Source organism: Sarcophilus harrisii, chromosome 1 (assembly GCF_902635505.1).
Source record: "Sarcophilus harrisii chromosome 1, mSarHar1.11, whole genome shotgun sequence".
In the NCBI taxonomy this organism is placed as follows: domain Eukaryota; kingdom Metazoa; phylum Chordata; class Mammalia; order Dasyuromorphia; family Dasyuridae; genus Sarcophilus; species Sarcophilus harrisii.
In genome coordinates, this window is record NC_045426.1 from 542,075,032 (window position 1) to 542,147,120 (window position 72,089).

Here is a 72,089-nt window from a genome sequence, read left to right on the forward strand (position 1 = left end):
TTCTTCCTTCCTTCTTTTTTTCCTTCCCTCCTTCTCTTTCTTTCCTCCTTTCCTTTTCTTTCTTTCTTTGCTTCTTTCCTTCCTTTCTTTTTTTTTTGTTTTAATTTTACCGGTTTTGGAGGAACTGAGAAGATTACCAATTGCTTATAATATACATACACACAAACACATACACACATAATTCTCTTTTCCTTCCTTTCCTCCTTCCTTCTTTATATCTATATGTAGAGATATAAATATGTATATGAGGATGGGAAAGAGAGAGACAGAGACACAGAGATAGAGACAGAAAGAGGGGCAGAGATGATGAGAGATAAACAGCTACAGAGAAACTGGGGGACTGAGAGAGAAACAGAGGGGGGTGGAAGGAGGAGGGAGAGAGAGACAGAGACAGAGAGACACACAAAGAGAAAGACAACGAGATACAAAGAGAAAGAAAGAAACACACAAAGAGAGACAAAGAGACAGAGAGACAAAGAGAGAGAGACAGGCAGATAGAGAGACAGACAAAGAGAAAGAGAGGGGAGGGAGATACACAAACACACACAGAAAGAGAGAGAGAGAGAGAGAAAGATTGGGCACACTGAAGAGTTGAGTGATTTACTCAGACATTAAGTGACAGCCAGTATGTGTCAGAGGGAGAACCTGAACACAAATCTTTCAACTCCTAGATGGCTCTTTATCCCAACTGGGCTGTTTCTTTGGGTGAGATATTATTGTTTAATAGAAAAAAACAGGAAACAGCATGCTTTTTCCCCATCACTATTTAAATAGGACATATATTTTTTCAAATATATTTTTAATTGTATACTTGCATTTCCACCATAAAAATATTTCTATGGATTGATCCCAGCCCATTTTATAAAAATAACATTTTCTGGTATTTGTCTTACTTCCTAAAAGGAAATGGCAGAGATAATCAATAGACTAGGGATCCTAGAAAAAAATGAATTTCTTTTAGTGATGCTTTTCTCAGTCCTCAGCTTCTGTTCTCCCCCGCTTTCCCTAGATTCTTTCACAACTCTTATGCTACAATTACCTTCTTATCTTTTTGTATCTTGCTTTCTTCCACATGGTTCAGGGAAGTTGCTAAAGAGGAAATACACTGGTTTGAATTTTCCTTTTGTATCCAAGAAAGTCCTTCAAATGAACTTCTTTGGTGGGAGTTGGGGAGAGTATAGGAGGGAAAACAGAGAAAGAAGAATAAGTTTCATCTCTCATGTTGAAAGTATGATTTTATATTGCCTGCCTAAAATTTTATGAGAAAAAAGTATGTAAGTATCTATGAATTGGGATATTCATTTCAGTAGTGTTACCACACCAATAGTCCAGGTCTTAACTATATGACCTGCTAATGTGCAATAATAGCCTCTCTGCCACCCAGCCTCTCCTTAGCTCAATATATCCCCTCCATAAAAGTATAATCACAGTCTTCATATCATTTAGGGGGAAATGCCCCTAACAAGTCTTCTGCATCCTACAGTGACCTGAACTTTCTTTTCCTCCCATTTTCAAACTTTTGGTTAATACTTTTCTTTTTTGGTTAATACTTTTTAATCAATAACCTAATTTGGTCATTCTGAATTATCTGGAAATGGGTTAGTCTAGGTGGCTGTTTAATTCCTTTCCATTCTCAAATTCCATAATTCTGTAATTAATCATGGATGTAGATTTAGACCTGCAATCCAATTCTGTCATTTAATTAATTAGAAAACTGAGAAATGGAGAGATTGAGGTAGAATTTGAGTACGTCTTCCTGATTCCAAGTCCAGTGCCCTATCTACAATACCATGCTATCTTCATTCCAGCTAATAGTCTTCATTTTAGAAAGAAAGAAAGAAAAAAAAAAGCAAATCTATCCTCCTGCATACTTCACCTGTTCCTGTACTCGTATCTTTAGGCTTGCCTTTTTCCCTGTCTATATCTCTTCTTTCAAAAAAAATGTTTCTCTCCACCTTCAAAATTCTTTTCAAGATTTATTTTTTCCACTAAACCTTTCATGATGAGCCCTACGATCTCTAATCACTCGGGTAACTCACCTGTTCTTCTACCTGTTCCACCTCCCTGATTACTTATGGAGAGAAGCAACTTCAGAAGCACATTGATCTAACTTCTGAATGGAAACAGATGTCTGCTCAGTTTTGCACGTCAACAGAGAACAGACGGGCCTGTGGTTCTTAGGATTTGGTCCAAAATTTCTAGCTAATTAATTTTAGCTGAAATAACCAAGACAATGTGTAACATCCTTTAAGGAGTTCATATTGAGACATTTATATGAGTGCTTTTGTTATTTCTCACTGTTGAATTTTCAGTTTTCTCTCTTCACAGCAAAAGCAAAATCTGGAAAAGACATAACCTCATATATGTACATGTTTATGTACATGTATAACATATGTGTATGTCTATCTTCATCTATCTATCTAATCTTTCTACACATGCTCTAAGAAAAGAATAAATAGAATGATTAGGGGAGAATGACAAATTAAGTCTAAATAATACCAGAAATTATTTATTTTTTTTTATAAAAGCCAATTATAAACATTAGAGCTTTTTTGTTCCTCCAGTTTACCATACCCCCATGTAAAAACTTAAAATCTCTAATTTTCGATTTTCCAGAAAGTCTTTTCAGGTATACTACAGAGTATTCAGGAGATTAATTTATGAAAAGTTGTTTGTAAATAATATCTTAGTTTAATATACATATATGTAGGGACAGCTAAGTGCTGCAGTGGGTAGTGCATGAGTTCTGAACTCAGGAGGACCTGAGTCCAAATCTAGCCTTAGAAACTTAACACTTCCTAACTGTGTGACCCTGGGCAAGTCACTTAATCCCACCTGCCTCATCACAAAAAAAAAGAAAAGAAAAAAAGAAAAAAAAAGAAATATATATATATATATATATATATATATATATATATGTATATAAATATACTTTTATGAGAGTGTGAGAGAAAGAGAGAGAGAGAGAGAGAGAGAGAGAGAGCGAGAGAGAGAGATAGAATGACAGCAATGGATAATGAAAGGAACACTATTAAATCTTTTTGTGAAGTGGAAAATCTTTCTATAAAGGGGTTATTTCAATTAAACATTTTTATTATATATTTGCTATGGCAAGCCACTGTGGTAGGCAATATATAAAGATAAACATGAAAGCATTCCCTACCCTCAATGAGCTTACTCTTTATGGAGGAAATATCATATTCATACTGAACATATAAATACAAAATAATTTCAAAAGATAGGAATATATAATTGGGAGAAACAGATCTGGAATAAGGTGGGAATATTTCTTATGTGTTTTGATGGCAGGAAAGGAATCCCCTTATCTTTTTCTTCCTTAGATTTTTGTCAGTCTGTCATGTAACATATATTAAGCATTTTCTATGTGTTGGGAAATGTGATAAAATGCTAGGGGCACAAAAAAGGAATATGTGCCAGCTTTCTGTACCTATGCCAGATTAATCCTCAGAGAAAAGTGGATAATTATAAAGATGCAGATCTACCATTGTAGCTTTTGTTCTCTCAAATATCTACTGGATGATTCCACACTGCCTATAAAAATACCTATCTCTTCCCCTGTTCTGAAAAAAAAAAGACACTCGATCCTTTCATCTCTTCTATCATCCTATATCTCTTCTGCCCTTTGTAGCTAAATTCCTTGAAAAAGTCACCAACCACAGGACCCAATACTTTCTCCCCTCTCATTCTCTTTTTAATCCTTGTAATATGTACCTTTTCAGTACATGGAAACTACTTTCTCCAAAGTTATTAATGATCTCTTAGCTGCCAAATTCATTTTTTTCCTCTATCAGCATTCTCCTTGACCTCTTTGCAGCCTTTGATACTGATCACTCTCCCTCTATGATGCCATTCTTTCCTGCTTTTCCTTGTATCTGTTTGAGCACTCCTTTGCTTGCTTCTCCTTCAGATCACATTCCCTAACCCAAGCTGTCCCTCACAGTTCTGACCTGGATCCTATTCTCTTTTCCCTCTATATTGCTTCATTTGTTGATCTCATCAGCTCTCATGGATTTAATTTTGAATTCTAGTGATTCTCAAATTTACCTACCCTGCCCCAAACTCTCTGCTGAACTCCTTTCTTGCATCTCCAATAGAATTTCAGACATCTCAAACTAGATGTCTGGTAGAAATCTTAAACACAGTATATCTAAGACAGAATTCATTAGTTTTCCAACAAAATCTTCCTCACTTTTTACCTTCTCTATTACTGTAGAATCCCACAATATTCTCCAATCCTTCAGATTCACAATTTAGGAATTATCCTTATCTTCTCACTATCTTCCCTTCACATCTCATCTGTTTCCAAGGTCTGTCAATTTGACCTTTGAAATATCAATCATAATGAACAATTTTCAGTTGATGAAATTGAAGCTATTTCTGGTCATATGAAACGGTGCTCCAAATCACTATTGATCAGAGAGATGCAAATTAAGACAACTCTAAGATACCACTACACACCTGTTAGATTGGCTCAGATGACAAGAAAAAATAATGATGAATGTTGGAGGGATGCAGGAAAACTGGGGCACTGATGCATAGTTGGTGAAGTTGTGAACGGATCCAACCATTCTGGAGAGCAATTTGGAACTATGCTCAAAAAGTTATCAAATTCTGCATACCCTTTGATCCAGCAGTGTTACTACTGCGCCTCTATCCCAAAGAAATCTTAAAGAAGGGAAAGGGACCTGTATGTGCAAGAATGTTTTTGGCAGGTCTCTTTGTAATGGCCAGAAACTGGAAACTGAATGGATGCCCATCAGCTGGAGAATGGTTGAATAAGTTATGGTATATCAGTGTTATAGAATATTATTGTTCAGTAAGAAATGACCAGCAGGATGATTTCAGAGAGACCTGGAGAGATTTATATGAACTGATGCTGAGTGAAATGATTAGAACCAGGAGATCATTATATACTTCAACAACAAGACTATATGAGAATCAATTCTGATGGAAGTGGATATCTTTGGCAATGAGAGGATCCAAATCATTTCCAATGGATCAGTAATGAACAGAACCAGCTACAACCAAAGAAAGAACACTGGGAAATGAATGAGCACTACTTTCATTTTTGCTTTTCTTCTCAGGTTATTTTTCCCTTTCTAAATCTGGTTTTTCTTGTGCAACAAGAGAACTATATAAGTATGTACACATATATTGTATTTAAGATATACTTTAACATGTTTAACATGTATGAGACTCCCTGCCATCTAGGGGAGGGGGTGGAGGGAAGGAAGGGAAAAGTTGCAACAGAAGTGAATGCAAGGGACAGTGTTGCAAAATTACCCATGCATATGTTCTGTCATTAAAAAGCTATACTAAAAAAAGAAGTATCAATCATATATGGCCCCTTCTCTTCTCTAATAATCCCACCACTCTGGTACAAGCCTTCTTCACCTCATATCTGTTATTGTGCGAACCTTCTGGTGGGTCTGCCTACCTCACTCAAATTTCTCTCTAACCCATCCCCCATTCAATCACTAAAGTAATTTTACTAAAAACTACACATCCTATCATGTCATACACACTCAACAAATTCTACTGCCTCTATTCAAACATAAAATTCTTTGTTTAGCATTCAAAATCCTTCTTAATCTGGCCCTCTCCAATTTTTCCAGTCTTCTTATGCGTTACTCCCTGACACAAGTTTTTCATTTCATTAACTCTGGTCTCCTAGCTGTTCCACCAACAGGACACTATCTTTTGGCTATAGACATCTTTCTCTCATGCCTAGAACACTCTCATTTTCCCATTTTAACTAGTGACCTCTTTAAGTCCTAATTAACTAAACTGCTACCTTCTATAAGAATCTCTTAATTCCCCAATCCCTCTTAATTCAAATGACTTCCTTCTACCACATATCTCCTATTTATCCTGTATGTAGATATCTGTGTATATTTCTATGCATTTATTCTCTCATTAGAATGGAAGGTCCTTTGGGGAAAGGATTGTCTTTTGCCTCTTTTTTAACTCCCCAGTATTTTATGGTATCTGGCATAGATTAGGAACTTAATAAATGTTGAAAAGTTGATTGATTGCTAATATATGGGTGTAGCTCCTATCCCTTGACTCCCAAGGCATTTTGTATCTCTCTATTTTACTTCGTACAAATGGGATTTGCATTATAGTTATTGTACGTGATATATATTGGCTAGAATAAAAGCATTATGAGATCAAGGATCTTGCCTGGGACAGAATCCTTTCATTTACTCCCTCTTGCTTCCCAAGATAGCGTTATGTCCCTGGGAAGCATTCAGTAGGTTCTTACCCAATGAATTGATTAAGGGCCTGTGGAGTGAGAAGGACAGATTGCAAGAATAGAACTAAGTCCTGCTACCCATTCAGAACACTGTTGCACTCACAAAATGACTATTCCTTTCCTCCTCTAAGGCTTTTTTGGGGGACTGGAAAGTTGGGATGGGAATAAATAAAAAACTGGGAGGAATTTGCCCGCGTACACCTCCCCCACATGGCATAATTTTATGGCCAGTTTAAGAGTTTCTACCTTCTCCTCTGAAATAGTGGGCACACACACACACACACACACACACACACACACCCTCAACTGTGTGTATATTCATACCCTTTACTGGTTGCTGCCTAGGCTACTGGCAGGAGAAGAGAAGTGGAAGCTCTTTTGTTTCTGTTGCTAGAGCCCTCCTGGTGTCAAAGGGGGGAGTAAGGGAAGAAATCATCCACATCTAGTCATTGCAGATGTTGTTTCCATGGATTCATCACATTTTCCATATTGGTGTGGGCAAATGGGAGGTGGGGGTGAGAAAAAGTTGGGGAAGACAGAAAAGATAAAGCTTTTTATTTTTTTTAAAAGCACAACAATCCACCAAAAAATCAGAATATTTTAAAATGAAATCTGAGTCACAGAAAATTACCATTAAAATAACTGTAGGGAAGCTGGCAATATGACTGGGACTTGGAATACAGCAAATCAGGCACTTAATATGAGACAAAGAGAAGTCTAGAGGGAGAAGGAGTCAAGTGGAGATAGGAGGGCATTATACTACACAGATAATTTGGGGGGGGGGAATCTTACTCTTCCATTGAGTAAAACTCAATACTTTAAATATGAATTATCCTTATTATTGGTCGACAAGACTCTGCTAATCAGATACTCTTTTAATTCCCTTGTTTATTTTGTCTGATTCCATTTTACTCTTTCCATAAAATGAGGAATTCTTTTTGGCTTTGTTTTTTAAAGATATATAGAAATAATACCCTCTCTGAAAGTTTGCCTTTGAAATAGTCTCAAAGACTTTTGCAAAGTATATGCCATATATACTTTAAAATAAAAAAATTGAGAAATTCGAAAAGTCAAAATGATGATGGTGACATTAGCATACATTGCATAGAGACGATACTAATTAGCAATTATCCTCTCCATTGCCCCTAAATGAAAACTGGCATTTTTACTATTGATATTGGTTTCAAGTGGAAAATTTTAGATATCAGGGCTCTACATGTGCTGAATTTCTCTATACACCTATAATATATGAGTACTCATTAGAAATAAGCCTCACTCCTGAATTTGTGATCTGAGAGCATGCAATGTATGCTTCTTAGTATGCTTTTGTTGTTGTTGTTATTGTTGAAATCATTTCTTACACTCCATGGCCCTATTTGAGATTTTCTTGACAAATATACTGAAGTGTTTTGCAGTATAGATCTCCATTTTATCTTAAACATTAGGAAACTAAGGAAAACAGAATTAAGTAACATACGCAGGGTCTCATAGCTATGTCTGAGGCCAGATTTGAACTCAAGAAGATTTATCTTCCTGACTTCAGCCTTAGCACTCTATCAACTTGGCCCCCTAGTTACTCTTTACTATAAAGCTAACAGTATAAAAAGTCAATTTTATTAGAAATAAAGCCAATTGTGAAGAAAAGAATGAGTCACTTCATTGTGATCTTCTGAATTATTAGTACATGAATGCATTGCAATTCTGTTTTTTCTTTAGATTCTAATCTTCCTTCTTCCCTCGAATTTACAAATAATCTCTTTGTTTAGATTCATATCCCCAGAATTTCGTTCAATAAACAAGGATTTTTAAAGTATCTAATAAATCTATTAGTGCCAATGCAACTCTACTGTGACCCTAATGGCACAGAAAATAGACAACTGGTCTTAGATTGAGAAAGGCTCATTTTCAAACATGGATTCTGCCATATATTAGTGTTATGACTGTGAGTTGCCCAAGAAACTCCCTTAAATTATGTTGTAGAAAAATTTCTCATCTTTATGCATGGTGAGAGTTAGTTTCCACACTGGGAGTTTCCTACACTCATCAAATCACGGTGTCCTTTTGCTTCCCCTTCCAAAAAGAAGTGCTTATAACACTATGATATATGATGGAGATACAAAATTAAAGTGAAAATAAAACATCTTTATTTTCAAGGGGGTAGGATTTATATCCCTATCAATCATTTAATAATCCACAAATAAGTAGATGATTCAATGGATAGAGCACTGGGTCTGGAGTTCAAATGTAACCTCAGACACTTACTAGCAATGTGAGCCTGAGCAAGTCACTTAACTCTTTTTGCCTCAGGCCCCTTATCTGTAAAATAAGCTGGAGAAGGAAATAGCAAGCCAGTACAGAATCTTTGCCCAAAAATCCTCAAATAAAGTCATGAAGAGTTGGACACGACTGAAAGGAATGAACAGTAAAGCGCTTATTTAGCATTTTTATATGGTAAACTGAGGGTACCAAAGAAATAAAAATCACAAAAATAGTGTCTGTCCCCTAATGGAGGAGATAACATAAATAAATAGGCACATGAGAGACATCAGCTCATTTCAGAACAACATTGTGCTTGTCAGTATGATAGAGCTGAAAGACAAAGCAGGAAACTGGGGCTGAAAAAGTCAAGAATATTGCAGGTGGGAGTGAGCATAAGAGGCAGAAAAGATGAATGAGTAAGAAACTGGTCCGGCAAGTAAAAATCGAGACATATGTGGACAGCGAAGTTCAGGACAAACAGTCCACCAGAAGTTAGACAGACAAGCAAAGACTGAAGTATTCATGAATACTAAAGGTCAGGGCAGAATGTGACAGAAAACAGGGAGGTTGACAGGTAGGCAGACAAGGATCAGGAAGCTATTGAAGGACCAGGAGAAGCAGATAATAGCCACAGGGTTTACTATTGCTCCACTACTTAAGATGACATAATACAGATACAATATTCTACTCTGGTTTGTTATAATCAGAAATGTCTGGCTTAATCTAAAAGAAAAAAGGCAATGAGTGGGATCAAATTCTGGCAAGTTCTTACCTACACCTGCCATTATGGTAAGCCTCAGGATGGACTAAGCCATAAATGCTGAATTCAAAGAATTATTCTTTTGTGTTTCTAGAAGCTCTTCCTAGAGGGTCAGCTCTTAGAGTTGCAAGAGATCTCAGAAGTCATTTAGTCCAGCTTTTTTTTTTCATACTGATTAGCTGGACTAAATGTTTTGAATATCACTTTCTACAATAGAAGACACATTTAATTTATACATACATTCATATTTATGAGTGTCTATATGTATTATAAAAATTTGGATGAATAGACAAAAAACTGACAGATAAAGAGATAGATAGATGGAAGGATAATTAAATAGATGATGGAAGGATAGATAGATGGTTGGACAGATGGATAGGTAGATAGATGATAGATAGATAGACAGATAGATAGATACACAGATGAGAAAAGAAAGGAAGGGGAAAACATTTATATAGTACCTACTATGTTCCAGGCACTGTGCTAAAGAGTTTTTTTATATAAATATTATCTGTATGCCTATATATGTATATATTACCCCAATATTTTTCTGCAAAAATGTGCTATGAAAGTAGACCAAGAAATGGCACCACCAAGGTGTTCCTTAAACTATAAGACCAGGCTGAAAACATGGGGTGAGCCTGAGCCGCCTGATCTCAGCTGGGAAGAAGTGCCATTATCCTACTTCGAGTTTTCTCTCACACTAGGAAGCCATTATGGTTCTGGCATTTTTCCTGACATTTTTATGACATTATTTATTTTAATGTACAGTACGTTATTCGTTTTGGAACAGGTCTCAAAAAATATTCCCATAAATGCCACTTCAGTTCGGTTAATGCTACATTTTATCTTTCCCTTTGTTGCCACTGGCACTCATCACAGCTTTACTGAACTTTGCATCTTCAGTGAGAATATAGAGATCCATTGATACAGAACACAAAAGGTTAATGATGCTACTTTGGAAAATGGAATTAATTTTTCTCCCTTTTGGATACCTTAGTAATTCCTATAACTATTGACTAACCATAGAACTGAATGTCCATGTTGTTATATCCCTTCCTTTATGAAAGTGAGAGAAATACTAAAAGACATATGCCAGTTTTCTAAAATTTGGGGGCAAAGAAAAAGCTAAGCCCAAATAAGTAATAATGATTACTGGTGGAATCAGATCATTAAAAAGCACTGAAAACCATTTCTTTCTCTCTTGGAGTCTTTTCCTTTTTCTTCCTCTCTCCCTTCTTTCCTCCCTTCCTCCTTCCCTCCCCTCCTTCCTTCCTTCCTTCCTTCCTTCCTTCCTTCCTTCCTTCCTTCCTTCCTTCCTTCCTTCCTTCCTTCCTTCCTTCCTTCCTCCCTTCCTCCCTTTCTCCCTTCCTCCTTCCTCCTTTCTTTCCTTCCTTCCTTCCTTCTTTCTTTCTTTCTTAGCCCAAGTGCTTCTGTGTGTGGTTTGAGTCACATGTTTGATTGACTTGGCTCCCAAGCTGATGTTTACACTGTTGTATTCATCTTGCTCAGATGAATGTGACATACAACCCGAATGCAGTGAAGCTGACAGGGAATGTGAGGGGAACCAGACAGATGACAACTTCTCCATTTTTCAGAGCTGATGCAGGCTGATCTGTCACCTGATGATAGGCCACAGCCTGTCATTTATTTACTTACAGCTTTAATGTGGGTAAAATGAGCAGGAAAGGGAAGGAAAAAATGACAAGAAGCAAAAAGAAAAAAAAATGAGTGGTTACAGGAAAGAGAAATCTGACAGACCCTTCTCAGCATTTGGAATACAGGAGATATTATACATAGTTCCATGGGAAGTCTACCCCAGGAACCAGATGATATCAGCAATCTGTGTGATAGATGAGATTTTAAAAAAGGGATGGGGAGAGCTGTGGTCATTTAGTGTGTGGAAGTGGGATGGACAAAACAGTCTATTGTGTGATACCTTAAATTATTCCTTAAATACTTGATCTTGAACAACACGGAGAATTTTTTTTCCAAGCACTTTCCTATTTTGTTTTAAAATCTGTGCATGAGGAAAAATTAACTCCCGGGTGACTAATTTGCACTTAACTCATCATGATGCTGCCTTTTTAGAACATGCCCTGTCAGAAAACCTTAACGCTGCTCTCATGGGGCTTTTAAGGGCTAAGGGCTTGCTTGTTTGCTTGACTCTTGGCAAATGTAAATCATCCCTGGCCACTCCATTTTTCACAAGGTGAGGAATTGAAAATCTCCAAGTTTCTCATAACAAAAGATAAATTCTCATTCCTTATTTTGATCTTGGTGCATCTCCTAATGAATTAAACATTTGAATGACTGAAGATGCATATGTGCAAGTTTGAAAAATGCAGGAAAAGTGTCAAAAAGGTTAAGTTAGCATTGGTACCCTTCCTTTTTGAAGTACTGAGTTTTAAAAATACCTAGTAGGAGTATGGAGCCAGGAGTTCCTCACACAAATGTATAAAATCCTTGAAGAGTCCTACAGATTTGATGAAGCTTGAGTGTTGGCTTCCCAAGTTTGTCAAGGTCATTAAGAAAAGCTAATATATTACTTAAGATTTTTCTCTGCATAATTAAACCCCCCAAAATTTAACAAATAATGCCCAGTCTGTACTCTTCTAATGCCTTTGGGTAAGAAATTCATTTCTCATGGACAATCTTATATAATATATGAGGGTTTTCTCTGTGTGTAATTAACTAGTGTCTCTTCATTTCCAGATTTTTGTCATCCCCCTGCACATTAAAGTGGGGTAATTATGCCCCTTTTTATATTTAAATACACAGTACCTATGAAAACACTCAGCAGACAAGTGAGATGTACAGTAGGACTTCCTTTAGGCACAGTGAAGAATTCACAGAAGAGTAACTACATATCCACATGACTCCAGAAAAATGAGTGTGTGACATATCTGTGAGGAATATTACATTTTAATCGTTTGCACCTGCTTTGGGAGATACTCTAATGCTAGTTGGTATTGATAAGGTTGTTAAAGCAGACCAACTGCAATTCATCCTCTAGCTGTTTTCACACTCTCTCTTCCTATTAGATCTCCTAATGTCATTGTTGTTTGGACTTCAAGACAAGTCTTACCACTGGGTCATTTTGTTGAATGAAGCAGTCTGAATTATACCTAGCCTCCTTTTGTCCTATTGTTAGGGAGAAGATGGATGATACTAGAAATGGCCTTCATGTTGCAGAGTTGTAGTCAACTTTGAGGTCTCTTTTGTCTTTATTTCCTGGCTCTTACCCCTCAAAGACTGGCTCTTTCTTATATATGAACCACCAAAGTCTATCAGTTCAACTCTCCTGCTATCTTGCAGATCAATAGACATTTTTGGCTTGAAGAATACCTATGGAGGCTAGATTTTTATATTGACTAAGAGTCCCACTGACAACAAAAGAGTTTTCCTCTGCAGTGACTGTTTGTTCCTTAAGGGAGCACCAAATTGACTCAACTTGTTTGCCTTTGCCCTGACTGGGAAACATGATGAGCTCCCATTGCCTTTCTCACAACCAGCCTGAATATTGTTTTGGTCGGATTTATATGGACACAGGTGGTGCCCTGAGGTTCCGTGTCTTTATGAAGAACACCTGCTCCAATTTCTTTTGCTCTCATTATTGCTGGGTAAGACATAAGGGGGGCGGGGTGTTGGGTTATATTAGCAGGATCAGCTAGGTGAAGAGTGTTAAACATTATGATTTTATTACATTTAAGCTTTATTGCTCCTCTCACTGGCCCCTGGTGGTTATTTAGCTATTTTATACCTCCGGTTAAGATGTCACTAGTAGTAGTGACATGGGAGGAAATAAACCAAAGAGGGAGGAAAAGGCAGAATATTCTTGAGGTTGACCCCCAATAAAATGACTTTTTTGTTCCTTCTTTTCCTCCTGGCCCCCTGTAAAAAATTAGCACTTTAGAAACTGCCAACCTTTATAATCTGTAGAGTGACAACTTTTGAGATATGTACTTTTATAATTAGACGAGAAGTTCAATGATGTATGTGCATAACCTTCTGGGGCATACCTTTTGAATTGCAACAGCTGCATTCTGTGTCCCTTTAGTATGGAAAAATAATGTTTTTATATACAAGTCCTCTATCCTTTGTAAAATGAAGCAGCTTGTTTCACCATTTTTGCTGTTGTTGAGTCACTTCATTCATGTCCAACTTTACATGACCCTATCTCAGGTTTTATTGGCAAAGATGACAGAATGGTTTAATTTCCTTTTCCAGTTCATTTTATAGATGAGAAACTGAGACCAACAGGTTTAAGTGACTTGTCCAGGGTCACACAACTTGTAAGTGGTCTGAACCTAGATTTGAATTCAGAAAGAGCAGTCTTCCTGATTTCAGACCCTATATTCTGTCCACTGTATCACCTAACTGCTCTGAATTTTCCCATCTCTCCCCTATTTATAGATATTATTTGTAGAAAAAGAACAAAATTGGTTCAAATACTATTCTGATACTTATTATCTTCATATCTTGAATAAGTAGATTCATCTTTCTAAACCTCAGTATTTCTTATCTGTAAAAAATAGCATATACTTTATTTATACCCCAGGATTGCAATCAGGAAAGCACCTTGTACATCTTAAAGCAGGGGTGGGGAACATGAGATCTGCCAGCTATGTAAAGTCCAGGAAACAATTTGTTAAAGCAACCTAAGGTGATGATGAGCTGAAAGCTAGGTACAACAACCTCCCACTCATTGAACTGATAATTTTGTAAGATCCACAAATGAAGTTATATATATTTAAATGGCCCTTGACAGAACAAAAGATTCCACCCCTACTTTAAAAGTTATAAAGTATTTACACACTAGCAGCAGCTGCTTTATTTTCCCAACCAGATGAAATATTTGAAAAGTTGAAATTCACCTTAACCTAATTGCCTGCTTTTTTAATTTTGTTTTGTTTTTTAAAATGTATATTGATGAGAAAATTTGCACATGAAACCCTTGGGATTGATACTTAAAAATAGGACTCCAAATGTATATGCTGTGTATACATGTACCTGTGGTAAGTAAAAGTGAGAGAGAGATAGAAAACAAAGAACAGAGAGAATAGCCTTCATGTCCTCACATAGACCTGGTTCCTTAGAGTAGTGCTTCTTAAACGTTTCCAACTTGAATCCATTTTGCCTGAGAAATAGGTATACAACCCTGATCATACAGATATATAAAATAGGTACACAAATCAAACATTTATTTATAACTCATAAAGACATTTATTTTCAAATAATTCTTTGGTATGTATAAAATTTTACCAATGAGATGGATTTTTTTTTTACTTTTTACATAAATAATTAAATCTTAGTGGAATATTTGATATCAATTTTTGTTGCTAAATTTTTCACTACCCCACATTCAGTTACATGAACTAAGACACATAGTTTAAGAAACTTTGTCCTATAGGGGCATCTGAGTGACTAGGTGTTTTCCCCTTTTTTTACAGCCCCTCCCCAAATACTTCTATCTATCAAAGAAACAGCAGGTAGAAACACAGTTCAATGAGGAGTCAGGGCATATATATTAGCATGTGGAGGGAGTCTATAGATTAAGGCATAGAAGGAGAAAAAGAATTATTGCCAGATGGAAGAATGAGGGAGGATAGGCACTGATCCATGATGTGGAGGAGCAAGTCAGTTCTGTTCTTCACTGTTACCAGTACCTAGGCAGATGGGGCTCATTTGAATTGAGGTTTGCTTGACTCTTTGGTAGAGCATGGGGGCATCTCTGGGTGGCTCATATGTTTGCATGCATATATATGCATGCATTTATATATATATATATGTGTAATGTGTGTTTAATACATACATACACACATATCTATCTATCTATCTATCTATATCTTTTGATTTATCTATATCTCCCTGAAAGAGGAGGGGGATCCCATAGGACAAAAAATGTCTTAGCCACTTGTGGATTTTGGTGCAAATCTTTTGCGTTTTTCACAAGGCAAAAAAAATAAATCTATTCTATACCTGATGTCTTGTGAGACAAGACACTTGTGTGGGAGTTGCTGTATTTTGTATATTAAAAACGAGCCAAATTCTGAAGGTTCTCTGGGGGAGACCCTGGATAGAGGTAAAAATGAGAGGACTTCTATCGTTCCTAAGAAAAATCCTGAGTTGGGACATGAGGTAACAAAGAGATTTGTGAGAAGCATTAAAGATTGGATTTGGCTGTGATAAAAATAGATGTCCTACAGATATTACATGCCATTCCATGTGTACTTATTTAATACATTATCTCAATAGGTATAACTTTATGATTGCAGTTGCAACAGTGTTCCTTAACACAAAGTTTTAACCCAGTCAATTTACTCTGGAGAAGAGCAGAAATGGTTCACATTCCATTATTGACAGAGTTACCTGTCATTTGCTTTCATTATTTTTGTTACCCTCATGTCTAAATGATTTAGGGAACTTAAGAACAAATGTACAAGTAAAAATGCAATCCAAGAACAATTATAAAGAATTGGTGTATTAAGTTGATGTAAACAGAATAAAAGTTTTATGAATGGACTTAAAAAATTGATATGTATGAATTCAGAGGAGTTTTTTTGTAGGTCTTGGATCATGAATTATGTAAGTTTAATCTTCATCATCGTTATCAACAACTTCTCCTCCTTCTCCTTCTCCTTCTTCTTCTTTCACCACCGCTGTCTCCAGCATTTATATTTTAAATACAAATGATTGCTGATGGACTCATGGTATTTATTTCCTGATTTTCAATTATGTAGAAATAGAAACAACATTGTATTGGGAAACAGGGGACTTGAGCGCTAGTTCTAGATTAATGATTGGGGCAGTGGACAAATACCTTAACCACTTTGACCCTTGCTTTTCTCATTTGTAAAATAAGAGGAAGATAATCTAAAATTTCTTCTGGCTGTTTAAATCTGGAATTCTATCTCTGGAATTCATTTCCTTATAGGCGAAGCTATATTTACATCTCATGTCAAGGAAATTTAACCTTCCAAGTACAAAATAAACAGGAGAAAGTATTTTTATTGCACACATAACATGCCATTTTTCTTCAACCTATTAGAAAAATTAATCTTACATGAAATACATTTTCAGTATCTTCAGGGTTGGGAAGTTGTCCATTTAATAAGGAAATCACATTATTTTCTTTTCCTCCAAAAGATAATTGTTTAATGTTCACAATCATCAGAATACATTGGAAACACCAGAGGAATTTGAAACAATGATTGTAATATTTCTAAGTAGTTTTTTTAAACCAAAATTATGTAGATCAGAGATGAAATAAAAACAACTATAATATTAGTTGATAAGAAGTGTATGCCTTGTGTTCAGGAAGGTTACTTTTCGGCAAAATCAAGATTAGGGTTTGTGGTTGTGGGTTATTATTATTTTTTACTAATGGCAACTGACATCCAAACTCTTCTGTCTTTCATAAGTCTGTCTCTCCATTAAGTTCCCCAAGGAGATTTGCAAGCCAAAGGCAGATGGAGACAATAGACGTTCCTTGTTCAAATGAACAAGCGAAGTTCATTTGTCAGAAATTGCAGAAACATTTCCATGAAGGCTGATTTGCAAACAAAGTCTGTACAGGGCAGACCCGCCTGGTGCTAGTCTTTTATGTAGATATCCTACATGGATTTAATATGCCATTTACACAAAAATTAATACTTAAAGCAACATTTACAGGAACTTGTTCCAAGTCCCAGTCCCACGGCAATCTCTATCTTCTTCTCTTCCCCTTTTTTTTCCTGAGTGTTTTCTTTCTAGATTTTTACCTACTTCAAAACTCCTTCCTGATCACTTGTTTGTTTGCTTAGTTTTTTTTTTTTTTTAAATGAAAAAATAGTGTAAAATGATCTTTCTCCCTTGGATATAACTAAGGTAGGGCAATCAGGAATTTATTTGAGGGTGATAAAATTTAAAAGTTGTTAACAGCACTTCCTGTTTTCTGCAACCTATAAAGAACTGAGCATACCACTGTTACCAAGAATAATTAATTAAACCAGAAAATTATCAAATGCTTCACTCTTCCTTCTCCTTGCAGAGATTCTAAGTCCCAACCTTCTAAACTTGTCTGTGAAACAAAAAAAATAATTAATTTTATGGCTCAGTTTCTCTCATTCCAGAATATTTGCCTTCTTTATAAATAAAGCCTACCATAACTTCCTTATAAGTGAAAAAGATGCATGTCCTCATTCCTCCCCCTTTTCCCTTTATCTTTCGTGTTTAGAAAGTCACAAAAAAAGGTAGAGGGAGCCCTTAGCAGCTCAGTCCTTCTAGCTTATGAATACTAAAAAGCAAGAAGCTAACATGGTTTAATAATTTTTAAAAATTAAAATAATTTGCATTTGGGGAGTTTAAATTGAGATGAATGTTCAATATTGGAGTCAAGGGACCTAGGTTATAGTCTTGGTTCTATAACTAATTATCTGTAACATTGGACACGTCATTTAACTCCTCTGGACTTCAATTTTCTCATATAAAAAATGAAAGGGTTGGACTAAATTGTTTCTAATATCCTTTCCAGCTCTAAATTCTTTGATTTTACGATCCCAATTCTTCTCTAGGTAGATTTTGTGAAGATTTCTGCTTTAATGTCATAGATGATAAATAATTCTTTGCATGTCTGTTCATGCATCAAGGAAAAGACAATAAACATAATTCAGATACAGATAATTTGATCACGTTTTCACAGTGCTGAGCCATGAAGCAAACTCTACAGTGTTGAGATGGAGAAGACGCCCCCTCTATAATTTCTGTTGCCCCAAATCTTAAGTCTCTCCCTATTCATGGGGTTATTCCATGAATCACACACATTTTCTCCATTCTTTAAACCCTCATTGATATGAGTTAGTAGTTATCGTTCTCCCTCTCTCCTCTCCTTAACTAAACTTGAGAAAGCACTCTACATGCAATGCCTTAACTTCCATTTCTCTCACTCTACTAAACATCCTTTTCATTCTGGCTTTTGGTCTTATCAATCAACCCAAACTCCTCTATTCAAAGTCACCATTGAACTCTCTTTATAAAAAATAATATTTTATTATTCCCATTATATGCAAAACCAATTTTTAACATTCATAACTTTAAAAAAGTTTTGAGTTCCAAATTCTATCCCTCCCTCGTTCCCCTCCCCTCTGAGATTCAAGCAGTCTGATATGTTATATTTGTGTAGTGATACAAAACTTTTCCATATAAGTCATTTTGTGTAAGAAGAGTTGAAAAGAAAGAAAGGAACAAAGAGAGAAATAAAGAAGAGAAAAAGTAATAAGGGAAAAAGGAAGAAAGAAGGAAGGAAGGAAGGAAGGAAGGAAGGAGGGAAGGAAGGAAGGAAGGAAGGAAGGAAGGAAGGAAGGAAGGAAGGAAAGGAAGGAAGGAAGGAAGGAAGGAAAGGATGATAATGATAGCATACTTCAGTTTGTATTCAGACAACATCAATCTTTCTCTGGAGAAGGATAGCATTTTTCATCATGAGTCTTTTTGGATTAACCAATGAACTCTGTATTGCCAAATCCAGTATTTTTTCCCTTCAATTTTTATCCTTATCAACTTCCCTATAGCGTTTATCCCTTTGATCACACTCTTCCTCTGGAGACTCTCTCTTTTCTATATTATCATTATAGTGTTTTTTATCTTGTTCTTCTACCTATCTCAATTTCCTTTACTAGTTCTTCCTCAAGATTATTCTTATAAACCTTAATCGTCCCCCAAGATTCTGTTCTGGGCCTTTTTCTCTTTTTCCTTTACCAGTTTACTTAGTGATCTCATCATTATTCATGGATTCACTTATCATATCTATGTAGATGATTCTTAGATCTCTTTGTATATATTTAACCTCTCTCCTGATGTCTGGTTTCCCCTCAACAATTAGTTCTTGGACATATCAACGTGGATATTCTGGAAACATCTCAAAATGAACATGTTCAAAACAAAATTTATTTTCTTTCCTTCCAAACTCCTCTGAAACTGACTATCCCACACTGTATTGTTCAGGGAGTTCTATATGACTCCCTGTTATCTTCAGAATCGAATATAAAAATCTGCTTTTTGTCATTTAAAACTATAACTTGGCCCACTCCTACTTTGTCAATATCTGTAAATTTTATTCCTATCTATGTTCTTTGTGACCTAATAACACCTGCTTTCTTGCTGTCCTTTTCACAGATGACCTTCCATTACTCAACTTAACATTTTGATAGCTATCCCCTCATGCCTAAAATGCTTCTTTTTCTTATTTTCACTTCCTGGATCCCATTAAGACTCAGCTCAAATCCTATTGCTGCAGCAGAGCAATTGATTCAGAGTCAGAGAGAGAGAAAACTGACACAATATTCTATATTTTGCCAAATTGGGGAAGGGCAAATAGTAGGGGGGTAACTAATTGTCAATTACGATCAAGGGGAACAAATCTTTTTTTTTTTTTTAACAAAATTGTGACTTTAAGCCATGTTAAGACTTAGATTTATGTTAAGCCATGATTCTTTTTCAGATAGTAACAGTTACAGGATCTGTTAAAAACAGCCATTTAGTTACTTGGGTTCAAGAAACAGTTTTATAGAACAAGTGTTCCTTCTGTGGACTCAGCAAGTCAAAACATATTATTTTAGTGATTTTAGAAAATGTTTACGTTAGTAATTTTCATAAGGTAGTCCAACGCCCACAGTTAGGATCCAGCATGTCCTCTCCATTATCTTCTTCAAGAAGCTCTCCCCTCCATCCACCAGAACCTTCCTTTTCAGATTAATCTTCCATCTTTTCTGTATACAACCTTTATAAAAGCATGTTGACTGACTGACTACTTCCATCATATATAATTAAAATTTACTTTGGAAGAAAATCATGGTCAGTTAGCAATATTTCAGGGGAGAATATACATTTGAAACTTGAAGGCTAAGATTTCTTCTATTTTACTTTGTTATTTATCAAATTACCTTTTAACCACCTCTATTCTATTGTGTTCTAATTTTTGTCTATGAGATGCAAAGTGGCAAAATGATTAGAGAACTGACTTGAAACACAAGAAGACTTGATTCTAGCCTTACCTCTTAAATATACTGGTTCTGTGAGGATGGACAAATCACTTAGCCATTATATGCTATAGGACCTAGAATGTAGGCAATTCTCTAAGCAAAGAAAATGTCAACCTGGAATAGTAAAAGCAATTTCTTTCTTTGGATATCCTTTATTCCAATGAAATCGGCTTCAAATCCTATTAATTCTCATTCCTTGCCAGGCTGTACCCCAAATTTACTCAATTATACCAGAGTACTTTGTCCTGAAATTTTATTACTATTTGGAAGTACCTGACACTCTTTCTCTGTGCCTCTGATTGAAGGTCTCCTCCTACAATTTCCATTTAAGGATTATACCTAGGTTAATCATGCCTTCATTCCTCTCCAGACGTCCTCTATCTTGCCTTTACATGTCTTTGTTTCCCCATACTTTTTAAAACTTTCTTTTATATGCTCTTTCCATTAGAACATAAGTTCCCTGAGGGCAGGAACTGCCTTTCTTTCTAATTGTATCCCCTGCACTTGCATAGTACCTGGCACATGTCAAGTATATAATAAATGTGAGTTAACCAGTTGCCTGCCTGCCTATCTCCTATATATTATGAAAGGCCATAGTTTAGTAGCCATTTAAATCCTATTTCTTACAGATGAGCTATGTGACTCTAAATTAGTCATTTAACTTCTCAATATACTTAAATATCCTATAAAACTATAAGTTACAGAGCAGATTTCCATTTGTATCAAAGATTTCCTAAGTAGCAGCTCCTGACAGTAAATACATCACAAGTCCAGTCAAACATATGTGCACTCATCTACACAAATCAGAGATAGAAACAGAGGCTAATTATTTAAGATGGGTTGCAAAATTCTACATTTGTTCACCATCAAGCGTGTTTGATCTTCTCAGTCTAAAGACACCAAACAAAAGGAATCTCCCTATTCATCAGCATTTCCAAAGTATTTTTCATAAGGACCATACTAACTCTTTCTTTGTTCTATTTTCTGTCATAGTTTATCATATACATCTCATTGCATAAGCTTCCTGGAGCAGATCAATGTGGGATAGTGGAAAGTGGTATACTGGACTTATAATGAAAAGATTAGAGTTTTAATTCTGGCTTAAACTTTTTCTAGTTATGTGACTCTAGCTAGGCATGTTACTTAACCCCAATTTTCATAAGTTTTCTCAACTATAAAATGAAGATAATATAAACAGCTACCCTACATACTTGTTGTGAAGATCCGATGAGATCATATTTGTAAAGTGTTTAGCACTATGTTTTGAACATTTTCCCCTACATATGGAAAAGATCATTTTGCATGATTATAAAATTCATCCAGAAGGTTTTGTAATGTTCTTTGAGTTGATGCAAGCAAAACAATGTGATCTATAAATAACATTATCTGGGGGAGGGGATGATTTCAAGACTCAGGAAGGACAGTTGTGGATCTTTATGATAATGGTTAATGTATATCTCCCTCTCTTTTTCCTATCTTGATATGAATAGTCAGAGGGTTTTTGAACAAGGTTATCTCTAAATATTATGTCTTTCAAGGAATTACATGTAATATTGATATAGAGACAATTTGCTGGAGAAGAGCCTTTAAGGTGGAATGTTACTCTGCTAAATTACATGCCTTTTTTATAGAAATCAAACAGTAAACATAGTGAACTCTTAGTCTTTCAGTCAACTTTGCAATGGTAAAATCGGGTCTATTAACCTTTCTACTATTCTTATGAAATATTTCTACTTTATATAGATATATTATTCCATAAAATTTTGGTGTAGATGAAAAAGTCATATAAGTGAGCTGTAGTAATTGATATTCTGCTTTCTTCCCTCATGGTCTCTTTGAATCTGTTTCACTTTGATTCTGTTTCACTGTCTGTTTTATTACATTTTTCATTGGTTTACTTTCCTACATCCATTTTTCTTTTTTATTCAGTCCAACTATTTGTGACCCCACAGACTATACCTCACCAGATCCTTCCATCCTCTACTTTCTCTTGAAGTCTGTCCAAGTTCATGTTTATTGTTTCCATGACATTATCTATCCATCTTATCCTCTGCCATCCAGTTTTCCTTTTACCTTAAATTTTTCTAATCATCAGTTTCTTTTCCAATGAGACTCATCTCTTCATTATGTGGACAAAATACTTAAGGTTCAGTTTCAATATTTAACCTTCAATGAACAGCCTGAATTAAATTCTTTAAGCATTAACTTATTTCATGTGTAAGGAACTCTCAGAAGTTTTCTCCAGGTTCACAATTTAAAACTCTTAGATTTTCTTAAAGTTTAACTATACTGTTTCTGTACCTATCTTCAATTGTCCCTCTTTGTCTGTCTTTGTGTGTCACTATTCTCAGTTCTCTTCTTTTTCCCTTTATCAAGAGTTTTCTACACTTCTGTGATTTTCCAATTTTGCTGCTACTTAAAGCACTGATCCCTCAATGATCCTAGGATTGTGTCACTTCTAATATAGACTGTGTTCTGTATATCACTGGCCATCTTTTTCCATCTTTGTTTTCTTCAAGGCCATTTTCAATCCCACATGAAGTTAACTTAGAAACAGTTAACTATATCAGTGGACATAATATAAAACTTGGAAACAGTAATATTTCACTTTAAATCCTATCTATGATATTTACTTGCTGTGTGACACTGGGAAAGTATCCGTGAAAGATCAAAGACAACATATTTAAAGTGATTTGCAAATCATAAAATTCTATATGAATTTTTATTATTATAATGATGAACAATCTTCAGGACAGTGATTTTGGAATCTAAAGTGGTGGTTCCACTCTTCTTGATGGTGAATAGAATTTGTCAAATAACTCAAGGTAGGTCTTCAGTGCAGTTGCTATCTTTCCAGTTTCATTGTTAAATGCTTTCAGGATAACTTTGTGTAACTAGTCTTTGATTATGCTTTATTTAAACTACTATTCCTTCAACTTGTTTTATGACGTGATATCATTAATAATCTTTCACCAAACTTTTCCATAATATTTTACAAATGACTTTATGTAACTAAACTGATGTTGTCTTTGACTTCCATATCTTTCTACTTGGCAAAGAGATCAAATGTTTGCTGCTGAAGTGCTTTTTAAAGCCTTTTTGTTCTTAATATGACAATTCAAATATATCACTTAAACTGTGAAGAATTATTATATTTTTCATTGATTTACTTTTCTACACCTATTTTTCTTTTTTGAGTATCAATGATTTGTTCAAATGTATCAATATGGAAGTTGTCAATTGCATGGTATGGTTTATTCTTATTTTTATTCATTTTTTACAATTTTGATCTGTGCTGGAACTGGTCTAACTGTACAGAAAGCTGAATCAGGATTGACTGCCACATCAGGAAGCAGTTATTTTCTACATGCCAAAATATAATCAATTTCATTTCTGCATGTTGTTATTTATTCCCCCACATGTCCAGAACATTTCAATTCTTTTATCAAAGAAAGTATCCTATTTGTTGTGCATAAGCTATAAGATTTTTACATAGTTTCCAAGGACTCTTTTACTCTACTCCTGATTTATATTTTTATTCTTTTCATATGCTTACCTTTGCCTTGAAGTCACTAATCAAAATAGCTACTGATTTAATTTAGAGGAATGTAAGGCATTCTTGTAGAATTTTTCTATCTTCATATCATCTGTAACAGATGTTGGCATGAGTTGCTACTATTTTCATACTGATCTTTTTGCAAAAAATGAGATGAATACTAGAAGAGGAAATGACTAGATGTCCCATAATATGTTGTTTCTTTTTGCTACTAGGTTCATGGGAAAAAATTCCTCCACCTTGGTCATTCCATTCTGCTAAAGAGAAACCATGAATAATCCTTCTAGTTAGCTGCAATGTACTTTTTTTTCTCCTTCTTTCCTTTTTAGCAAGAATTAAAGATGGAGATGATTTCATTCCTCCAGGAAGATGTCCATTTATTGGTGACAGGATAAGGTTCTTTCATTTAAAGAAGCAAAAATTGAGTTCATGTTTAGAGATGGTCTAATAACTGTATTATCTTCAACATCAGGGCAGAACTAAGATGGCAGATTGGAGATAAGCAAAACTATCTCACATCCCCCTCCAAAGAATTTTAGAATAATGCATCAAATAAAAATTTGGAACAATACAATTTTAAAAAATCAGAGTAAGATTTTTTTTGACCTAAGAAAACTTAGAAGGTTAGCAAGAGAATTTGTGACATTAGGGTGAACCTCACAAATGGGATAGCAGCAACCATAGCAGCAGCAGCCATAGTTTCACGACTTTTCGGCCCAGAGATAGGAAGATGATCAACTGGTCAGAAAGAGATTCCAAGGGAACCTTTACTTGTACTAGTTACAGCTGGAATTCATTGCTTCCATCCAATTCTGGGTCTCAATTCCTGATCACAAGGAAGTCGAGTCTTATTCATAGTTCTAAGGCAAGTACTTGTGGCTTCAGGCAACCAGGGGTATTTTCTGTGTAAAGACTGGAGTACAGACCAGGAGAACAGTGACCGTGCCTCTCACAAGATTACACACATCGAAATCATGAAAAACTTTCATACCATCAGCACTAGATCCTAAAACAGCAATACAAAAAGCCTTTAAGTTTGAGACAAATGCCTTTCTACCCTAAGGTAGACTGGATCTAACTTTAACATAGAGTATAGAGTTCAAAATCAAGAAATGGGCTGTAAAAATGAACAACAACAACAACAAAAATAATTTCACCATAAAAAGTTACTAGGGTGGCAGGGAAAACTAAGTTAAATACTCAGAAAAATACTACAATATGAAAAAAAAGCTATGAACAACATCTCAAAGAAAAATGTGATGTCTTCAAATTTCAAATTGGGCAAGTGGAAGTTAATGACTCCATAAGACATCAAGAAACAATAAAACAAAATAAAAAATAATGAAAATAGAAGAAAATATAGACTATTTTATTGGAAAAGCAAATATGGAAAATGGATTCAGAGATACGTTAAAATTATTGAACTACCATAAAGCCATGAAGAAAGAAAGAACTCACACATAATTGTCAAGGGAAACTGTCCTGATATCATAAATCTGGAGAGTCAAATAAAAATTAAAAGAATATACCAATCACCACCTGAAAGTGATTCTAAAAGGAAAAATCTCAGGAATATTATAGCCAAATTCCAGAGCTCATAGGCTAAAGAGAAAATACTTCAAAAAGTTAAAAAGAACAAATTCAAATATTAGCGAACAATACTCAGTGTCACAAAAGATTTAGTGGCTTCTATGTTGAAGTCACAGGAGGCTTAGAATATAAAGTTTCAGAAGGCAAAGGAGCTAGGATTAAAATCAAGAGTAGCCTACCCAGCAAAACTAAGTATAATTCTTTAGGGGAAAAAACATAGACATTTATTCAAATAGAAGATGTTAAAAGATTCCTAATGAAAAGATCACAGTTAAATAGGAAATTTGACATTTAAAGACAAGACTCAAGAGAAATGTAAAAATTAAACATGAAAGAGTAATAATAAGGCTCTCAAGGAAGTTAAACTGTTTACTTTCCTATATAGAAAGATGACACATTTAACTCTTAAAATATTTATCATTATTAGGGCAGTTAAAAGGACTTTACAAAGATGGAAGGCATGGATTATGAGTAGATTATGTTGGTATGATCACCAAAAAATGAAAGAGTGAGAAAGAGGATGCACTGGGAGAAGGGGGGACCAACTCCAATGAGTGTGAAATTTAAGCATTGCCTGCCATGGTCCATATTTTCACTTCCACTATAAAAGTTTTTCCTTGTATGCCTCTTTTATATGAAATAAGTTTCCCCATTCTACCTTTCCCTTTCCCCTTCTTCCAATGCATCCCTCTTTCTCATTCCTTCTTGTAACCAAATGAAAAAAATGTTTTAAATCACTATTGAATAGATAAAGGCCAATTAAAACTCTGAAGTACCAGCTTACACCTATCAAACATGACAAATATTAGAGGGAAAAATAGGCATATGAATGAATTGTTGGTGGAATAGTGAACTGGTCCAACTATTCTGGACAATAATTTAGAAGTGGGTCCTAAAGGATACAAAACCCTTTGGCCCAACAATGCCACCATTAGGTATATATCATAAAGTGATCAAAGAAAAAGGAAAATGATATACATGTACAAAATATTTATGGCACCTTTTTCTGTAGTGGTAAAAATTGGAAACTTAGGAGATGTCCAGCAACTGAGGAATTACTAAACAAGTTGTGGATTATGATTGTAATGTAGTACTGCTGGCCTGTAAGAAATGATGTGGTTTCAAAAAGAATGGCAAGGTCTACATGAACTCATGAAAAGTTAAGCAAGAAGAACTGAGAGATCATAGTTCACACAAATAGCAAAGTTGTAATGATGGTCTTCTATGAAAGACTTGGCTATTGTGATCAATACAGTTCCAACGGACTCCTGATGAAAATATACTATCCACTTCTAAAGAGAGAATTGTTCAACTCTCAAAGAAAATTTAAGTTTAATTTTCTCAATTTATTTTTCTTAATTTTGTTGAAATATGGCTAATATGGAAATATGTTTTGTGTGATTTCACATGTATAATTGATATGTTGCTTACTTTTTCAATGGGTGTGGGAGGAAGGGAGAGAATTTAGAACTCTATTTAAAAAGAAAAGAATGTTAATAATAAATAAATAAATTTTAAAAATTGTTAGCACTGTGTAATTCTTTGAACCCTATGACCCATTTTTGGCTGTCATTTCACCATATTGTTATGGAGTGGAAGAAAGCCAGAAAGGACTGAAAGCACTTTTTATTTTTCTTAGTTTCTTGGGTTGCCATGGCTAAATAATTCATCACCAACTGGTCAGACTACTGGCATTATGCTCCTATGTACATAGCTAGGTTGTATCTCAAAAGAGATCAATGATAGGTGCCAGGGCCTCTATGTGTTGCCATTCCAATGAGGCATAATTTGTCTGAGCTTGTCCTTTTTTGGCAGATGAGAATGAAGGTCCCTTTCATAATATGTTAGGACATTAAATGCAACTTTCTGAATTGAGTGATTAATATATATTTATTGACTTTAATAAAATGTGACCATATTTTCAAAATAGCATATTAATGATCACTGATTATGTATGGCTTAGTATCTTGAGTAATTATAATGTTAATTCCACAAGAAACCAAGGAACAGATAAGTACAGTTTTTAACACAATGAACCAAATTTTAAAAATAGGTTTTATTGATTGCTTGAGTATATATGTCACAGATATTTCTCATTCCTACTCACTACAACCCTTTCCCCATTGAAACTTCTCATTTAACAAAGAAAGTTGAAGATGTGGAACATGAATTTAATGAGAGATCTAAAGAGCAATTCTTTTTATTTGGCTTCAGAGATCTGGTCAATAGTTCATCTTTACCAGATCAACTAACTGAATGAAAAAGAATATTCCATCAGATTCTATCTCTTAATCATTGCCATAGAGACATATTGCTGAAAACACATGGAGATTGTCCTTGTACACTTTAGAATAATCTTGTGATCTTTTGCAAGGAAGGAGGGAGCAGTTGAGATTTGCCACCCATACAAAATCTTGCTAGCAGCCTCATATTAAGGGCCTCTATTGTGAAACCAGTAACTTCCATTGTATATACTATCCAACACTGGTTGCCATAAATTTTAAATTTTGAGTGAAATTGCTGTAAAACATTGCCTGGTTTCTACAAGCTCCACATTTCCCTCTGGGAAAAAGGTAGCTACAGTCTCTTGCTCCTAGTTGGCATTCAGTTTGTGGAGCTCAGTGAACTGCCTCTAGAGCAATGAAAATCTGCTAAGAGACAACACAGAATATCTATACAACAGATTAAAGCACATTCTTATTCTATTTGTTCTGAGAACAAATATTTTCCTTGGAATTAAGTCTGTTTAGCTGGATGTGCAGGGATGGCATGCAAGGCATGCTCCATATCTTTTTGTACCTATCATACAGCTTCACCCTGTAAAAAAATTGACAGTGGTATTGTGGCTAGAAAGTCATCACTGTTTTCTGATCATTCATATATTCCATTATGTTGCTAGTTCCTCTACAAGTTCCATTATTTTTTTCCCTTAAGGAATTCTTTTATTATTATTATTATTATTATTATAACTTCTTATTGACAGAACCCATGCCAGGATAATTTTTTACAACATTATCCCTTGCACTCACTTCTGTTCCGATTTTTACCCTCTCTCCCTCCACCCCCTCCCCTAGATGGCAAGCAGTCCTGGATATGTTAAATATGTCACAGTATATCCTAGATACAATATATGTGTGCAGAACTGAACAGTTCTCTTGTTGCACAGGAAGAATTGGATTCAGAAGGTAAAAATAACCCGGGAAGAAAAACAAAAATGTACAGTTTACATTCATTTCCCAGTGTTCTGTCTTTGGGTGTAGCTGCTTCTGTCCATCATTGATCAACTGAAACTGAGTTAGGTCTCTTTGGAAATCTACTTCCATTCGAATACATCTTCATATAGTATCATTGTTGAAGTGTATAATGATCTGGTTCTGCTCATTTCACTCAGCATCAGTTCATGTAAGTCATTCCAGGCTTTTCTGAAATCATCCTGCTCATCATTTCTTACAGAACAATAATATTCCTTAACATTCATATACCACAATTTACCCAACCATTCTCCAATTGATGGGCATCCACAAGTCCCATTATTTAAATAATTTACATGAATCATTACCTTCTACTATGCCATATGAGAGTACAGTTATGCATAAGTCATGTTCCCTCACCTCAAGAAACAATATAGGAAACAACTTATCTGAACTTTCTGTTTATATTAACAATTAGCACAATGTTCTCTACACAGTAAATACTTCATAAAGAGAATATAAACTCCTCTGTCATTGAAAGCTCTTCACAGTATGTCTCCAACTTACCTTACTTGATGATTGCACAATTACTCTACTCCATACATAGGTTATTTTTGCCAAACTAATCTTAACAATTTATTATACATAGTACTCAACCTCTTACTGCCTGTGCCTGGAATGTAGTCTTTTCTCACTATCATCTCTCAGAAACTATAATTCTCTTCAAGATTCAGCTCAAGAATCACCTCTAGGAAAAGGCTTTCCTAGTATCCTGTTTTCTAGTGTCTTCTTGTCAGAAACCCACCATTACCTATCTCATATTTATCTTTAAATGTACAGGCAGTTCACCGTCCAGCTAAACTGTAAACTCATTGCGGGTATGAACTACTTTTCTTTGTTGCATGCCCAGGACCTAACACAATGCCTAGTGATTCTTGATGAATGTCTGGTGATTGATTAAATGTTGTCTTCTATTGATTGCATTATTAAAAACAAACAAAAAAAACTACATGCATAAATAATAATGGTGCAAATTTGTATCTTATAACACGGGTTTATGCTTATATGTCACCTTAAGGTTTGTAAAGTACTTTAGATATATCATCTCATTTGAATCTCACAGAAACCCTGTGAGATAGGGGTTTACTAATGAAAAAATTAAGGCTCACCTGGGTTAAGTGGATTGCACAGGCTTATACAGTTAGGAACTATATTTAACAAGATGCAAACCAAGTTTGCTGATCCCAACCAAAACACTTTATTCACTGTGCAATACAATGCAACATATTGTTTCTTATTATGTGCTATGAGGTAGAATAATAATAATGATCCAAATGAAATATCTCTTCCACAGATTCATATCTCTAAAACTAAATGAGACAAAAACATCCTTTGTTAGGAAACAGCTTTGTTCAAATTCTAAGGAAGACACAAAGATAAAGGAAATATGCCTCTACCCTCAAAAAGCTTAGTATCAAATATGAGATAATCCATGCATATAAATTACCAAAACATAATATAGTGTACTGTAAATGCACATGAGACAATGCACATTTTCAGGAGAACCAATTAAACCAGTTTTGAAGATTCAATCTTAAATCTATTTGAGAAATGAATAAAAATATAATGTAGAGTCATTTTCACTGCAGTGTGATATTTCCTAAACTAGGGACAATGAATTTGTTTTTGAAAATATTGTGATAACTATATTTCAATATAATTTTTTGTACCATTTGTACTTGATTTTCTCCAATAAACATTATTCTGACTGCCAAACATTACTCTGACTGCCAAAGGTGTCCACAGCATACAAAAAATTAAGAGTCCCTGCTTATGGAATACACACATTTTTGCAATGTGAAATTTAAAGTCATTATCTGTAAAGAAAATTGTATTTTATTATAAAGAATTTGAGATGACTATAAGTTCTAGCAGGTTCTCTGAAGCAATGAGAAGCTCTGACATACAGGAAAAACCAAATGGATGAAGAATTTGTATTACCCAAATTGCAGAAAAAAGGCATTTGGAAAGGCAGCCTGTAAATTAGTACATAAATTTTGGGCAGACACCATTGGTTAATAGTGTTCTGAATTTAGAATTGAAAACCAAGCCGAACCACAATGCAATAATTGGACTTTGCTTCCAGTTATGCCATGCTGTTCCCTGACTCAAAAACCTATCGTGCTTACACAGATATTTTCCTTGAGATTCTATATGGTTAAGAATCATACTATAAGTTGATTTCCAAAAAATTAAAAAAATGTGGAGCTATTTTTCCATATATAAGTTATCAAAGGATGTGAATAAGAAGTTTTCAGATGAAGAAATGAATGCTATCACAAAACATATGAAATAATGTTTCAAAGATAAACTAAACAATACTGAGATTCTTCTTCACACTCACAAAGTTGGCAAACATAACAAAAAAGAGGAAAATGCCAAATATTGGAGGAGTAAAGCAAAATGAGAAGACACACATTGATGAACTGTGGGTGAAGCTTTAAATTGGTTCCTACCCTTCTGGAAAGATATTTACAACTTTATACTAAACTATACATATATCCTTTGACCTCATGATATCATTACAAAGTATATTCTCCAAACAGATAAAACTCAGAAAGAAAAGACCCATATATAAAAAAATGTGTACAGCAGAAATTTGTATTGAAGCAAAGGACAAGAATCAAAATAGATTCACACAAATTGGGAAATGACTGAATAAATTAAGGTATATGAATTTAATGGCCTATTAATGTGCCATATGACAAATATAAGAATTGGGGAAATTCCATGTGAACTGGTACAAAGTTAAATGAGATAAGCAAAAGAACATTTTACATATTGACCACAATATTGTAAAGGAAAAACTGTGAAATATTTCAGAACTCTGATCATCTCAGCAAACAATCAAGATTCCAGAAGACTGAAGACAAAATATGCTTCCCAATTCTTAACAGAGATGTGGTTGAAAAAAACATGCAGAAAGAGCTATACATTTTCAGATATTGCCAATGCATGGAAGTAATTCACCTTACTGTGCTTATTTGTTACAAGGAAAGGTTTCTATTTGGTGAAGGGAAAAGGGAATAATGAATTAGAGACACAAAAAATAGATGAAAAACATTTAAAATACAAAACCAAAAATAAGCTCAGAAGGGGAAAACAAGCAGAGCAATTGTGTTTCTATCTAGTTAAATTTAATATATGATTTAAATACTATATTTGTTATATATTTTATGTTCTCATTATGTTTTTGTTTATTAAAATTTTATAAATTTTAAATATTTTATTATTTAATATTTATAAAATTTTATTAATTGTATTATAAAAAGAAAATTTAATTTTTATAAAAGAATCAACATTATACATATCTGAAAGGGATAATGAAGAAATGCATGATGATCATGGATAAGGCTATCCATTTGTGGATGGCACAAAAGTGCTGTTTTGTTATCCATAGCTTGAGAAAAGATCTAGCAAAGCGCCTTCATCAAACTGAATAGATACCCTCTGAAGGATTACAAAAAATATTTATAGAATCACACAGGAAGACAAGTCATCAGTGCATTATGATTTTCAGTAGTGAAGTAATAATCTACATCAATGGGATCATGTATCTATCAAAGTATCAAAATACATTTTCATCATAAAATTAAATGTCTATCTCCATAGAGAAAGAAAGAGGCTAAAAAATCCATGTCTCCAAGAGACATGTTCTAATATTACCCTACAAAATGTTGTCTACCTTGATCCAGTTAAGTATATTTGTCTTGCCTTCTGCCTTTGTCTTAGTTGTTGTATGGTTTATAGTTTTCTATATAGTTGGGTTATACCCAATGCCAGCTACCCACATAGCACATGTAATATCGCTCAGGTCAATTTTTATTATCATCAATGTGTTGAAAGGAAAGGAGTCAGAACTTTGGCACACTACTTATAAAACCACTAATGCCAGTCCCTAGCACTTAGTATTATCATATTTTCCTGGCATAAAACTATAGCTATTTCTTTAAACTCCATTACATAGTTTGCGACCTTAGTGACTGTCTGTGAATCTGATCACTCAGTCTTGTGAAGTATATAAGTGGTGTAATGTGTAGAATTCTAAATCTGGAGTCAGGAAGACAAGTTCAAATATGATCTCAGATATTTACTATGTGTGTGAGCCTGGGCAAGTCATTTAACTCTGTTTGTCTCAACTGTGAAATGGGAATGATGGCAGCACTTATCTCCCAGGGATATTGGAAGGATCAAATGAGATAATATTTGTAAAAAGTGCTTAACAAAGTATATGGCACACAGTAGCCACTTTATAAATACTTATTCTTTTCTCCTTTACCTTTCCACCTTCCTCATGAGGTAAGACCCCTTGCTCCATAGGGGCAAGAATGATAGGTACATAGGTACAGTGTAAGAAAGCTTGTTCACAAAGGAAGAACAGCCCCAATACTGAATTAGTCTTTGTATTTACTTTTTAAGGGTTATAGCAGCTAAACTGTAAATGCATGTTACCAGAGTCCTCCAAAGCTTTTGTCATAAATTGTCAGTTAGTTTAGATCCAAGACAAATGAGGAAGATATATCCAGCAGTTCACCAATGTGACTTTACCCTCTGGGGGAAATCTAATGGGTTATAGGAATAATGTTTATAGATTCCCTTGAGTCTTGCATTTTATGAATTTTTTGGTGAAATAAAAGCTTGGTTGGTGAAATAAAAGCTCTCTCATATGCAATATCCTTATTATACATTGAGCACCTATGAACAATGTGAGCACCCTGTTATCCACATTTATGGCAACCTAGATACAAGCTAGATCTTGGGAAGACAACGTACCCAGAATTCACTCAATTAGTATGAGTCCAGAGTTCTTCAGATCTGAGTAATAATGAGTACACTATACATGGGAAAAGACTTATAGAAAAGTGTATGGACATGCCTGCTGGACTTGGAAATCAAATAGCCCAGTTCAAATTCTACTTCAAAAACTCATGAACAAAGCAATTATGGGACATTTTTATTCCATTTCCTCTTCCATAAATGGAGATATGAACACATACACTACCACTTAGAAAGGTATTTTGAGGAAAGTGCTTTGGAAATCTTAAAATGCTTTATATAAAAGTAACACAGTAGTGTTACTGTGGAATATAGTGGCTTGTGGAATGTTGGTCACTTCTTAATAGCTCATTGTCAGAAAGTTATATCTAGTTCTCTGTCTCAAATCAATGACCAAAGGCAGGTGTCACCCACCATCTGCTGCCATTCCTCTCATTCTTTATATATTGTTAAGTTAGGAACTTTATTTGCAGTATATGACGTGGAATATTTGGACTTGGAATTTTTCAGGTTTTTTGTTTTGTTTTGTGTACAGAGTGCTGATTCATACAGAAGTGGTAACTCTAGTTTAACATGTGTATTATGCTTGCCTGTGGGGCTTTCCTTCCCCATTGAAACAGAAATGATCCCAGTGAGTGAAAAGCAAAGATAAGCTGAGAATAGAGTTGCAATCTTAGTTTGTGCAGGTGCTGTTTTGTTAAAGTCTTGGTGCATGTGCATTGTATTTTTGCACACACAGAAATAGTCTTTTTTTAAGAATGCACATTACAATATTCAGCTCATTACAAGTTATGACAAAGCCCTGTTGGAACTACAGAGAGGACTCATGCTCTCCCCATATTGAAATGCGGCTCCCATTGTATCTCAAAGAAGTCTAGATCAGGAAATATCAATTGACAATTTGCTTTGTGGATTGTTTACAGACTAGATATTCTGCCTTACATTTTTTATTTGTAGTGTTGAAATAGCCGAACCCCACTAACATGGCAGCTTTGAGGCCCATCCTCTCCAATGTGCTCTCAGATGATAAAATTCGCACTAGGCCCAACTGAATCTTTAAGTCATGAAATTCCCTCCCCTCCTCTATTCAGAGTTGAAATAAACCACTTCATAAAAACCTCATAAATTTTTCCCTATGTGCTCTTGAGTTAAAAGACCCTCTTGCGCTGTGTGTTCAGCTCTGTGGGGACTCGGTGTAACAATTGGCTTGTTGTGAGATCAAAGCAGGGCATCCTCCAGATCTCAGAATTCATAATGTGGCCATGTAATGCATCTATCAGGCCTTCTAGTGCACTCGCTTTCAAAAAAGTGAGGGGGAAAGGGCATTTCATCACAATACATAATACATTCAAAATTTGATGTAGTTTGTAGAATCAAAAATAATTATCCCCTCAGTAGATGGAATGACTTTGTGACTTCTCCCAGTTCTTTCTATTTACATTTTAGAAACCTTCCATTATTTCTACGAAATGAATCATATATTCTCCTTTCTTTCAGTCAGAAAATTGCTACCTTGATTTGTAATTTGTAAGTCATAACTTTAATTGTTCATTAAAGTATGTGTGTGGTGGTAGGTTTTGTGTGCGTGTATGTGTGTGTGTGTGTGATCTCACACCCATATGTTATATTTCTAGTATAATGATTCTACTAATATTCTCTTTTTAGAAACAATGAATTACACTGAACATTATACATGCAGTTCCTTTCTGGTTTTCCAAATACACATACTATTTTCCCAATGTGCATATACATACCCACATACCTCTTGAGAGTCTGGTTCTGTCCCTGACTAATTTTTAGCTTGGATTTTCCTTTGTCGCCTCTGTCTAACCTTGCTGAATCTAGCCTTAGTTTTGTTTTCTAGTTAACTCTGTTTAAATGACAATTTATAGAATCACTGGTATTGGTGTAGAAAAAAAATGTCAAGAGATTAGCAGGTCTAGTCAAGTAAGGTTTTATAATTCTAATTTTATAAGTGTAAGGGTCACATTTGAATTCATATCCTTTTGACTTTAGGGACAATGATCTCCCTACTGTACCATATAGCTGCCCTGCTAGAAAACATCTGAAGTAGTATTCTAACACTGTTTCTGACTCCAGGTCTACCCACCACAACACAGTAATTGAGTTCTACTGTCATTCAATATTCATTCAATAAACTTTTGGGTTAAATTACTAAGACCTAAGTAAAACTGATTATTCTCTAACCATTCCTTTAATATTATATTTTTGAATTACTGACAGCACAGAGGATAGAGAACTAATCCTGGAGGCAAGAGGACCTGAGTTCAAATTTGACCTTAGACACTTAACACTTACTAGCTGTGTGACTCCTAGGCAAATCACATAATCCTAATTGCCTTCTTAATTTAACTTGACCTTCATGTACTTCATTTTTCTCATCTGGACATGAGAAGGTTGAATTTGGTAGCATTTGAGATACTTTTTGGCTCAATTCTAAATTTATGATTCAAGGAAATGAGTAAAGAAAGAGATAGATGAGACAGCTGAGATCCAAATGCAACAGGGAATAGTTAATAAAAAGAGATATAACTACAACCCCAGGAATCAAAGATCTGAATTCTAGCTGTCTTTCTTTTTACAAATTCCTACATAGGTGATCTTGAGCAAATCATCTAACCTCTTGGGATCTCAGTTATTTAATATATAAAATTAGGATTATAGTGCCTTACTTTTCTGGACTTGGTGATCTTTTGGAAGTCTTTTCAACAGCAATACCAATGATTTTTGATAAACATCTCCATCCTAATTTTTGTGGAAAAGATAGGAATATGAGCTAGATGGCAGTATGGTAAATTGGACTTGGGGTTGGTTGAATGACTGGATCTAAAGAATGGCCATCAATAATTTGATGTCTTGAAACAAAGTTTGTATGGAGTCCCCAAAGATAAATCATGTTGAGGGGGAAAATTAGAACAAAAAAGAAAAACATGGGAGAGAAAAAAAATAAAAGAAGTGAACCTAGTGCCTTGTACTGTTTAACATTTTTTTCCAATTACTTAGGAAAAGGCATAGACAGAATGTTTATCAAATTTCCTTATAAAACCATATTGAGGAATAATTGATACATGGATGATGGTAAGGGTTCAAAAAGTCATTAATAAGCCAGAAAATTGGACAAAATATAATATGGTAAAATTTAATAGGAACAAATATATAGTCTTAAACTTGAGTTAAAAAATTCCTAAGTACAAGAATTTGGGGATATATAATATAAAAGTCTGAAAAAAAATCTAGAAATATTCTGGGACTCTAAAATGAATAGAAGTCAATAGTATGAAATGATGGCCAAAAAAGTTAATTTTTAGGATGCATTTAGGGGGATATAGTGATCAGGAATTCTGCTTTGGTCATACTTTATGAAGTATTGGATAGAGTATTGTATGTAGGGCAACATATTTTAGGAAGGACCTTGATAAGCTAGACGGTGTGTGATTATGTAACATAACTTTTAACTAAAAGAACTGAGTATGTTTAAGTAAGAGAAAGAATGAATGACCAAAGATGAAATAACAAATGAACAGAAAAAATTAAAATTTATTAAGTGCTTACTATGCATTTGACAAGCATTATGTTAAATATTGAAAATATAAATAGAAAAGTTGAAATAATTCATTTCTACAAGATGTCACACTCTAACATTCAGCTGTAGAGAATAGGGGAAGACCCAGAATTCGTAAGGATGTAGTCATAGGAAGGTCTTATAGCAAGGTCCAAAAATACTTGAATTACAAAAAGAGGTCATATGAAAATTCTAGGCTATCATGGGATAATGAGGCAAAGCAGACAACAAAACCTTGATGACCTCAGAAGGAATCAATGACAAGAAAGATGATAAAGCCTGGTAGTTCTCTATATCATCTATATTCATCTCATCCAAACTCTGGAACCTGAGCTAAGAAGAAAAGGGAGGAAAGATGCCCCCCAGTTATAGCTGAGATTCATATTAGTCAGTCATTCTGGATGGGGGTTCTGGGATGGTCCAGGGACATAGCGTGTATGAGGGGGAATAGGAGGCAATAGACTTGATGCTGGGTTCAAGTATTTAAAGGATTGCCATGTGAAAGAAGGATTTAAATTATTCTACTTAGCCCCAGAGGACAAGACCAAAAAGCAGTGAGCAGAAGGTGAGAACTGTGAAATTGGGGTTTAATGTAAAGAGCAACTTGCTACCAATTAGAGCTATCTAATTATTTCATTATTAGAATGTATTAGAATATTGGAATGTAGTAGTTGGCTTCTCCACAATAGGCAACTTCAAACCAAAACTTTTTAATTATTTGTAGATTATGCTATAGGTCTCTGGTCCTTTCCAATTATGTGATTGCATGATTCAAATGACTTTGACATCAGGGAAGGGCAGCTCATCTTTAACTACATATAGTATCACAGAATCCAGGTTTGGAAGGCAGTTCAAAAAGGGTTAGAAACAGCGATTCTGAAAGTTTTTGTCTAGAAAATTTACCTCAGAGAAGACAATACTATTTAAATATTATTATTTAAGTGGACTGTTTTATAAAGTACAATATAGACGATCAAGATGGAAAATATCAAACTGAGACTTCAGAAACCATGTAGTTTAACTCCCTCTTTTCAGAAAACTAAAGACCAAGGTATTTAAGTGATTTGCTCAACATTACACAGGTGGTAAAAACCAAGGACAAGAGTAAAATTCAAATTCTGTGATCAGTACACCAAGCTAACTACCTTTTAGGGATAAAGAAAATTCTAGAGGTCATCTAGTTCAATCCCCTCTTTTTACAGATGAGAAAACAGGAGACCAAGGGGATTAAATGACTTATCTAAGACAACAAAGGCAGTAGGATACAAAGCCATGATTTGAATATTTGCTCTGCTTCAAGACTCTCTTAAAAATAAATATTCTGTGAAGGAATTATTCACAAGAATACACAAGAATAGACCTGGCCATTGTCTGTCTGCCATATTGATGATTTGTTCATCAAAAGGAGATTTCCCTTACTGATCTGGCTACTATTCTATGAATAGGAAACATGTACTTAGCTTTGATATTAAGGAGAAGTTTAGTATCTGCACTTATACACATAGAAATCTCTGGCATTACTCATTTGGAAGATATTTTGCTTTTGTATCCAAATTCCCCTTATTCTCTTCAAGATATTACAAAAATTAAGATAATTGCTTTAACAAAACTGATGTGGAGATATTAATTACTGACTTGACTGTTTCCAGACTCAATTATTATAATTCATTACTTTCTAGTTATTTGGTTAGTGTTGTCAGGAGAATGTAGTTGGTATATTATGCCATTATCAGTTTTAAAAAAAAAAACCCTGATAAAATGATTGTCTTCAGGTTTTTAAATGTCTTCATTTATTTCCCAGAATTTACAGAGCTAATGGAAAACCCCATCAAGAAAAGGGACTGTCTTTCCTTTAAAACTTCTACCAAATATCTTAAACAGATTTACACTGGCCAATAGATTTATTTCCTTGTATTTTTTTGTCCCCTTGACTGATTTTTTTTTCCAAAATGAATTCATATTCTCTGTTACTCCAACCTAAGAATGATTTATTAAAGACCCATTGTGAGACATTACTATTCTAGTTTCTAAGGTACAAGAACAAAAATGAAAAAGTAATCTTGAGCTTCAAAGTACTTATATTCTACCAGACTGATATATGTATATATATATATATATATCTCTTTATTATATTATATATATATATATATATATATATATATATATACCCTAATTTAAAAATAGAGCTAAAGGATCAGGAAAGGGTTTCTTGGTCATTGTTTGGATCCTGATTGACTCAGGTTGAATGTAAAGAACAGTCATTTCTGCTTTGGCCAGTAACCCTGAGATTTCTTTTATTCATTTATTTATTTATTTAGTTTTTTTCGTTTTGTTTTGTTTTTTGATTAAGTGAAAGAAGAGATTCTTTGTCTCAATTGCTATTTAGCCTTAATCTCTGAATGGGTGTGGTCTCAGTTAAACTGAGACTCCTTGAAAACCTTAGTTTAAAAATGCCATCATCTCACTTTTTATCCAGAGTCATCTCCAAACATTTCGATCTATATCTTGTCACTGGAACCAAATGGTTTTAGAGGGGAAAGTGAGGCAGATGATCTTGCACAGTCCTCCCTGACTTAAATCCAACTCATTTGCATGGCATGACATCATCTCTCTGATATCATGATTCTCTTCAAGAACTAAAGACAAACAACAGCTTCTAGAAGATAGCATCTGAATCTTGAATGAAGAACTGTAAAAATACATTCGCAAAAGGATGAGATGAAAATAGATGACATGGAGAACCATCAAATTTTATTATCTTCCTTGTCATTAATTTCTTCTGAGGTTATCAAGGATTTCTTGTCTAGTTTTCTTGTATTACTCCATGATAGTCTAGAATTCTCATACAACTTAACTAAGTATATTAGAAAATACATTATTAGAAATATAGAGGAAGAGGCAAGGAAACCCTTAGATTTGTCCTTATTGAAGTCTGATGTGTCTGCAATGATTATTTACAGTGATAAGTATAACTGAGTTATTGGGACATTTACTTTCTTATGCAAAAAAGTCCTTTGCTGCTTTCTGGCTTCTTCTAATGCAAGTTTTCCCCCACAGATGCCAAAAGTAAAATGAGCAATAGATGGAAGCTGTGAATTGACACATTTAAACTTGATGTCAGTCAAAACTTTCTAACAATTAGAACTGTTTAGAAGTGGAATGGGCTAACTCTGGTGGGGTAGCAGGTTCCCCCATAGAAGGTCTTTGAGTAATAACTGGATGGCAACTTACTGGATGTGATATAGTAGTTATTTCTTGTATGAAATGACCCACTGTGATACAATGCTTCTGTTGTATAGATATAACTATTGTGTAAAAAACAACCTGAAGCAGGACACTCAAGGGGCTTAGCATCCTGGAATACAGCCATGTTGCAAAATCAAGAATGAGGAGACCTGAATTCTGGTATCACAACTACTACTAACTAGCACTACTCATAATTAATCTTTGGTAAGTTTCTTTACCTTTTTTGGATCTCAGTTTCTTTATTTATAAAATAAAGGGATTGGATTAGGGGAGCTCTATGGTCTCTAGGTTTAACTCTCTGTTATATAAAATATATCAGGATATAAAAAAAAATCAGGACAATGAATTCTAATTTTAGCTGTGATTGATTGAGGCCAGATTTACATAGATTTGTTATAAAAATTAATATTATTTTATATAAAACTTATTTTATAAAAATATTCTGTGGTATAGCACACTCAAAAAATAAATACCCAGAAACTGAGGATGATGAATTTAGGGTCTGTAAACACTTAATCTTTACAGAGAAAAAAACAAAACAAAAGAAAACCAAAAAACAAACAAACAAGCAAACAAAAAACAACAAGGAGCTTGGGATTTTGTTTCAGGCTAAACTGTGTATACAAATATACTTGGACCTACTGTGTGAGCTTTAGAGAAATGATTTAAATCTCTCAGCCTATTTCTTTACCTGGTAAATAGGAATAACAATGTGACTTTTCTAGCAAGCCACTGCTGATCAAAAAGCTCTTTGTAAATAGGAATTATATAAATGCCTAATTAATAGTAATAAAATTCAGTCTATTGCATTTCTTCAATAACACTCAGGCTGAATGCCCTGCAGGCTAATTTTCTGGCTTGTTCCCTGTCTACTCCCTAATATCACAGTTGCCTGAGTTCTTGGTGCAGTTCTGTGCTTTTGGTGTTTATTTAGGGAAACAATTACTGCTGGAGATCTTGAGAGGTACTAGCCCTTTTAATTTTCAAATCAAGGTTAAAAAGAAACTTATTGGAAGCCACCTCTAATTACGTTTAAATGTAAAACATCCTAAGCTGCTGCTACTGCTTCTTTTTTTTTTTTTTTCTTGTAGCAAAGGATGCTAAATTTTGGCACTAAAAGATTAATTATTAGGTGGTGAGTATATGCTGTCCACAGGCTACTCCCTTTCTCTCCTGTGTTAATTATTTGAGACACACTTTGCCTGCAACAAAAGCAAGCAAATGAATTACGCATTAAAGCCCAATTTCTGATGTCAATCAATGCTGTGAAAGCCAGTAGGGACCTTAGAGAGAACACGTCACAGAGAGCTGGGGAAGTGGAAGAGAAGATCATTTTTCAACCATTTTTATTGTTGCTACCATGCCTGCAAATGCAGCCTAAGGTACATTAGGGCTTAGGGTGAGGCTCCCTGCAGTATCTTCCACTTCTATTACGAGTCCATCTCATAGACTTAATCATTTCCTGTGAAGAGGAGGTACTGTAATAAAGGTAATTAAATTGGAATTTAATATAGTGGGGCATTGTGCTAGAGCTTTATATCAGATAGAGTTCTGAGAGAAACCATTACCGTGAGGGTGGAATGTATGGCATGTAATTAACAATTATGTTTGTCAGGTTTATGAAACAGAAAATTAATAACATAGAGGCTGTGAAACAAACTAAACAAAGCCACAAATTCAGACTTAAGGTGACCATTGCCATCATTTACACCCACAGCAATGTTTGTGTTTCTCTGTGGGAAATACAACATCAGATTAGGCTGATTTGTCTCCTTACTATAACTTTGAATTCTCTGATTTGGTAGCAGTGATACTTTTTATATATCTGATTTCTCTAAAGGAAAATATTATATCTTACACCAACAATATACTTTAACTGGATCTAAGATCTAAATTTTTTAATAAAAAAAAATGATCTTTTCCCCATCTATGGAGAAGAGCAGTTTAATCAAATAAAAGAAATCATTGAAATTAAAGTCAGTAGGTTCAATCATATAAAGATAAAGTAATATTCCTTGCATGAAAAATAGTATCTTTAAAATTCAGATAAAGAGTTGGCATCTAGTATCCACAAGAGACTGATCTATGTGAATAAAGAGCAATAATTCATACTTCCAGTGGTACAGTGGTCAAAAGAGACAATTTATTGCTCAGAAAAAACAAACTCTTAACCCTATGATTACATGCTCATATTTCATAACAAACAGAATAATGCAAATTACAACAATCTTAACATATAATCTTTAAATCTCCTGGAATTAAAAAAAATAAAAGATTGAATTATATTTTGGCTGGGACTATGAAAAAATAAGCTTTCTAACCCCTTGTCAGTTAATTTGGTTGTTTTTTTTTTTTAATGGATAATAAGAGTTTTATTATAGGACTTCCAGTAGAAACTGAGCTTTATTATCTTTGTATAATGAAATAGCACCTAGCAGTATCTTGCATATATTAAATTCTTTTTTGTTGTTGCTACTGTTTGGAAATTTTAAATCATATCCAATTTTTCATGACCCCATTTGGGTTTTTTTTTTTAATTTAATAGCCTTTTATTTACAGGATATATGCATGGGTAACTTTACAGCATTAACAATTGCCAAACCTCTTGTTCCAATTTTTCACCTCTTACCCCCCCCCCCCCCCTAGATGGCAGGATGACCAGTAGATGTTAAATATATTAAAATATAAATTAGATACACAATAAGTATACATGACCAAAATGTTATTTTGCTGTACAAAAAGAATCAGACTCTGAAATATTGTACAATTAGCTTGTGAAGGAAATCAAAAATGCAGGTGTGCATAAATATAGGGATTGGGAATTCAATGTAATGGTTTTTAGTCATCTCCCAGAGTTCTTTTTCTGGGCATAGCTGGTTCAGTTCATTACTGCTCCATTGGAAATGATTTGGTTGATCTCTTTGCTGAAGATGGCCTGGTCCATCAGAACTGGTCATCATCTAGTATTGTTGTTGAAGTATATAATGATCTCCTGGTCCTGCTCATTTCACTCAGCATCAGTTCGTGTAAGTCTCTCCAGGCCTTTCTGAAATCATCCTGTTGGTCATTTCTTACAGAACAGTAATATTCCATAATATTCATATACCACAATTTATTCAGCGATTCTCCAACTGATGGACATCCATTCAGTTTCCAGTTTTTAGCCACTACAAAAAGGGCTGCCACAAACATTCGTTGTCAGTTAATTTGTACTTATTAAGTGCCTACTATGTGCCAGGTACCCTGTAAAGGGTTCTAAGTATTTGGGATACAAATAAAGGACAAAAACAAAAAATAAACCTGCTTTTGCTTTCATTCAACTCACAGTCTAGTGAGGCTAATGCAGTTATTTGTGAGAGTTTAATACAATTTGTAATGAGTCAGAAAAGTGTTAATACATTTTAGCTGAGCAACACTACTGTTAGAACTCTATCTCCCACAAAAGCCCCCACAAGTGGGGGAAACATCTTGTCTATACAAATACATTCATAGTTGGTTTATTTGTAATAATAAAAATTTAGGTGAAAATCATGTACCTAATGATTTGAATGTAGCTGAATAAATGCTGGCATAGTAATATAATGACATAATATGGTACTCTAAAGCACATTGGAAGTATGCAAAGTGAAAATAGCAGAATCAGAACTGCATATAAACAAGTTGCAACTATCTGAGGAGAGACAGAGAGAGGAAGAAAGGAAGGAATGAGAGAAAATGGGCGGAGAAGAAGGAAGGAAAGAAGGAAAGGAGGAAGGAAGAGAAGGAAGAAGGGAGGAAAAATAAAATAACCAAGAGGCAAGAATTTCAAATAGGCCTGAAAGGATAAAGGATACATGTATTTTATTTGTTTGTATATTTTGTTAATTATTTGAGCTCTAACTAGGTGAAATTTAAGAGACTGAAGGTGAGATTTCTCATTTAAAAAAATAATTCATCTATTTTGTTATGCTATATTTTAATGTTAAAAGGATTTTAAATTAAGAAGGAGAATGCAATTAAAAAAAAAAACTAAGATAGCATATTATGTTGAAATAACACAGGGCCTGGTATTGAAGAATAGGATTCAAATTCTGGCTTTGCACTTACTACGTTTAGCATTTGACAAATTGAGGAATTTTTTTTCATTTTCAATTTTCTTATCTCCAAAATCCTTCTAAGGATTTTTTTGCCTTTAAATTCCTTGCTAAATATTGTTGCAATGGATAAAGACTTGGCCTGAAGTCAAAAAATTAGAGTTTCTTGAGTTTAAGTCCCAGCAGCCTGGGCAACAGGCTCTGTCTACCTCAGTATCCTTAGTGGTAAAATGGGAATAATAACAACAGGGCTATTGTGAGGAGCAAATGAGATGATATTTGTAAAGCATTTAGCATACTATCTGGCATATGGTAGACACTTTTTAAATGCTTTGTGCTTCCTTTCTTGTCTGACTTTTTTAATGGATCAGTTGTTGCATATCATTTTAACAACAGCCACGGTAAACCCAGAAGATCAGATCAAAAACCCAAAAGAGAAGTGGCAGAATTATCTAATAATAGGAATTATTCTTAAGGCCTAATGATGTTTTATTTTGTTTTCCCTAAAGTACAGGCAGCTGCATGAACCTTATTTCAGGAGAAGTGGTCTATGAGAGATTTTGTTTCTCCCCTGGCCCTTGATGCTTTCAAATTTTTCAGATGAGGATCCAACAATCCCCAAAACTGTATGATTACCAACACCAAAGATAACTGATAAACTCCATTGGGAGAGATCAGAGGTGAGAGGCACAGGAGGGAATCCCCATTAATAAAATCTTTTTTTAAAAAGGTCCTTTTGCTTTCATAAAATACTGGCAATCCCAATTCTTATCTTGAATTTTGTGAGGAATTCCATATAATGAGAACAGGAGCTGTAATGTTCTCTGATTTGGTTTTCCTGGGGGTCTCTGGGTAGCCATCGTTTCAGTTCACTAATTATCACAAGAGTCACCAGAGGTTGAAGTCCAAATCCTTTATTATTTCTTTCAAAGTCCTGTCTCCTTTCCTGGGACCCTGTTGGCTTTCTTAATGGCCTTCTGGAGTATTGGTTTCAGTGGAGAAATTAAGGAGAATAGCCTGCCACCAAAGTGATGCTAGATGGAATGAATCTGAGTCCAAGAGCTTGTGCTCCAGCCTCCAGTTCACTTGTCTTCCCTGGCTCTATATCTGAATCTGAGAGCTTTCTTAGTCCCTGCTTATATGCTCTACACTGAGTATAAACCAATCATTATATCACTAGGAAACCATTATTTGTTGTAAGATTAAATCAATCATACTGAACTTAGAGAACTATTAAGCACCATGCTAAACTAGATAACCATTGTCTCATCAATGGTTCATCCACTTAGTACCTTGTTTCAAGTTCAGAGTTCTGGCTCATAACAAGGAGCCAAGATTCTCTAAAGCAGTATTCTTTAATCTGGGTGTTTGAATAGGTTTCCACATAAATTCATGAACTTGTATGAGGAAAAAAATCACATCTTTATTTTCATCAAGCTTTGATTTCTTTTTGTAATCCTATATTCTTTTGTAAACTTACATATTTTATTTTATGCATTTTAAAACATTTTAGAAGGGGCTTCATCAGTCTGTCAGAGAGAGGGATGTATCACACACACACACACACACACACACACACACATACACATACACACACACACAGTGTGGGGGATGTTAAGAAACATAGAATCCTAGGAATATTGGAAACAAATTGAGCATGTCTGTAGTATTTGTAGTTCTGGGTTTTGCCAGGAATGAGAAAGAAAATCTAGGATTGTATTAACCCTTCTTTCCAAAATGTACTTGCAAAAGCATTTGGCCCATCGTGCTTCTCAAGTACATGCTGATTTGGATTTCAAATCACAGATAAAAGTCACCATAATTCAGAAATGGAAAAGGACTTAGAGGCCATGTAATCATGGAAGCATGGACTTTTAGATTTGGAAGGAATCTTGGAGATAATTTGAAAAAAATAAAATCATCATCATCATCATAAACATGTTTTCATTTATTTAAAAAAAGGAAGCTTAGGCTTTTAGGTTAAGTGATCCATTCTAGATCACAGTTAATTGGTGACAAAGCTAAAAATAGTATGTCAATCTCCCAATTTGTTTTTTTTTCCCCACTTTATTCCTCTGCTTTGTCCATGCTATATCTTCTTGAAGATATGAACTGTCACAGAGCCAGCATAATGGCTCTGACATTCGTTTTGGAGGTTATTTTGTATCTGTAGAGGATAAGTAGAGTGCTCTGGCAAATATTTAACAAATATCTCTGAATTATTAGCATGTTTTTTTAAGTCTAGAAATTCAATGGAACAATTAACCCATCTTTAGAATTTATAGCTTTCTGAGATGTACATGCTCATATTAAAAATTTAACAATAGGCTTAGAAATTGGTTTAAATAAATGTACTTTAATTGTCAAGGCCTACCCTGGTCCTCATATTACTGATATGGGGGAAAACATTCTCACTCAATCTATATTCATTATAGAATCAGAATTTCAGTGCTTAATGACCCTTAAAGAGTATCTAATTCAATCTCCTCATTTAGAGATGAAGTAACTGAGACCCAGAGAGTTGAAACAACTTTTGTAATGTCATTCAGCTAATTAACAAAATGAAAAACAAAAACAAAAGCACAACCACTCAAGAATATAACTTCAATGCTGGATGGAGATTTAAAGGCCAGCAAGTCTAACTTGCTAATAAAATAAATGAAGAAATCAGTGGAGACAGAGTTTAAGTAACTTGCCAAGGGTTACACAGCCAAGAAATAACTGAAGCCAAATTTGAACTTAGGTGAGTTTAGCAAGCTCCCTTTAGACTGCTACTAGGGTAGTGTTGGGTAATTAGGTTTATGTAATTTCCCTCCAAAGAAGGTGAATCAGAAAATGTCAGAAGAAATTGGTTTTCATCTTTTATAAAAAATTGCTCATCTTTCATTTGTTGAATCATTCATTGTTGAATCATTTGTTTACATATTCATTCATTCTATAATGAGATATACCATCATAACATGGTTGATGGTCTACAGGCTGATTAAAAAAAAGGTTCCTTATCAACCTCCTTATCAATAGTATTGCCAAAAGAAATTAAAAGCCTTTTAGTCATAACCCACGAGGACATCCTGAACTTGAATTGTTTTTTTTTAACAGTATAACACTTTGAACAAAAGGGGTAGCCTTTAACAGCTAGTCATTAGCACTCAAAATGATAAAATCCTCTTTCAGGTGGCTAACTTTGATATTCATATGCATTGGTTTCAGAAATGGATTGATATATTGTTACTGCAGAGTAATTATCCAGAAGCTGACTGACATTCTCATGACCAAGGTGGTCACTCCAGGATTTTGGACTTTGATACTTGGTCTTTGACATCACCCTTCATAAATTCACCACTGATAGCATTATCACCCAATTATGGCTGGTACCTTCTCACACAGAGTGATCAAGGTAACACTGAAATTCATAAGCTTTTGAGAGAACACTAACTCATCAAAATAGGACATCTAGGTGGTGCAGTGAATAGAGAGTGCTGGCCCTGAAATCAGGAAAATTCATCTTCCTCAGTTCATATCTGGCCTCAGACATTTACAAGCTGTGCACAAACACTTAACCCTGTTTGACTCAGTTTCTCATCTGCCAATGAGCTGGAGAAAAAAATAGCAAACCATTCCAGTATCTCTGTCAAGAAAGTCCCAAATGAGGTCACAGAGAGTTGAACATGATTGAAAAATGACTGAATGAAACTAAAACTCATCAGTATCAGTAAGGTCCTGATTAATCTATCCCTATATACCAATAGACTGGAACTTTTTTTAACTTTTTATTCTCAAAATATATGCATAGATAGCTTTCAACATTTACCCTGAAAAACCCTCTGTTCCAAATTTTCTCCCTCCCTTCCCTCCACCTCCCCCAGACAGCAAGTGATCCAATACATGCTAAACATGTGCAATTCTGATCACTATTAGGGGCGGAGCCAAGATGGCAGAGAGGATACACATGTTTTTCTGAGTTCTCCTCTACTCTTAAACTATTTTTACGAAACTAAGCCTCTGAATTAATGCTTGACTGTCAGAACCCACTAATATTGGGAGTACAACACATTATCCACAGCAGATAATCTCAAAATTCACCAGAAAAGATCTTTTTTGCTCCTGCACAGGGACTGAGCAGGATTAGGCCAAGCTCAGACTCAGGCAGGTAGGCAGTGAGAGCATGGAGAATAGCTCACTCTGAGCACAACAGTGGGGGATGGGGTGTGGTCTCCATGGAAAATCTGTGGGAAAAACTCTGCCACAGTGTCGGCTACTTTGCCCTGACAGCAAGCCAGTAGATCAGCAGAGAAGCTATAAACACAGGGGGTAAAGACTATAACCCCAAACGGCTAGAATCTCTCAGGACCTGGCCACACCTACCCAGAACAGGGAGGGACTCAGAACAATCTCAGCTAAATTGCTAATGCCAGCACTGCCACTGATCCCAGCACAGCCTCTCTCTTCCACTGCCACTTCATTGTCACTCCCTATTGTCTGTTGAAGAAGTTTAGTAACCCCTCATTGCCCCCAAAGCAGACTGAAGCTTTTTTGTTGTTGCTGTTAAAATGAGTAAAAAGGCAAAGCGGGCTCTAACTATAGATAGCTTCTATAGTGAAAGAGAGTAGATTTCAAACCAAGAGGAGACTAAAAACAGTTTGTCTCTAGATGAAAACCCAAAGATAGATATGATCTGGTCCCCATCACATAAGGCTCTCAAAGAAGAAATTTAAAAGGCTCTTTAAAGAGAGAAAGAGAGATAAAAGAAAAATGGGGGAAGGAAAGGGATGTTTTACAAGAGGGTCTGGATAAGGCATATAACTCATTAAAAGATAAAGTGGAAAAAGAAAACAACTCCCTAAAAAACAGAATTTGTGAATTGGAAAAAGAAAATAACTAAAAAATAAAATGGGTGAAATGGAAAAAAAATTCCATAGAACAAAACAACTCATTTAAAAACTCAATTGGACAATTACAAAAAGAAATAAAAAAGTAAATGAAGAAAATAATTCATTAAAATAAACTTGGTATGCAGCCAAGAATAACTTACCCAGCTAAACTGAACATTTTCTTCCAGGTAAGAAGATGGACATTCAATGAAATAGGTTAATTCTATTTATTTCTGATGAAAAAACCAGAGATAAAGAAAAAATTTGACCTCCAAATATAGGATCAAGAGAAGCATAAAAGGGTAAAAAAAAATCTTGAGAACTGTATTTCTGTTATGGGTATACATAAAGAGTACATGTATAATTTGGTTTTACTATTATAATAAAAAAGGGTCTAGAGGTGGAAAGAAAATTGTACCAGAAAAAAGGAAAAGTGGAGGTACTACATCTCACAAAGAGGCAAAGGAAACCTATTATATCTGAGGGAAAGAAAGGAGTGGGATGAATCTTACTCTCATCAGAATTGGCTCAAAGAGAAAATATTAGGCATATTTGGTTTAGAGAGAAACTTCTCCCATCTCACTGAAAAGTGGGAGAGAAAAAGTGAAAAGGAAATGGGTAGGCTAAATAGAAGGGAATACAGAAATTGTAAGAGGAAAGTTTAAGAAAAGATTTAAGAGGAACTCTAAGGAGGAGGGAGGGATCCTAAAATGGGAGGATTGTGGGAAGCAAGTGGTACTCATAAATTTAATACTGGGGAGGGGATAAGGGGGAAAGAAAAGAGAAAAACATAATCTGGGCTTAACAAGATGTCAGAAAATACAAAATTAGTAATTTTAACCATAAATGTGAGTGAGGTAAACTCCCCTGGATAGCAGACAAGCTACAATCCTACAATATGTTCTTTATAGGAAACACACTTGAAGCAGGGCAATACATACAGAGTAAAGGTAAAAGGCTGGAGCAGAATCTACTACTATTACCTATGTTATAGGTGAAGTCAAAAAAGCAGGGGTAGTCATCCTGATCTCAGATCAAGCAAAAGCAAAAATTATCTAACTAAAAGAGATAAGAAAGTGCACTACATCTTGCTAAAAGGTAGCATAGTGAAGCAATATCAATACTAAACATATATGCACCAAGTGGTATAGCATCTAACTTACTAAAGGAGAAGTTAAGAGAGTTTCAAGAAGAAATAGATAGCAAAACTATAATAGTGGGAGATCTCAACCTTGCACTCTCAGAATTAGATAAATCAAACCACAAAACAAATAAGAAAGAAATTAAAGAGATAAAAAGAATATTAGAAAAATTAGGTATGATGGATCTTTGGAGAAAACTGAATGGTGACAGAAAGGAATATACTTTCTTCTCAGCAGTACATGGAACCTATACAAAAATTGACCATATATTAGGATAAAAATAACAACAAAATCCATCTGGAAAAACAAAAGATCGAGAATTTCAAAGGAGCTAATGAAAAAAAAAAATCAAATGAAGGTGGCCTAGCTCTACCTGATCTAAAACTATGTTATAAAGCAGCAGTCACCAAAACTATTTGGAACTGGCTAAGAAATAGACTAGTTGATCAGTGGAATAGGTTATGTTAACAGAACAAAATAGTCAATACTATAGCAATCTAGTGTTTGGCAACCCCAAAGACCCCAACTTTTGGGATAAGACTTCACTAATTTACAAAAACTGCTGGGAAAATTGGAAATTAGTATGGCAGAAATTAGGCATTGACCCACACTTAACACTGTACACCAAGATAAGATCAAAATGGGTTCATGATCTAGGCATAAAGAATGAGATTATAAATAAATTAGAATGACATAGGATAGTTTACCTGTCAAACTTGTGGAGGAGGAAGGAATTTGTGACCAAAGAAGAACTAGATATCATCTTCGATCACAAAATAGAAAATTTTGATTATATCAAGTTAAAAAGCTTTTATATAAACAAAACTGATGCAGACAAGATTAGAAGGGAAGCAATAAACTGGGAAAACATTTTTACAGTCAAGGTTCTGATAAAGGCCTCATTTCCAAAATATATAGAGAATTGACTCTAATTTATAAGAAATCAAGCCATTCTTAAATGGTCAAAGGTTATGAACAGACAATTTTCAGATGATGAAATTGAAACTATTTCTACTCATATGAAAAGTTGTTTTAAACCATTATTGATCAGATAAATGCAAATTAAGACAACTATGAGATACCACTACACACCTCTCAGATTGGCTAAGATGACAGGATAAGATGATGACGAATATTGGAGGGGACGTGGGAAAACTGGGGGCATTGATGCATTGTTGGTGGAGTTGGGAACGGATCCAACCATTCTGGAAAACAATTTGGAACTATATGCAAAAAGTTATCAAGCTGGGTATACCCTTTGATCCAGCAGTGTTATTACTGGGCTTATATCCCAAAGAGATATTAAACAAAGGATAGGGAACTGTATGTGCAAAAATGTTTGGGAAGTCCTTTTCATAATGGCTAGAAATTGGAAATTGAATGGATGCCCATCAATTGGAGAATGGCTGAATAAATTGTGGTACATGAATATTATGGATATTATTGTTCTGAAAGAAATGAACTGCAGGATGAATACAGAGAGGCTTGGAGAGACTTACATGAACTGATGCTAAGTGAAATGAGCAGAACCAGAAGATCATCATATATTTCAACAACTATACTACATGAGGATCAATTCTGATGAAAGTAGCTATCTTCAATAGTGAGAGGATTCAAATCAGTTCCAACTGATCAGTAATGAACAGAACCAGCTACATCCAGTGAAAGAACACTAGAAAATGAATGTGGACCACAACATAGCATTTATACTTTCTGTTATTGTTTGTTTGCATTTTTATTTTTCTTCCCAGGCTATTTTTACCTTCTTTATAAATGTGATTTTTCTTGTGCAGCAAGATAATTGTATAAATATGTAGACATATATTACATTTCACATATACTTTAACATATTTAACATGTATGGGACTACCTGCCATTTAAGGGGGGGGGGTGGAGGAAAGGAGGGGAAAATTTAGAACAGAAGTTTTTGCAAGTGTCAATGTTGAAAAATTACCCATGCACATGTTTTGTCAATAAAAAGCTATAAAAACATGTGCAATTCTTTTATACATGTTTCCACAATTATTGTGCTGCACAAGAAAAATCAGATTAAAAAAAGGAAAAAATGAGAAAGAAAACAAAAACCAAGAAAACAACAACAAAAAAGGTGAAAATGCCATATTATGAACCACATTAATTTCCCACAGTCCTCTTTCTGGATCCAGATGTCTTTCCCCTTTTTTATAATCTCTTTGGAATACAGGCCCATTAGAGACACTGCTGGATCAAAGGATATGCGCAATTTAATAGCCCTTTGGGCATAGTTACAAATTGTTCTCCAGAATGGTTGGCTCAGTTTACAATTCCACTAACAATGTATTAGTGTCCCACTTTTCCCACATCCCTTTCAATATTTATATGTCATCTTAGCCAATCTGGGAAGCATGTAGTGGTACCTCAGAGTTGTCTTAATTTGCATTTTTCTAATCAATAGTGATTTACAGCATTTTTTCATATGATTAGAAATGGTTTGAATTTCTTTATCTGAAAATAGTCTGTTCATCCTTTGACCATTTTAGATTGGAGCTTCTTAAGAACAGACTCTGTCTGTGTTCAAGTACCTAATTTAAATGTCTTAATTATTTGAGAGTCTTGACAAAGTATAGGTTTTTCCAGTGAAGATCTCTTTCTACCAGTGCAGTTCAACACCTGCTCTATAAGATATATTCTTAGAAAGTTTCTTGGGTCGCTGAAAGATTGAATGATTTGTCTGGAGTCACATATCCAATACAAGTCAGAATTGAGTCTTAGTCCATATTTTCCTGACACCACACATATTCTTACACCAAATACCTAGTTGTAGTAAAATATCTTCATACTTTCTAGATTTTTATTTCTTCTGAGCACTAGGCACTTGAGTACATCAGTCAGTTAGTGAACAAACATTAATTAATTACTCACTACATGTTAAGCACTGTGCTATGTGCCAGAGGATACAAACAGTAGTCAAAACACTATTGCTTCCCTCTTGTGAGAGACACATACTAGTAATTATGTACATACATAATACATACAGAGTAAATGAAAGATAATCGTAGAGGAAAGGGATTAATAGCATTGAAGGGGAAAGAGAGAAGACTAAAAATGAGTTGTTGGAGGATTGGATTTGAGTTATGTCTTGAAGTAATCCCAGGGAAACCAAACAGTCAGTTGCTTAGGAAAAACACTCCAGGCATGAGAAAGACAGAGTCAGGAGATGAAGTGTTATGTGGGAGGAACAATAATGTAGTTGAATCATAGAGTGCATGGAAGGTAAACTTTAAGAAGATTGGAAGAGTAGGAAGGGGCCAAGTTTTGAAGGACATTAAAAACTAAATAGAGCTTTTATAGTTGATCCTGAGGCAAAAAAGCGGTGGGAGTGGGGGGCGGGGGGGGGGGAGTAAAAGGAGCCATTGGAATTTGTTGACTGATGTGGTCAGACCTACAGTTGGGAAAATCACTTTGACAGCTGAATGGAGGATGGATTTGAGGGGGGGAACCTTGAATCTAGGAAATCAATTAGCAGGCTATTGTAATAGTGTAATGAATATGAGTACCACATTTCAATCAAATAATTCAATTAATCTTTTACAATTCTAATCAATCTATGGATAGTTCCTCACTTTTTAATAAAATAGTCAAGAGGAGGTTCTAAAAATGTCTTTCTTTCCTTTGGAGATCATTTTCTAAATATGCTGAATTTTTGATCCATTGTCCATTAATCTTATTCAGCACTCATGAATAGTAATCTTAACAATCTTCTTTATGTGGGAAATATTTTTAACTAAAGAATTTCAGCCTCAGGTTTCTAAGTCAGGAGTTCTCAACCTGGAGTCCACAGTCCCCAAGAGATAACTGCATAGATTTCAGAGGGCCTTTAAATTTGAAATAAAATAAAAATACTAACCTCCCTCTGAAATTTCCCATTTCCTTCAATTATGTGTGTAAGCTACAGACATTATTCTAAGAATAGTTTAATTAGACCAAAGATGTCCATGACACTGATCAATGCAATGATAAAGAATCCAGATAACTGAAGATTAAATATGCCATACAACTCCTTCTAGAGAGGAATAATTTTAAGATGCAGAAAGAGACAGAGAACAGAAACATAAACAGAAAGACAGAGATGGGGGAACAGAGATAGACTCTAGATATACTCAGAAAGAGAGAGAGAGAAAAGGAGGGAGGGAGGGAGGGAGGGAGAGGAAGGGAAGAGAGAAGAAGAAGAAGAAGAAGAAGAAGAAGAAGAAGAAGAAGAAGAAGAAGAAGAAGAAGAAGAAGAAGAAGAAGAAGAAGAAGAAGAAGAAGAAGAAGAAGAAGAAGAAGAAGAAGAAGACCAACAACAACAAGAGGAAAGGAGAGGAAGAAAAGGAAGCAAGGAGAGGAGAGAGAAAGAGGGAGGGAGTGAGACAAAGAGAGAGAGATACAAAAAGAGAAAGAAAAAGACACAGATGCACACAGAGACAGAGAGATAGAGACAGAAATTGTTTAGCTAGACCATACATGTTTACAATGAGGATATTTGTTTTAGGCTCAATTTGTTTCTATTTTTTCTCTTTATTATAAAATATTCTCTATAAGGAGGGACATAAGGAATTGTTGCAAGTTATTATTTAGTAAAAAAAAAAAAAAAAAAAAAAAAAAAAGAGGAGGAAAAATGACAAAAGATGCCTTGAAAGAAGTTTGTTTTTAATCATCCCTTTCTGAGACAGGTGCAAAACTGAAACCATCTTACTCTTTGTTGCCATATTTATGAAATGAAGGAGCTGATATTTACTGGGATAAAAGTTTGCTTGTTCCTCAGCTCGTGACTGTGCCCCTGGCTGTCTTCAATGGGGCCAGGTTTGTGAGCTGAATATGTTACCAGAGGGACTAAACTTTTCTAAGATGCAACTTCATTGAATCAGAAGGATTTGTTTGCAAAGGGACATCAAGCTTATAGCAATGGGGCTGCCTTCTAAAATGCTTCGTGCTAGCTGCAATTTGCCAGCCTCTGAAGGGGCATTAAATGCAATGTTCATTTTTTAATGAATATTAAATTTACTTTTAGCCAAACCCTCCAGCTGACAATGAAACCCTTGTTGCGCTCGCTATTGGCTCACTTTTTTGGTAATTGCTCTGCTGCCAGTGATTACTAAATCTCTCTCTCTTTGGATACAGAAACTTAATATGTTTGGTTCTTGTACTTATTTTCTAAAAGAGAAAATGCCAGCAGCAAAAATCTCCATATTTCAAGTCTGTTTTTATGGCATATCTTAAATTGTGAAACTCAAAAATCATTATTATATTTCTCTGATGATATAGTGTTTATTATATATGTTTAATTGTATAATCCTGAGCAAGTCATTTTGCTCAGAATTTATATTAACCTTTGTTTCTTTATCTATATAATCGCAAAACTTACCTCACAAAATTGTTGTATCAATAATATGTTTTATGTTAAAGTGCTTTAAAAATCATGAAGTGATATTTAATTGTCAATAGTTACTATTTGTATGTATTTACTTAATCTTTCTTAAATAGAAAGGCATGAATATGTACCTAAGAAATGATTAAATAATAAATTCTATTGAAGAATCTCCCTCCCTTTCTTTCTATATCCTTGCAAATAGGGTTTTATAACTCTTGGTTCCCCTAATTTTCTCTTATCTAAAAAATCCATTTCCAACCATTTATCTGAGGTAGACAGTATCCTTTCCTGTCCTTGACATATTTACTATTTCTTGTTATCCAAATTACTAGGTTAAGATGACAAATCTGTACATCTCCCAATATACTTGAGCTGAGCCCATACATTCATACTGAGGGGAAAGTTTCAGGGAATAGTTTCAGCCATCCAAGCATAAGAACACTGGGCCTCCATTTCTCATTTGTAAAATGAAAGAGTTGGACTACGTAACCTGTAAGGTCTGCTCCAGCTCTAAATCTTTGATCCTATGATCAAATGATTGGATAGTTGAGGTAAAAGTGACTTGGGACTATATTTTCCAACTATTTGCTCTGATAACACACTTTGTATAGATTCCATTTCTCACAAACCAATTTTAGCCTGAAAAACCTAATAAAATATATTTTATTGAACTATATATGTAAACATACATAAACATGTTTATATATATTCTTATTACATAGAATAGAACAATATTTCTTTATGTATGTAGCTTGCATACAACAGATATGCAACATTGTGTACATATATACATAATACATATACGTGGTGTTGTTCATCCTGTGTACTCAGAGAGGATTAATGATATCACGCTACTGTTGTCCAGGTACAGCGTGTTCAACTGTGGCAACTCAGTCCAATGTGAGCTTGGCAGGATATACATAAACAATTATATATACACAAAGGACTTTTAGGATCACAGACCACCTTCCCTTATGGAGGCAGAAACCCTCTAAATATAGAAAAGGGAAATACCATCAGCTCATTGCTTCCTTGTTGGTAGCTTGCTCCAAATTTCTCCATTCATTCTGTGGTCTCATAGAGTGCCAGTTCATCACAATTTAAAATCTGTTCTAAGCTGGGAAAAAGTTACTTGGTGTGTGTCAGCCTATCAGGACTTTAATGTGCCACGCTAAGTTTAATAAAAGGTGAATTGCTTTGTAGAAAAGAATTGGGGGGAAAAAACGATCATCATACCACATTCATTCTCTATACTGGGAAAATTAGTCTCTTTTCTCAGAGAGCAATTGAAGGAACCTTAGTGAGACTTTCTCATGTGAAATAAAATAGAAAAAATATAAGTATATAAGCAGTCTAACTTACATACATAATAAATAATACTGACTATAGCAAATCAACAAGTATTATTCAGCCTGTTCTTAAAGACACCAAACGAGAGAAAACCAACTATTTTCAGGCACTAATATCCTTTTGAAAATTTTTAGTTATTAAGAAATGTTGCTTGGGTGTAATAGTAATCATCATTTTTCTGTCCCATTTTCCTGATAATAAGATTAAATTTGTCTCTTTGAAACTTCTAGTTCTTTACTCCTAGAGTAACAGTTGGAAAAAGTAGGTTACAACATATTGCCAGTGAAAATTCTTTGGTGGAAAAATCATAAAAAGCTATTATGGAGACATGGTTCCAGGCAAAATAAGGTGAAGACTAGCTTATCAGGAGACTGAAATCCTGTAGGCAGTGTTCAGAGTACAAATAGGGTATAGGAATGATAGAGAGCCAGAGTGAAGTCAATATGGTGTGAATATGCCTAGGAAGTGCTCTCCTGAATCAAATGTGTTTTATTGTCAACAAAAAATAAGCACAGAGGAATCTCATATTTTGTTTAACAAATGTATAACTGTAAAAAAGCAGCCTGTTATTTTTATCATTTGTACCATATTTCATTCTTATACCATCATCAATTATACTTTTAATATATATGTAGAATATTCTCATAAAGATTTCCTAAGATGTGAAAATAGGTATATGTTATAAGCATTGGGTACATTTGGGTACATTTTAAGGAACAATAAATATTTATACAGCAAAGAACTGGAAATAAATTGGATACATGTCAATTCTAGGAGAGCTAAACAAACTTTTGTATTAATATAATATGAAGAATATGAATTGTATTAATATAATATGAAAGTATTAAACAAGAAGAAATAGCAAATAGGAAGTTAAGAGAAATCTGGAAAAAAGTTGTGTGGATGAATATAAAGTAAAATAAATAAAACTAGAATAAATGTATGATTGAAATGACATATATGAAAATAACACTAAAAAGAACAATCTTGGTTCCAAGGATTAGATAATGAAATCTTCCTTGGTAGAGAAGTAAAATATCCAATGGTTTGTCAGTCCTTATCCATTTTTTCCTAATATTTTTCTATGATAAAAAAAACAAAGGAAGAGAGGAAGTTTTATATAGAAAAAAATATGGTGCAAAAAATAAAATAAATAACAAAATGGTTTAAAATATAATTAAAACTCAAAAGATCCATTATTTTCTTTATGTTTATATTCTTCCATTTTCATATCTCTCCAAGAACTGAGGCCTACAAAACATCCATAGAAGTACTATAAATATTTTGGAGTATGTGAATGAAACTTTTTTTTCTGATCTATGACCTTCATGGGGTAGATGCCCAGAAATGAAATCTCTGGGGCAAATGGGATAAGGAGCCACTTTATTTGCATAAGTCCAAACTGCTTTACAAAATGGTTGTATTAATTCACAACTTGACCAAAAAATGCATTAAAATATGTATCTTTCAAAAGTTCTTCAAACAAGGATCATTCCCATTCTTGTCATTTTTGTTATTTGTTGGGAATAAAGTGAAAATTCAAAGTTGTTATTTCACATTCTTTCGATCCAACAATTATCTACTATATTTGAGGCATTTACAAAAACAAACCTTCACATGGCTCAAATTTTTTTGACTTAAAACAACTGTTTTAACTTATGAAAATTTTATTTTTTATAAAGAACATAATAAAAATTAACCAAAATGAACATTTTAACATAAAAACGAGTATTCCATATGAAATTGAGCTACTATTACATAATATTATTTAAATGTATAGTAATTTATGATATCAACAAAAGTATCCTTGTCTATGTCCCTTTTTATCTTTCCTTCTGTTCTCTTACGTGTTTTTAAAATATTCTATTGGTATTCTTTATTTAATTTTATTTTTCCTTGTGTAATGCTCAGTACCGACTGTCCTCCAATGAGAGATTATGATATGGTTAAAAAAAAAAAAAAAGCTGAATTTGGAGTCTGAGGACATGAATTCAAATTCTAGCTCTGCCACTGATTACGTGAGTGTTCTTCAATTACTTAATTTCTCTGGGCCTCATTTGTCTCATCTTCAAAATGAGGGGGTTAGCACCATTCTGAGAAAATAAAGTCAGGAAGGGTAAAGTTCAGAATGAGCCATGGCTGCCAAGAAAAGCTTAGAACAACAAAAAAGTGCTTCTGTTATTGTTGTTTTTAGTTACATTGGGAGAAAAAGAAGGATCAAAAAAAGAAATGAGATCTCTAGTAGGTAAAATGATAATGACATACAAAACAAAGATATTAGCTCTATTGACTCATTTTTGTTTATGTTTTCTCTGCAGAGGAAAATGACTTTTGCACTAAGTATGACAGAGCAATGATAATTAACAAAAAGTTAATATTCAAAGAGAAATAAGATAGTAAGAGGGCACCAAATAATTTGATGAAATCAAATTATTTTTTATCTTTGGGTTAAGAGAGGGGAAATCTGGCAGTTGTAATTGCTGGGGCATTTTCAGAAATATGTGAAAGAACCTGGAAAAAGAGGGAGATGATAGAAGATTGGACAAAGGCAATAGTTCCGATTTACATTTAAAAAGGGAAGAGAATAGAGTTTACAATCTATAGTCCAGGAGCTCAACATTGATTCCTCAGAGAAGGGTCATTAAAAGAGATGTTTGGCAAATATTGTAGGAGAAAATTAATTATGAAGAGTCAACATAGTTTCAACCAGAGCAGGTCATGTCAGACTCATTTTCTAATAAGATTACTACACTATCACATAATGGGAATGCTATGGCTATAATTCACCTAGAGATTAGTGAAGATTTTGATTAAGTATCTCATGCTATTCTTGTAGTAAAGAAGGAAAGACCTGTAGTAAACAGTATAGTTAGATGGATTCAAACTTGTTAGATGGTCATACTCCAAGACTAATAGTTTATAGTTCAGTGCCAACATACTAGGAGGTCTCTAGTGGAATTCCACAGTTCTCTATACTTTACTCTATGCCATTTAACATTATTGGTATGTTGGACAAAGGCATAGATGGCATCAAATTTTACAATCAGAATCTACAAATGACACAAAGTTGGAAGGGATAAATAACACACTGGTTGATAAACAGGTCCAAAAGAATTTTGGCAGACTACTTTAGTTTTGAACAACTTCAATCATTTTTCATTTGAGTCCAACTCTTCATGACCTCATCTGGAGTTATTTTGGTAATGATATTGGAGTGGTTTGTCATTTCCTTCTCTAGCTCATTCTGCAGATGAGAAAATCGAGGCAAAGACAGTTCTCTGAATTTGTGATTCTATGATTTTTGACTACATGCCTCCAATCTTCTTTCCATCATTAAGTGTAAGGTACAATGAACTCCCTCCTACCCATATAAAAGCATCCATGTAAAAAGTAAGCATAATCTAATAAGACAATTCCAGATATTGTCTGTATTTGAAAATATGTCTTATTATATATCTTTAACCTCAAACTCACTCAAACAAAAGATGGAAAGCATAATTTGCCATGAGTTTTCTGGAATCACAAATGTTAACTATTGACTAGAATTATGTTAACTATTGACTTTCCAAATTATTTTTCTTTATATTATTATAGTTCTTATATTTATAGTTTTGATTCTGCCATTTTACCTTTTTATCAGTTATTGCAAGCCTGTCTAGGTTTCTCTGAACTTATCTCTTTTATCATTTCTTACTGCACAATAATATTCTATAACATCTATATAAAACCTTTGTTTAAATATTATTAATTGATTGACATCCCCTTTGTTCCTAGCTCTTTGCTCCAGGAAAAAAAGGTACTTCTGTGGATAAAATTCCTTAATGTTCACAAAGCAGTTTGTGAACATTTCTCTACAATTCTACTTAAAAAAAATACTAGTCCCATTATTAAATCCTTTAGGACCTCCTTGTTATTTTATAAGACAAAAGGAGGTTCTTTTCTCACTGATTTCAGTAGCAATTATTTCATACTAATTCACAGAACTATAATATATTTTACTTTTTTCCCTGCTTGGCCCTTTACCCAAATCCCCAATATTCATGCTTTCTTGCTGCAGCTTAAAAAATCAGCATAGGTACAATGCTGGTTTCCTGGAATGTGGTACACCATATCAAAACAGAAAGAGTTGTGTTTTCATCTAAATGTGAAATCACGATGGAAAGATACTTTCAGTCTGCACTAGACTGGTTTGTCTCTTTGTAGGTATGGGATTCATCTCTCTAACTCATTGCCCTGAGCTTCAGAAGTGAATAATCAGAGGTGCCCATTGCTAGGATTTAGTTCCAGGTCACAGCTTAGTAATGAGAAAACAGCAGCCGCTGAGGATTTGATTTACACACAGCAATGACTGTGTGATAGCCTCTTTTGTCAGAGGGAAAGCCTGCCTCTGGGGACCACATCCTATCCAGTGGCAAATATCGGAGTTGCACAACTCCCTGTTGCTTCCAGGTGTCAATTACAGGAAAGCCTCTTACTGTATAATGTAGACCTATTATAATCAATGGTAATAGGAAAGTGACTGCATTTTCCCCTAGCAGTGACACAGGAGGGGAACTGATCAATGTGAAGCCAATAATAAGTGCTCTTGTCTTCCTGTGCAGTAAAATTGGAATGGGGCTCAATGCTTCCTTGCTGGGGGTATTCTGACTCCCTTGCACTTTGCACTGGTGTTAGTTTACTGAGCCACTGTCCCGTGCTGGTTTGCTATAAAGGAATTGTGTAACATAAGTAGTTGCCATTTATTTTTTTTTAATTTATTTTGTATGTATTTTGCACAATCTCTGTGGGTTGTTTTTCCAAGTGAAATATAAGTTCCTTAAAAACAGGAGCTGGCTGACCTGTGTTTTTGTATCCTCACTCCCTAGCACAGAGTCGGTGCTTTTTAAATAAATGTTTGTTGAATGAAATGCTGTTAACTTTGAGGAGTCTTTTGCTTTGAGATTCTCTCTCCATTCATAACTTCAAAGACAAAAATACTGAGAAGAGGTGGAAAGAAATATTTTTTCTTTATAGGGAAGAGGAAATTAGTTCAAAATAAAATAACCTATCCCATCACCTCTTCTCCTTCAAAACATTTGGGTGGGGGCAGAAGGGCAGCTAGGAAGTAGTGATGTCTTCTTGCAAATTACTTTTTTTTGGATGATGTATTTCAAACTGTAAATAACATAGGTTTAGAGAGGGCCAGAAAGAGATGTTAGGACTGAGCAATACAAGACAAAGAACTCTGTAGAAACTGGCAGACCAATAGTATTTCAGAGCAAAGAAGATAAGCCGCTTGCAAGATGATGCCAGACCAATCTCTAATTATAATCAGTTTACCAAAGCAGAACACCAAAGATGTTTAGTGTTTGCAAACTAGATTTCAAGCAAAAGGATCTTTTTATTTTTCTTATGGCTAGCAAAATGGGTGAGAGGAGGACAATTTCTAGGGCTTCTGGGATGAGATTAGAAGCCCACACTGAAGATTTTGTGTTGAAGGTTGGGAGAGAAGCTTTCTGACCCAAGACTTCTCACTTTGTAATGGGTTTTTCAGTAACTGTGTGATGAGAGTCAGTCATCATCTTGTAAAAAATAAGAGGTGACAACAATACATAAACACAGTGGATAAAGTACCAGGCCTGTAGTCAGGAAGACTCACTTTTATGAGTCCAAATCTGGTTTCAAATATTTACTAGCTGTGTGATGTTGGGCAAGTCATTTATCCCTGTGTACCTCAACTTCCTCACATGCAAAATGAACTAAAGAAAGAAATGACAAATCACTCCAGTATCCTGGCCAAGAAACCCCAAATGGGGTCATGAAGGGTAGGACATGATTGAAATGACTGAACTAAATCTACATAAGTAACTCCCTGCATAATAATCCCCCCCAAGCTTCTTACTTGTATACATACTCATATAGTTATTTTATGTACAGATTGTTAGTGAGTTAACTCAAGGATGTAAATTAGTATTTGCAAAATGGCAAGAAGGATCTACAAAGATATTGGTGAAGGAAGTAGGTGGACTGAAATGAGGGCAACTTCTTGGGATCAATGATAGCAAGAGGAAAAACAATAACCTTCCCTTCTAGACTGAAAGGAGATAATAGTTATCAGATGTTTTCAGTCAAAATGGAGGAGAGGAGTGAGGTTTCCAGTTTCAAGAAGGCATTTTTTTCTTCTTCATTCCAAACTTCAATCTTTTGTTCCTTACAAAACAATTTAGTAACAGTTTTTTTTTTCTTTTTTGGTCTAGACATGTGATTTAGCAGGAATACAGGATTCATCCTCTCAATATAGATCAATTCTCTTGCAACAAACTCTTAGTAGTCATCTTAGGATAATGAGAGTTTTAGTGACTTGCCTAGGGTCACACATTCAGTATAAGTGTGAGAAAGGACTTGAACTAAGAGCTACCTGACCCTATATCTGGATCTTTATCATCTATGTTACACTGTCTCTCAATCTGATAGTATAAGACTTTTAACAGTTAATGCTTACAAGTGAGAAAGGCCTCAAAATGAAATAAAATATTACTTTTTTATAGCCTTTTTGCCTAACTTAAAACTACACATAGAAAGAGATGCTATTGCAAGACCAGAGAGGAGACTATGATGAATAAAAGAAATATGCAAAGGTTTGGAGTCAGAATCCTTCACTTCCTATATGTGTGACCTTTTTGAACCTCGTTTCCTCATTAGAAAAGTGAGGATGATTATATTTGTACTAACTTTAGTGCAATTTTGTTTTGAAGATATCACTTCATCAGTATGTATTATTTACATGAATACACAAATGCCACTAATCCTAGATAAAAGAAAAGTACTTGATATACAATTTGGAATATAGTGATTATGAAACCCAATCAACCCCAAATATATTTCAGTCTAGAGTATCAAATAGAGATGCCTGTTAGAACCAGAGATAACACCATTCTTTCCCAAATTTTTGCTCAAACTGGACATAAGCTTAACTGCTTTTGAACAGCTAGTGGGAGCCAGGTAGCTGTCAACTCCAAAACTTTTATATGGTACTTTAAATCTGTAGTAGAAAAGATTTGGAGCAGGAATGGGGGCACAGTGTATCAGAGAATTGCCCAAATCCCTTTTTCACTTTAAGTTCTACAGGTCTGTTTTGGTCCCTTTGAAAAAAGTTGCTAGGCACAAGCCATTCTCCTAGTAATTCAAGGTAGTACAGAGAGATCCTGCTACCAAGTCTTTATTCTGCTAAATTTGCTGTGAATTTGCTCACATGGAGACTGGAGAAGTAGTTTAATAAATGTTGTGGAGGAAGAATGAGAACATTATTAATCCTTCTGGATGAAAAATCATTTAGGAACCGCTAGGATGACAAATTGTCCTAAAAGAAATTGATGTCTGATGTGTACCTTGGTATCTAATGAGGATCCCTGCTGTGGGCTGTACAGCCAGGAGTTTGGCTGAACACCCCCCTCACTGCATGGTCAGCATCCTGGGAGGTCCTATTGGCCTTTGCCCTCCTTCTTCCAAGCCCTTTATAACAAGAGGGTCAGTAGTGCTTTGGGTTAAGCTATTGTGGGCTAACCTGGGAACCTACCCACCATTTAGAACATCTTTTCTATGAGAAAATGTGTTTCAAGTTCCACACAACTGACTTACAAATGAACTTTTAGAACAAAAAAAACATTCCTAAATTGGGAACTGCCTATAATACATTTTTAAGATAATCACATAAAAGAAGGAATATTGGGTGTGAAAATTATAAGGACACATGCATAATCAATTGGGAAATAGGATCATGGTGCAAAGAAGAAGTTTTGAAGAAACTGGGCATTTCTAAAAGCTGCCTCACTCATTATTTGGACAAGAATGGAAACTTTTAAGGAGACTATTCTCTCAGAGTAGCCTGTGTCCCTATACAGAGGCTTCTGGTTTGGGATGCCAGATAGAAATCTAGGACACTAAATGGCCATTGTATAGCTGTGACAACATCCTGTCTTTCAACTGTTTCTTACTTTTTCAGATGAGTAACATAGCTTTCAAAGTATCTGAAGGCACCTAGCATGAAAATAGTAAAGATTAGAGAATGATTTGAGACAATGAAATCTTTACAAGTAGCATCTATATCCACACAGAGACAAAAACAATGTTAGAGATTCTGAATGAGGGAAAGCCCTTTGTTGAAATAGAAAAAGGTCATTGATATTTTGCTCTAAGGTTAAGCTATGAAATCTATATTAGCAAATGAGTGCCATCATGAGAATAAACTGATAAACAGAGTACTAAACATTTTTATAAAGCAGGGGTTCTTAACTTTTTTGCATGTCAAGGATCCCTTGGGAAATCTGGTAAAACTTATGGAACCCTTCTCAGAATAATGTTTTTAAATTTATAAAATACATAGGATCAAAATTAAACCAATCATATTGAAATACAACTATGAAAATATCTATTTTAAGTCTATCTACAGCGGGTTAAGAACTACTGATGTAGACAATCCTGTAAGATCAACATTGGAAAGGACCTTGAATTTCATTTCATTTAATCCTTGAGTTTTATAGATATGGATGCTGAAGTTCAGGGAAGTGACCTCACTTTCCTGAAGTAAGATAGTAAGGAAGCTAAAAGCCAATTTCCTTTTTTCTTCTTTCATGCTGGTATATTCTCATATGCCACTTAGTATATGAGAATACAGATTTTATTTGCTAAAGAGAATGTAAAGATCCTGTTGGCCTTTACTCTGGTCCTTCTAGAGCCAAGATTCTACAATGTTTTACAAAAAACTAAAACACAGTATAGGGACACTTAACTTCAATTATAAAATTTGATTCAAATAGATGCTGACTTTCAGATTTAATTAACAAAGATGTATCTATTAAGTAATCTATTGTTTTTAGTTGAAATAACAAGAGTATATAAAATTCAATTTTTATGGTAACTAAATCTTCATTTGATTCCAACACAGAAACTTATATTGAAAAATGCATGTTTTAAACACTCATATTTAATAATTACAGATAGTGTTTGTCTAGCATATACTCCTGGCATAATAGTGCTTTATAAATATTGACTCATTTGAGCTTCACAACAATCCTGTGAGGGAGGTGCTATTATTATACTCAATTTATTATAGTTGAGGAAATTGAAACAGGGGAGGTTTAAATGACTTGCTCAGAGTTACACAGCTAATAGTAAAGCTGGATTTCTTCTATCCATTGTATCACCTACATACCTACAATACTATACCAACTAACAACTCAGAAAGAAACTCCCAAAGCATTTTAGGAGTGAAAGGTTTGTGTATTTATGTGTGTGTGTGTATGTGTGTGTGTTTGTTTATTCTCTATACCGATGAAAGCACAGATCCAATTTTCATCCCCATATCTCTGTCTTTGAATTCCATTCCATTAATTTGAACCCCTCGTATATTCTTTTCATTCAGAAGAATATGCTACCCTAACTTTCCTTCAATTACTAACATTTTCCCAATGCAAAGAGGATGATTAATCTCTGGCTGGTCAAAACTGCTGCACTATCAGAGAGTCTTTGCTGAGCACAGACCACATGATAAGTGATGCAACCATACAGTATTAATTATTGTACAGAATATAAACTATGTCTGTGCAGTGTCCAAATATCCAGAGATTGTGCTCAAGTTAAGGATGTGAACAGGAGACCACATTTAAAAAGTGATGTAATGGAAAGAGCATTGGAATCAAATACCCTGGGTCCAAGCACTAAAATTTACAATTTGTATGACATTGTATCATTTGGCTTCAAGTTCCTCCTCCATGAAGAGGATAACATGTTATCAACTTCACCAAATTGTTGAGATGAAAGTACTTTGTAAAATGACATATATGTATGTATATATATATATATATATATATCCAAACAAATGTGTGTATATGTAATATTATCACCATCAAATGAGATTATGTATATAAATCGTTTTCTAACTACAAAGAATACATGTATCACTTAATGTATCACATAAAATATCGATGACTTTAGAGAAGAAAACTGAAGCCCTATGAGGTTGTGACTTGCCCAAGATCATTTAAGTAGAAAAATTAATATTTAAACTCAAATATTGTGACTATACAACCAGTATTTTCTCCCCTGTGTGACTCTACCTCTTCCTCCCCAGCATAAAATCTCAGAGGCAATCTAGTCCAACCTATATTGAGATGGGAATCTCTAGACAACATCTCTGTCAAAGCAATTATCCTACCTTTACTTGACAGTTTCAGTGATGGAGAATTCACTATGCCCCTGTGGGAGCTTATTCAGATCTTTTCCTCTTCACATTTATTTATTGTATTTTTAATTAATGGAATAAAACAAGCATTTCCATAACATAGTATACTAAAAAGATGATTGAACATGAAAATGCAAGACTGCTAGGTACAACTTGCTATTCCTTTAAATATATAATAAAGTTACCATGTAAATTTTAGCTTTTGTCTTTTTTTTCTTTCACTCCATCTTAGAGATGACTATAATTAGATACATATATGTATATATATGTAAATTTATTTTATACATACTTCTATTTATCAACTCTTTCTTTAGTTGAAGACAGCATTTTTCTTCGTATGTCCATCGTAGTTAATTTAAATAATTATGATAGCCAAAATGACTTATTTGTCCAAAGTTGTTCTTAAAAACAGTAGTGTTCTTGCTGTAAACAATGTTCTCTTGGTTCTAATTGTTGGAAATGGTTATTTATCTCGACTTATTTTGCCCTTTCAAACAAATCTTTCAATTTCTACAGTTCTGTGAGTATGTTATATTATCAATAGTGGTTTTCTCTCTTTGTAAAGATCCTCTTGTACAAATCTAAAGTATATCCTGTCATACATCTTCTATAGAACATCTGTTAGGCTGTCTACCAGACTGAAGGTTGACAGAGTCATTGTGCTGATCTCATAGCTGTATGACTGTGAAACCTAGACAGTATACCAGCACTGTGCCAGAAAATTGAACTGCTTCCATTTGGATTTTTTAGGAAGATTCTGAAATATAAGATAATAGATGCTGAAGTCCTTTCTTGAGTGAATTGCCAAGTATTTAAACTCTGTTGCAGAGAATCAAATTCGGATAGGCTGATTATGTAGCTTAAATGCCAAACAAACATTTATCTAAAAGTTTTTTTTTTAAGGAAAACACACAAGGCAAGTGCTTACATGAATATCAGAAGTGATACAAGAACACTCTAAGATCTCTCTAAAGAACTTTAGATTGATTTGTGAGTCATGGGGAACACTGGATCATCTAGTGTGGCAAGTTCACATTAAAGAAGATGCTATGCTCTATTAGGAAAGCAGGATTGCAATAACTCAAAAGAAATGTTACGTGCAAATCTGGAAATATCTCTGTCCCAAATGTTCAAATAGACTATTTGTGCTTGACCTCTGGCCTTCTAAGCTCATATTTGATTGATCAGCCATGATTATGTACCTTGAACCTGATATTGTGATGTCTTGTTCCTCTTTAAGTATGAAGGACACACAACAGCAATAATGATGATGACAACATCAGAGCACTTACTTCTTGGATTGCACTCAAAGGTCTTTTGGCATTTCATGGCTGTGAGTGCAGTACAGAGCTCTTCCACTGTTATATTCTGCTCTTACCATTAGGCTTAGGAGTCTATCTGAACAGGCACTACAGATGATCCAAAACTGAATAGTCATCAATAAACATTTGTTAAGTATCTATTATGTTCCATGGATTGAGCTAAGTAAGGAAACAGTAAATCCATGGTGCACCATGATATCAGGAGACTCAAAGTTACAGGTATTTCAAAGAAAAATGAAAAAAAAATATATATATGCATATATATATATATGTATATATATATACATATATATATATATGCATATATATATTTTTTTTTCATTTTTCTTTGAAATACCTGTAACTTTGAGTCTCCTGATATCATGGTGCACCATGGATTTACTGTTTCCTTACTTAGCTCAATCCATGGAACATAATAGATACTTAACAAATGTTTATTGATGACTATTCAGTTTTGGATCATCTGTAGTGCCTGTTCAGATAGACTCCTAAGCCTAATTCAAGGCACTAACTACATAGACATTCCATAATTTGAACAATTTTCCATACATATAATTTTTCCTATAAGTTTTTCCAAGCTGATCTCCATATCTGATGTCTGATGTGTTGGTTATTCACATGCCAAATAAGGAAGCTACACTTATTAAATCTCATGAGGAAAAACCTGATTTCCTTCCCATTTCCTTCATTTTCTTTCCCTCTTCAATTCCTTGGTGAAACACACTTTGTGTTTTTATTTAATCATTTTTTAAGTCATAATTAACCCTTTCTGACCTCTTTTGGGGTTTTTTGGGGGCAAATATATTGCAATGATTTGCCAATTCCTTCTTCAATTCATTTTGTAGATGAAGAAACTGAGGCAAAAATGATTAAGTGAGTTGGCTAGGATCACATAGCTAATAAATGTCTGAGTTCAGATTCAAACTCAGGTCTTCCTGATTCCAGAGGTGACACTCTATTCACCCTACAACCTAGCTGTTTTGTGCTAAGGACAGAGAACTGTACCACTTAGACTGCTATTGGGGAGGGGGGGGGATTGTGCAACATTCTGTTCTAACCTCTTTCTCTCTGTGTGTCAATGACTTCACACTTTCTTTGAGTTGCAGAAGATGATCTCCAAAAAAATATCAAATAATGACCTACTGTATACATATTCTTGTAAATGTGAATGGATGATTATACTTGAATATAAAATTAGAATATAATTATTTTTGATAATCCAGTCATTTAAAGGCTGGCTCTAATTTAAAACTTTTAGTCCTCCCCCCTTTGCTCCTCTCCTTGCCTTTTAATAGAGCTTACTTTCCTAGACTGGAGAGAGCCCCAGCTTGGAGTCAGAAGTCTTTGCCACCAGTCTTGCTTCCAACACTAGTGGTCTCATGGGAAAGGGGCTTTTTTGAAATTAGAAGACTTGTATTCTGATCCTATCACTGTCACTTATAATTTGTATGATTTTAAGTAACATATTTAACTTCTCTAAGCGTCAGTTAATCCAACTGAAAAAAATAAGGGGTTATCCTACATGATCTTTAATGTCTTTGACAGTTATAAATCTAGGATCATCCTATGACCTTCCAAAGGTCATTTCCTTTCTTTGAACCCAAATTATCTTGTCTGTACAATAAAGATTTTGAACTGGTTTATTTAAAATTTCATTTTCAGCAACAAATCTATGATCCTAGTAACTGGTTTTGAGACTTTAGGGGAATTGCTTCTCATTTTTTAGCCTTAGTTTATTCACCTGTAAGATGAGGGGATTGAACTGGTAGTTTTTAAGGGGTCTTCCAACTAGAATTCCTGTGATCTCTTTTACCACTGCACGTATTTGGGATTCTTAGTCTATATTGATCTTTTCAGAGTCACACATCTTGTATTGCATGTGATCCTTGAGCAGTCTTTTGTTCTCCCACACACATTCCCTATGTTGTTTTCTAAGCTCCTTTATTGTGACTCCCAAGCCTGCCCCTGTTACACACCCTTCCCCCTCCCCACAGGCTTGCCTCCTATATAGTTGTTTAAAGCTTATTCACTGAAGCTGTCCTGACTACTGCAGTTTCTCCCTCTGTTCTCTCCCCCTTGTACAGCTCCTGTGGGAACACAGTAGGGGAAAAAGATCTCTTCGAAAGACCAAGGCTCCCTTAATACTCCCTCAATTAACATCTAAGAGCCTAATGAAGACAATTCAGTCTTAGTCCTAAGAAGGCCATTTATTGTGGAGGGACTGGGGGCCAGTATGGGGTTAGGAAGTGAGCTTGACTGATAATCCCCCCTCAGAATTGTGTATAATTTACTTAAAGACTGAACAAGCCATAGCCTAGGTGTTTTTTGCTCTTTGCTCATTTTTCAAATATACCAGCCAGAGACAATCCAGCCATTATTTTACTCATAAGTCATGTCATCTAAGTCAGCTTTGCTATATGCGACATCACATTATAGCTGAACACATTTTTTTTTTGGTGGAATAGATCTGATAAATATGGATGAAAGTTCATGGCACCACATGGAAACTAGGATTGTAAAGTACAACATTCTGTTCCTGCCCTGTGGTCTTGGGGACAATTCCAAGATGCATTTCAAAAAGGAGTTGGATACAGTGGATTAACTGATGGCATTAAAATAAAAGGAGAGGGATTCAGATCCTAGCTCCGATTATTGCTTACATGACTTTGAGTAATACACTCAAACCCTTTGGTCTTAGTTTCTTTACCTATGAATTATGGGAGCTGAATGATATAATTTCTGAAGATCCTCCTCGCTTTCAATCTATGATCCTATGCTTCTAAGTGCTTCCACATTCCCTTAGTATTAAATTTGAAGTGACCTGTATATGTGCTCTCTTTAAGTGTCTGATTTAACACAAATTCCCAAAAGATTATCTAGACATGAATAGCTTATGAAAATCCAAATTGAAATAAAATTAAAATATTAAGTGAGGCTTTAGGAGATTCATAAATAATCCTGAGATTGGTCAGTCAAATATTATATATTCATTGTGCATTATATTTGTATTATAAAGATAATACCTGTCATTGAACATGCCAATTAAATTATAAATGAAACATATTATAACTATAACATGCATCACAGAACACAAATAAACAGAATACTTTTAATAGTCTTTTATATAGATGGCAGTGTGCATGCTGAATGTCTCCAGCCAACCAAGATTTCATGTCTACAATGAGTAAGGATTTGTGTTAAAATGCAGGTGGAGCAAAAAAGAAGTTTAAACTGGAGTCAGCCTTTAAATTATTAGGTAGCTAGATAGCATAGTAGGTAGAGTGCCAGGTCTACAATTAGCAAAACACTTTTTTTTTCCTGAGTCCAAATCCTGCCTCAGACATTTACTAGCTATGTGATCTAGATTTAACTCTGTTTGCCTCAGTTTCCTCATCTGGAAAAAT